We start from the raw sequence: 72089 nt of genomic DNA, 5'->3' as shown, positions 1-72089 counted from the left end.
TGTATGTATGTATGTATGTATGTATGTGTGTGTGTGTATATGTATGTATGTATGTATGTATGTATGTATGTATGTATGTATTTATGTATGTATGTATGTATGTATGTGTGTGTGTGCGTGCGTGCGTGCGTGCGTGTGTGTGTGCGTGTGTGTCTGTGTGTCTGTCTGTCTGTCTGTCTGTCTGTCTGTCTGTCTGTCTGTCTGTCTGTCTGTCAGCGCGCATGCGTGCATGTTAGCCTACGCGCAACATAGTGTACAAGTTGAAACCCTGGTTATTTCCAACACCAGTCATATTGTGGTAATTCATCTCTACTGCTAAATCTACAAACTCCTTATGATCAAGGTACATTTATAGACCCCGATGTGTGTCAGTGATTTTACTACACCCCTTGGACTAAATCCCCATACATATGTGAATGACTAGTGTATATCGCATAACAATACATATGCAATAGTTGTTAAGTGTACAATTAATTGATTAGACATTGCTCGGATACAGTCACCTTTGATAAACTTTTGAACCTTCTACCATATACCATAGATTACTATATCTTCACCGGTCATTGATCCTATAGCGTAATAATACTCACTCACAGTTACATGTGGGCTGTGGTTATACTAATGCAATAGTCACTTGTAACCTGTCGATATCTGGGGATGTCTTAGTAAATAATTAATTGCACTGTTATTTTGTACTGGGACTTGACGGATAGATTCTTAGCTTACAAGTGACTGTGGTTAACACACGATTTTGGTATTTTGTGTTGGGACTTGACGGATGGATTCTTAGCTTACAAGTGACTGTGGTTAACACACGATTTTGGTACACATCTACTTCTTATTGTAAAATCTTTGTTTCTCTTCTCCTAACGCTATAGTCACTTCTAACGCTATAGTGACGTCATAGGTATCATGATTGAATCGTTATAGAAAGATGTTTTTGAGAATATGCATGGCATGATTAGATTATTGATTCTTATCAGTGTTGGTCAAAAAAACTGTTTCAACGTAATTATGATGATCTTATCTAATAGGCAATAGTTGGTTGTGTGTTGGTCGAAACGAGTAGTCTCGCAAGCTGTAGCCTATATGATTCCAGGCTGGACCTTTCAGACTATCCACACAAGATTCGATCTTGTAGTGTTTTCCTGTAAGATAAGATATGTTTCTGAAAGATAGTAAATTTCTAGTTTTTAATTCATATATCAATGACAAGTGGAAACAAATACATGTTTCATGAACAGAGCAGCAGTACTAGTTTGAGAGTGCATAATTTTTGTATTCGACTTTACTTGGTAATGCCAGTATATTGAAGAAGGTTGGCTCCTTTAACATTGGCAGTGCTTGTCATAAGTTACAGGTGAAAGTACACACCTACATAGTATATACTAAACATTTGCCATATTTAACCACAAAGACGAATAGCTTGATGGGTTAGCCTTGGATTTGCAGGACTTTCCCAGTGTCATAAAATGTTTTTCGTCTTCCTATAGTCCCATGACCAAAACAAACACGTTGTGAAAATACTTCAGTGGTATTTGAAAAGAACATATTTGAAAAGAATGTACGTGAAATGGTCCACGTTTTGGGTCCATGTCTATAGGTGTTATTCGCATGTGTGAACTTCCTGTTTGGTGTCAACGCTCGATTAAAAAAGTAAAAGAGAATCAAATGTTCCCAGTGAACATAATCGTGTTGAAAGAATCTGTAGTGAATTATAGCAGAATTCGAAAAAATCAAACCAGATCGCTGTTACTAGGCCAAATAAGGCAAAATGATATGTTTCCGACCTAAACATTTTTTTTACATTCAAAAGAGATTTAATGGTGAGAATTTACTTCTATTTCCGTGTAATTATTCTTACCAAAGTATTTTTGTTGAAGTGTTGTAACCACATTCCAGGAAACCAGGTCTTTTCTGACTGCAAATTTGAATTTATAGAGTAGGCCTACGGTCTACATATTGAGTTCCTTTATTTTACATATAGTTGTCTTTATTTATTTCTTTTACACGTTATGAATCTATCACAGAAATGTTGTGATCAACGAGTATATTGTTAATGTTGTTAGAATCGTTGCAACTCCTCAATAAATCAATCAATCAATCAATCAATCAATCAATCAATCAATCAATCAATCAATCAATCAATCAATCAATCAATCAATCAATCAATCAATCAATCAATCAATCAATAAAGCAAAACAAAGTTCCGACCTACTTGCCCTATTTTTATGAATACATGTATTCCATTTCTTTGCTTTATCAATCGATTGCCAAACACTATTGTAGCGAAAGCATAGCTATACATAATATCAATCAAAAGTATCTTCATATCACTGTGTGTTGATACTTATAATGTTACAATATCTATGCCCTAATCGTTTTAGATTTCGACCTTTATTGATGATAATGACAATGGACCGTTTGAATTGCCATGGTGACATATATTATACCTGATATGATTTACGTCATTCTCATGGGCTTGAATACTTGAATACCAACAACCCCCTCCTCGGGCCAGCCCCGATAAAACAAACACAAAACAGTATAATAGACCCTACCTTATGTCCTACCGTTGTCTCCAAATACAACTCTAGTAATCGAGACTTCGTTTTACTAAGATAGACACAAAGTATTTTTGTTGTTTGATGTGGTAGATTACACAAGTGGGTGATAGCTGTTCCTCGCTCTATTATGCGAATATTGGAAGTCCCAATACAGTACACTGCAAATTTATAGAAGTAGATTTCAGAGAGCCACCCTACTGAGACTTTGATTAAACCAAGATCCTCCTATAGCTTATCACTGTTGACGTTGTATCAACATGTTGCGACAAAATAGTTTTAGTTTTTGTGTCTAACTTAGTAAATCCACAGACATTTCTCTCCAACGTCTATGGTAACCCGAAGCTTCGATTACCAAAGTAATATCTAGTTGTATTATGACGATGGCTTTACCGGTGTTGGGGTATTTTAAATTGTTCGAATTGCAGTTAGTGAATTATCGTGTACAATCCTGGATCTAATCACACATGTTTCCTAGTTAAGTATGGTGGAATCATTAGTTTGGACGTACATGTACGTGAAGGATTATCTCAGTTTTAATAACTTTTGCCACGAAGAATGTAAATTATGCTTACTTAGAATCGAGGGTTTTGAATACACAGACTTAAATGTGTACGGAAATATTTACAATATCTACAAATGAATTTGTGTCTTTCAATATACATGTCCATTTATACTCTCAAATGACTGTCTTTTAGTTTATGAGCTTTGATTTGCCGTATCACTATCAGTGCAACACCTGACTTGATTCTACAAGTTCATTTACAACATTTATTGAAACACATGCTTGTGCACTGTGTGTAGTATAATGTATATATGTACTTAGGTAAATCATGCATGGTTGCATCAATCTGTTTGGAATGATGAATCTCGATATAGTTTGTCTTTCTCAAGACAGTTTCAATACTTTCAGTGATGATGCGGCCCACAAGTGACAGACGAAAATTAAATTTGTTCTATAAATAATTGATTTTTGAGGGCAAAATATTTAATAAAAGGATAACACTTTTATTTCATATGACAAAACATTAATTTCTTGGGTCAATATAGAAATATCAAAGCAAAAAACTACAATTTATGTGACAAATAAATTCTTTTTACAGAGCAGAAAATTAATTTGCGAAACGAAAATTTTTATTCGTGTGGCTCAAACTTTATTTTCGAGTGACAATATTTAAGTTGCGGGATAAAATGTTTAATTGTTGGTGCAATGTTTGAAACATTAGAACAGTTTTTTCTAAAGTTTTCTAACAAGACTTAAAATACCTCATTGCAAACTATTAATCCTTAGAGCAGTTAACCAAGTTTTCGTGAAAAAACTTTAAATTTGTGTAAAAAGTATTTAAATGTCAAGCCGGAATATGAATTTAAGTCCATTACAATCTTATATTCTGACTGCAGAAACAACATTTGTATTCCGTAAGTATGGGGAGAGAGATTTTTGAAAAATGAACACCTTTTGGAGGCCATTTAGAGCACCATTCAGAAGTAAAACACAACTTAGTTATATCATAAACGTATCACTAATTTTAGGGTTTCAAAAGTTTAAATCATTTCAAGTCCTATTGACACAAATAATAAAAAAGATAAAGTAGAAAGTGAGAAAATTTGGGGAAAACGTGCACAGTGGAGGTCATTTACCATTTAGAGAATCAAATTCATTAAATTATTTGAAAGTGTGTCTCTATTGGCTATGTTTGTGTGAATTGAACATGTTCAGGTCAATGGAGGCACATATTAGAGTCAGTCCATCCAGTAAATTTCAAGGTATTTCATTTCTTATGTGTTCCGCGTGTATAGCTACACATGACAAAGGAGAAGATACAGCACCAGAAACAAGCCAGTAAGAGTGTAGCTGATGCTCCGATTATAAATGTATGGTGACATTGATTGGAACACTGTACAGAAATGGTCAATTGAAGAAGATGAATGTCTCTGATCTTAATGTACTTAGATAAACATCAACTGACAAGTGCAAAGAAGCCTTTGAAGAAAGACAAAGTGGAACTTGTAGAGGCTCACATTAGATAAAGTCTTGGCCAGCAGATATCTAATAGAGCGATATGAAATGGACAAGGAAACAAATGAAAGCCAAGGGGAAGAAGAAACAGACAGCAGTGTTTCCATTTCCACTGAAGAGGATGATTGTGATGGTTGTGATGATGATGATGGTGGTGGTGGTGGTGGTGGTGGTGGTGATGATGATGATAGTGGTGGTGGTGGTGGTGGTGGTGATGATGATGATGATGATGATGACGATGCTGTTGTTATCCTCAATATATTTGAATGACAGTGATAATGACACTAAGAAAAGGGAGTGAAAGTAGTGAAATAAGCAATGTACAAAGTGATAATGACATTCCAGAGTTATTACAGGATACTTGACCAGGGAGAGTGTGTACCACATGGAAATAACGATATCAATTATAAACAAAAAATAATGTACCAATACGTTTAGTGATATTTGTGCATGGCAGAAATATGTGTCGTATAATCAAATTCATTAAAGGGACAGTATCTGTAACTTGATCAGATCTTTTGTCAATATTTTTGTTGTGTGTGTCAATTGCAGTTTCTTGTTGTACTCCTTAAAACATGTTGAAAAACCCTGTATTTGGCTTGTCAACACAACCTGTATATGTGTAAAGTGCAGTTACTGTTGATAATTTTAGTCCAGACTAAAATTCATTTGTCAAAAATAACAATGCAATTTGTACATATACAGGCTGCGTTTACAAGCGTTTGCCAACACGGGAGTGTTTCCATGTGCGTTATGGAGTAGAACAAGAAACTAAAAACTGTAGTCGATAAACAGAACAAAACATACTGTCATCAAAAGATACAACTACTGTCCCTTTAAATCTGTCCACATAATTTTTGTTCATTAACCATTACGGAGTCGACGGAACGTCAACTTGTCAGTTAAATTCTGCTATATTTTTAGAAATACAATCCTGCTACATCATCTTTGTAAATATATCATGCAAGTTTGGACTACCCTAAAAGTTACCAGGAATCCTTGCCGGCGTGAAACCTCAGCCCTGGCCACATCCTCGAGACGCATTCAAAGTTTAGTAATAAAACATAAAACAGTTTCATCATTTAACAAAATTTATTGAGGTTTATTGAAATAAATCACACTAAAACACACTTTATACAAAATTCGAAAACATCAAAGTAACGACACGAAACTTTAAGTGTAAGTATGCCACACCAATAAAGCACTCTGAATGTCAAGGTCGAGATTGTCAAGAAAAAGATTAGAATCCAACGTTATTGTTCAAGTTCATTTACTGCTAGTGTATTTGGTAACTGCTTTTGTGCCTTCGCTAACGGCATGCTTTGCAAGTTCACCGGGCAGCAACAGACGTACTGCAGTCTGGATTTCTCGACTCGTGATGGTAGACCTTTTGTTTATCTGTGCAAGCCTTGCAGCTTCCGAGGCAATACGCTCAAATATGTCATTGACAAAGCTGTTCATGATGTTCATTGCCTTACTTGAGATTCCGACATCTGGGTGGACCTTGCAAATGGATAGAAAAATGAAACAATAAAATCCAAAACAAGTACAAATAGCAATGAAACATGTACAATTATAAAATACACTTATTCTGCACTAAGTTGGACTGGGAACCCCCTTTTATAAATAGAATGTTTTGTTTTTGAAGCTAGGTCAAAATGACTGTCTATACAAAGTACTTGTGTAAGCACTAACTGTTTGTAGCCTGTGGGGAATTTAATTTGTTAAAAGTTTACTATGCCAACCAATTAGACATGTCCAACACTGGTTGAACAGTAGCTGCAGTAATTGTAGCGTTTGACTGTGGTGATTGTATGTGTTTCAATTTTACTGTTCCACTGTTGATTGTTGTGCCTTGTCATTTTGTTAGGTTTCTTATTTGTTATAGTTTCTATGGCAATCTTGAACATCAAATATACACCTACAAGTGCGAGTGTGCTTGTTAATCACTAAGGGGATACAAGCTTGACTAGCTTTGCTATTTCTTGATCCCTTTTGCCATTTATTCCGTATGTGTATCTTTTTAAAGATTAATTTGTATTATTATGATATTGGTGAATAAACTTATTATGTTTGCTGTCATTTTTCTGCTGTTTGTGCTTTTTGTCGTTCCGATGTTTACATGTAACTGGAAGCAAACGGTAGAAGTGATTGAGATCTGAATCGCAAAGTTCGGTGGATTTTTCTGGAAAATTACGCCGTACCTGCCAAAAAATCGGACATTTCCTAACTACAACATTAATTACGGAGCCTTCAAGACTCAAGAATGTTCAGAGGTACCCAATACCGTCAAAATCGGCAAAAGTAGCAACGCATGCATTTTGAAACGGGCAGTACGCCGACATGTCGCCCACGTTTTCAGCGTAATCTCGTCTATTTGCGTTTTCGTTACATAAAGGAATTGTATCGTTTGCTTCCAGTTGAACATCGGAACGACAAAAACCACAAAACAGCAGAAAAATCCCTCAAAATCACAGCAAACGCTACAATTATTGCAGCTAGCTGAACAGGTGTTCACTGAAAACTATTAGTCGACGCGTCTTTGAAGCTACTAAAACAGTCATGATTCATAGTACAAGTTGTAAATGTCACCCGGGCCAAAAGTTGCCGAGTATTTCTTTCTTTGGATGACATGAAAGTAACACGGTATACCAATGATAGTAAAATGACATCCACAAGTTCAGAGTCAAACACCGCTTCGAATATATTATGAACGATATACGAATTCAAAAAGAGTTGTTGACAAAACTCCCCGTCCTCACAACGATTATGAATCTGATTTACTTTCTCTAAATTATTAATGAAGAAAAGTTTGAGATTCAAAAACGGAGGTAACATAATAAGCAATGTGGACACGTGGTGTGCTTGCATACACAATTGTCTGGTACAGTACTGAGTGCTGGGCAAGGCCGCGCCGGGTCTTGTCGAGTGAATGCTCACCTGTTTCATGACTTTGTAAATATAGGTTGTGTAACTTTCAGCACGTTTTTTCTTCCTTTTCTTTTCGTGAGTACCACCGAGAGTTGCAGGCCTGGCTTTGCCGGATTTCTTTTCACCTTTACCTTTGGACTGTCCTTTGGGTGGCATGGTTTCTAAAATTAATATTTCCAAACTGTAAAAGTAAAAAACACAAGACAAAAAATAAATACAATTGTTATATTGGAGGACACTATCAAATTAGGCGTGGTAAGAAAACTGAATGGAATTCAACAACATTTGCAGAGATTCAAGTGCATGCAGGTATGCAAAATTTAAATCGTTGCCGCCAAATAGTGAACGTCTTCATGTTGTATACTGTGGTCACTTGGTGGCAAATTCAACGAAAAAAAGAACTATTTAGCGACAATGGGTTGGGAATAAAGCAGATAATGGTAATGGGCGTTACACAAGTTTTACAGCAACTTGAGCTGGGCATCAGACCCTTACGGAATCGACTCTCCACCGTCTGACACGTTTACGACATAAAGGACTGGGGAAATGAAGACGGGTACAAACTGATTTTATGACAACGTTCTATGAAGTTGACTATGGCCTACCATAATTTCACAAACCAGGTAAAGAAAGTTATCTGAACCCACCTTGGATCTGTCTTTCTCTCTTGGATTGACGTTCATATAGGTGTGGCACGGTGATCACGCGTTGTCCGGTATTTATATGGTTCACGAGCTTACACCTGTTACAATACCAATATGTAAATATATGCCTATTCAATTCATTAAAGATCCGCATACGACGGTCCAAGTACCAGATTTAAACTGAATGCCATCCATAAGGGCAAAGCCTTTAGATTTGCGTTCTTACACACAATAATTGTTGGAATACAACAGAATATATGCGATTAGTTATGTTTGAAGTATCATTTGGACCAAGTTGAAACTTTATTGAATTTCAAGAGTGCATTAGACGCATGTGCACCCTGGTATCATGAATGTACGTTCCAATCAATCAATCCTTTATTCAGTACTATGCATATGGCCACTGTATATTTGATAAATAGCTCTCCATGCCAAGGGATGTCTTAAATGAATAATAATTTATAAGTTTTGGACTCTGTCTTGTATTGGTTGCCCATTTCTGTACGTCAATATCCTTACAACGTTGTGAAAATACATTAAGAAATACACGTTCGTCTCCCACCCAAACAAATTTTTGACTGAGGTTACCCAACACGGTAGGTTGCATTGTTTTCAGATTTACCGAATTGGTATTGATAGCGCTAGCATTGATAACTATATCTACTGTGGTCTAATGTTAATGTGCAGCCCGTTAACAACACGTCTAAAAATGTTTACTTTCAATTTATAGCACCCTGTTTCCTCACGTACAGCCAAACTTAGAGGCTTTGTTGCCTACTTGTATGGAGAATCTACACAATCCATTGGATATGGTCAATATCCGTTGTTCCATGAAATCCCCATATCTCACTGCCATACAGTAAGATAGGTAAAATTTAACAGCAAATAACATTATCAAGCGTTAAATTCTTGTAACGACTTAGACATTTGTTCAATCCAAAAAGGCATTTAGATGCTTGACTACTAGCAATGTTATGTTGTGGCAGAAACCAGGCACCAAAAGATGAAAAGATAACACCAAATAATTGTAAAGGACACAACTTCAACCTTTGCTGTTGTAAAGATTCAGTTTACTTCATCGTGTAGTATACATTCTTTTAGTGGTCTGACTACACATGTATCATGAAAAGTTGAGAACAACATGTCTACGTATGTAATACATGTACAGCAGGTCGACGTCAACATGTGCGCTCGTACTAGAAGTAGTACCTGACTGGCCCATTGGAAATACGCGTTCACTTTTCCTCACGTTTTTGTTCCTAAAGCTATTTTGCTCGCGCTCACAGTATAGTGTACCATCTTATTTCAATTCTGGCCAGTTTCACAATAATGAATGTAATTGTTATTTATGCAACAAACTTTAGTTGTTTTAGATTAACTACCTTTACCCGTTGCACATGGATCGTGTCCTACGTACTACATCATGTATAATACATCATACATGCGGTCATAATTAACGTGACGGTGTACACACGTATATGTACGCGGCTGAAGTCGCGGTTGACGCAGACAAACTGATAAAAAGAGTCGCGTGCACGTGAACCACAGACAAGTACATGTATGTGCATGAACCTGTTGTTTTTGTATCAATGTTTGTCAGTTTGATAGTGATAAGAACTAGACTTTTTTTCGTTCTGATCACAGCCGATTTTATATAACTCCTGCGCGCAATGGTAGTATATGCACAAATATTGCTTTCTAATACAGAGTCAAAATCATTTAATTTGTATGTATACATATAATGGGAATATTGATTAACGTCCAGTATATGCAAATGTCATGGGGAGGGTCATGTTTTACAAAATGGGACAAAGGGGAGGGTCACTTTTTACGAATGGAGAATGGAGGGAGGGTCATGTTTTTCTTAACAGACCATGTGTGATTTCCTCTGGCCCTCCCCTTGTAAATACTGAAGGCTTCCTAATTACCGAAAATCATTAATCATGCAAATTAGTTATTAACACTTTAAGGTACATCAACAAACTTTATAGGGCGTATAAACTTTGTTATGTTTAATGTATGAAGTAAATTGTATTGAAATTGAAATATGCAGTCTTACGATATAGCCTAATTACCGAAACTCATTAATTATGCAAATTATTCATTAACACTGTAAGGTACATCAACTAACTTTATAGGACGTACACTTTGTTATGGTTAATGTATGTACTGAATTGTATTGAGATTGAAGTATGCAGTCGTAAGATATAGCCTAATTACCAAGAATCATTAATTATGCAAATTATTCATTAACACTGAAAGGTACATCAACAAGCTTTACAGGACTTATGCGATTGTTATGGTCAACGTATGTACTGAATTATATTGAAATTGAAGTATGCATTCTTAGGGACCGGTCAGTTTCTCCAGCCTGGGGGGCGGGGCGGTGGATTCTTAAATCGGGCCGATAAAAAGTCACTAACCCCCCCCCCCCTACCTTCCAATGCCAAAGGTGCTATTAAACTCCTTTTGGAATATATTTACCCTGTGTAGTCAATAATTATAATTATGATAGTGCTAACCCAGGATCTTCTAAAGTAGATGCAAGACAATCGAGCAGTCCACACTGTGTCACGATCAAAAAATACCTGTCATGTGAATATTATATTGGGGGGGGGGGGGGGGGGGGAGTCATCATGTTTTAGAATTAAGTGATAGGTCAGCCTGTTTTTTGGTTTTACAGATAGGGGAAAGCTTGAGAAGGGAATATGTACATCTCTTATGGGGGGTCCTAGGGGATCTCCCCCTAGAAGCCCAGGAGGTTTTTAACTCTGAAAGTCAATATTGAGACTATTCAGACATTTTCAGAAAATAATTTCCAAGCTTTACAAGACAGCACCAACATGTAAAAAGCAACTACATAGGGTTGAAATATTTTTGAAATATAATTTGATAGCATCTTGACAGTAAGAGGTAGGGGGATGAGCTTGAGACTGGGATGTGTACACCTCATGTGGAGGGGGGGGGGGGTCCTAGCAGCCCTGGAGGTTTATACTCTAAATAAAGAGGTCAATACTGAGGTCATCCCTAGACAGACGGCAATTACAATAAATGACACATTTACACCCAATGTCAATTTTGAGACTATTCAGACCCTTTCAGACAATAATTTCTAAACTTTACAAGACAGCACCAAACACCTAACACATCAACAAAAGGTTAGCCCTATGTGATCGATGAGGGCGCACAGTACAGGGATACTGGGATACTAGTATACGAGTACAATTATGCAGTAGATACATACAAAACAACCCAACTTCTCAAGTCTTAGCTATTTATGCGAAGCTTCGAGGACTGTGAGAAATCCGGGATGAATTCGTCATAAATCGTATAGTGACTGCAAGTGATAAAAACAAATAAAAAAAGCGCACGTTGATAGTACTAGCCTGTCATTAGCTGCAATAATTGTAGCGTCTTGTTGCGGTTTTGTGGGTTTTTTCGTCTGTTCACCAAAACAGACGAAAAAACCCACAAAACCGCAACAAGACGCTACAATTATTGCAGCTAGCCTGTCATTTTCAGGAAAGGGAAGAGTGTAGGAAAGGGAGAGTGTGTGATTGATTGAGAAGACGGCCATAGCAGATGCTCAATGTAGGGATTGCGGAACATACGATAGACATTGTAGTTGAAATCGGGTTGAAAGGTCAACTGTCACATGACTTGTACTAGAACTTGGTCACGGTCGTGAACTGTTACGTTCGTGTGATGGGCGGTATCAAGACAACAACACATTTCTGACGATAAGCATGGTTCTTGAAAACTTCTGTGTCGGACCTTTGTGGGTAAGAATGTTTATATTATAATACTCAACTTTTTCAAAAAAATATTACATGGGAAAAGAACGCACACAGTACAGAGCAGTGAGCTCTATTTTCTAGTAACAAAACTGCGCATTTCAACTACATCAGTTGTGCGATGACTGATTACGTAATGCTTAATGATTTATGTAAGCTATGGCCGGCCGCGGCCGTTCTTTTCCTGTGTAAATACACACGGCAAGATACATGTAATTTGTAAAGGGGATTGGCATGGTTCCAGGCTAGTTCTACCATAGACCCTCCACCAGGAGGAGGGTCTATGGTTCTACCTACTATCGCATTCTAGTGAACCAAAACAATGCAGACTTTTGAACAACTGATCGTATTTGAATTTGACAATTTGGACGAAAATATTGCTTTGCCAGTTTGACTGATTACAAATTACAATCGATCGACCATGCTCGTCCGCGCCACGCTCTAGTATTAGTATTAGTACTTTTACGAGTCATGGCGTCTCGGTAATAACTAATATACTTCCATGATGCAGTCTAGTGAATGGTACTTTTCAAAGCAATCGATCAGTCATCATCTTTCAATGCAATCGTCACACAAAACTCCAATTGAAAATAGACTATGTACAAATTGTACTAAAATAGAAGATGTAGAAGAGAAAGAACGTCACTTGAGACATTGCAAACTTTATACACAGCAAAGAGATCAATTATTTAGTGAAATTTATAATATCAAGTCAGAATTCAATAGTATGGAAAAGAAAGATCAATTTAAACAAAAAGAGATTGAAATTGCTCTCTGTATCTATCAGAAGCATATTACATTACAACATGCTATGTGGAAAGCATGGTATAGTAAATACATGGACAAAATGTCACAATGCTACGGAAAGCATGGTATAGTAAGTACATAGACAAAATGTCACATTACAGCATGCTATGGACAGCATGGTATAGTAAATACATAGACAAAATACTAGTATCACATTACAATACAACAATACTCAGAGGTACTGTGCAGCTACTCCATTCATGCCATTATGGGCTACTACAGTAGAGTACCTGCAGAGTACCTCTGAGGCTACTTCAGGGCTGCTCTAGCTTGGAGTACCTCCAAAGGTACTCTGCTACAGAGGTACCCAATAACTGGCCATAGAGAATTTTGCTGTGTAATATAGCATCATTTCTTTAAATGTGATTTTATTGTGTTTGTTTCCAATTATAAATGTTTGTATCATGCCATCCAGGGGCCCCTAATTTGGAAATAAAAATATCTTGTATCTTGTATCATTCAGTTTTCAAGAAAATTAAACTTTCCCATGAGGGACTATAGACTGCCTTGTATAATGCAGCCAGGACAGTATGTGTTATTAGACAACCTATATATGTGTTATTAGACAACCTATATATGTGTTATTAGACAACCTATATATGTGTTATTAGACAACCTATATATGTGTTATTAGACAACCTATATATGTGTTATTAGACAACCTATATATGTGTTATTAGACAACCTATATATGTGTTATTAGACAACCTATATATGTGTTATTAGACAACCTATATATGTGTTATTAGACAACCTATATATGTGTTATTAAACAACCTATTGTTGCTAGTCAGTAGTTAATTTCCTTACAATGATACTGAATAAAGGTGTTCTGGTGTCATAAACCACAAGTGTCCTATAACAAAGAGCATCTATTCATATGCTGACGATTCATTGAATGGATCTGAATATAAATCCTTTGTTGTAGGACATCTGATCATGGGGACAGTCAGATTTATTACACCTCAAACTTTCACTTTCCCGTTTAATTGGTTCATCCACCTTCCCGAGTAGTATAGCCAGAGGGGTAGTAGTGGGGGTGGGGGGGGGGGGGGCACAGCCCCCAGTATTGAGGTCTGTCGGTTCAAAATGGGTAAGTTTGTTTGTTTTTAGGCTGTTTTCATGACTCTTCATTCCTTTTGTCAGTTTTTTCATAGGATTTTGTCGGTTCTTGCCCCTCCAATATAAAAATCCTGGCTATATATATGCCACTGAGTTCCCCAAAAGTATTGGTTCCCATTTCCTAGGATTTGAGATTTCTTGAAAAAGGGTATCGAAGCATAATTGTGGATGGATGGATGGAGAATAAAATGGTATAAAATTTGCCTTTTTGGGCTTAACTAATTATCATGAAGTTCACTATCACAATTAAAGTGGCTAGTTCTGTAAGGGGGTTGAGTCAAAGGGGAGTCAATAGGCTGCTATGTGTCAGTTTATATACATGTATGGCTGTTTCAGTCAACCATAATAGACTGGTGGGTCAGAATAGTGGGGATATTGACCAGTGGGTTAGGATAGACTAGTGGGGTAGTATTGACCAGTGGGTTAGGATAGACCAGTGGGATAGTATTGACCAGTAGTTAGGATAGACTAGTGGGATAGTATTGACCAGTGGGTTAGGATAGACCAGTGGGATAGTATTGACCAGTAGACTAGGATAGACCAGTGGGATAGTATTGACCAATGGGTTAGGATAGACTAATGGGATAGTATTGACCAGTGGGTTAGGATAGACTAGTGGGATAGTATTGACCAGTGGGTTAGGATAGACCAGTGGGATAGTATTGACCAGTAGACTAGGATAGACCAGTGGGATAGTATTGACCAGTGGGTTAGGATAGACTAATGGGATAGTATTGACCAGTGGGTTAGTATTGACCAGTGGGATAGTATTGACCAGTAGACTAGGATAGACCAGTGGGATAGTATTGACCAGTGGGTTAGGATAGACTAGTGGGGTAGTATTGGCCAATGGGTTAGGATAGACTAGTGGGGTAGTATTGACCAGTAGATTAGTGGGTTAGGATAGACTAGTGGGTTAGTATTGACCATTCAAATAAATAATGAGATGGCAAAGGCTATTCACCCAACCACTGACTAGGATAGACCAGTGGGATAGTATTGACCAGTGGGTTAGGATATACCAGTGGGATAATATTGACCAGTAGTTGGGATAGACCAGTGGGTTTGGATAGACTAGTGGGATAGTATTGACCAGTAGGTTAGGATAGACTAGTGGGATAGTATTGACCAGTAGTTGGGATAGACCAGTGGGTTAGGATAGACCAGTGGGATAGTATTGACCAGTAGGTTAGGATAGACTAGTGGGATAGTATTGACCAGTAGTTGGGAAAGACCAGTGGGGTAGTATTGACCAGTAGACTAGGATAGACCAGTGGGGTAGTATTGACCAGTAGACTAGGATAGACTAGTGGGATAGTATTGACCAGTAGACTAGGATAGACCAGTGGGTTAGGATAGACCAGTGGGGTAGTATTGACCAATAGACTAGGATAGACTAGTGGGATAGTATTGACCAGTAGACTAGGATAGACCAGTGGGTTAGGATAGACCAGTGGGGTAGTATTGACTAGTAGACTAGGATAGACCAGTGGGTTAGGATAGACCAGTGGGGTAGTATTGACTAGTAGACTAGGATAGACCAGTGGGATAGTATTGACCAGTGGGGTAGTATTGACCAGTAGACTAGGATAGACCAAAGGGATAGTATTGACCAGTGGGTTAGGATAGACCAGTGGGATAGTATTGACCAGTAGTTGGGATAGACCAGTAGGTTAGGATAGACTAGTGGGATAGTATTGACCAATGGGTTAGGATATACCAGTGGGATAGTATTGACCAGTAGTTGGGATAGACCAGTGGGGTAGTATTGACCAGTAGACTAGGATAGACCAGTGGGATAGTATTGACCAATAGACTAGGATATACCAGTGGGATAGTATTGACCAGTAGACTAGGATAGACCCGTGGGGTAGTATTGACCAGTAGTTGGGATAGACCAGTGGGGTAGTATTGACCAATAGACTAGGATAGACCAGTGGGATAGTATTGACCAATAGACTAGGATATACCAGTGGGATAGTATTGACCAGTAGACTAGGATAGACCCGTGGGGTAGTATTGACCAGTAGTTGGGATAGACCAGTGGGGTAGTATTGACCAATAGACTAGGATAGATTAGTGGGATAGTATTGACCAGTAGACTAGGATAGACCAGTGGGTTAGGATAGACCAGTGGGATAGTATTGACCAGTGGGTTAGGATAGACCAGTGGGATAGTATTGACCAGTAGACTAGGATAGACTAGTGGGCTAGTATTGACCAGTGGATTAGGATAGACCAGTGGATTAGGATAGACCAGTGGGATAGTATTGACCAGTGGGTTAGGATAGACCAGTGGGATAGTATTGACCAGTGGGTTAGGATAGACCAGTGGGTTAGGATAGACCAGTGGGGTAATATTGACCAGTAGACTAGGATAGACCAGTAGGATAGTATTGACCAGTAGGTTAGGATAGACTAGTGGGGTAGTATTGACCGGTAGACTAGGATAGACCAGTGGGATAGTATTGACCAGTAGACTAGGATAGACCAGTGGGTTAGGATAGACCAGTGGGTTAGGATAGACCAGTGAGTTAGGATAGACCAGTAGACTAGGATAGACCAGTGGGATAGTATTGACCAGAGGGTTAGGATAGACCAGTGGGATAGTATTGACCAGTAGACTAGGATAGACTAGTGGGGTAGTATTGACCAGTGGGTTAGGATAGACTAGTGGGATAGTATTGACCAGTAGACTAGGATAGACTAGTGGGCTAGTATTGACCAGTGGGTTAGGATAGACCCGTGGGGTAGTATTGACCAGTGGGTTAGGATAGACCAGTGGGATAGTATTGACCAGTGGGGTAGTATTGACCAGTGGGTTAGGATAGACCCGTGGGGTAGTATTGACCAGTAGACTAGGCTAGACCAGTGGGATAGTATTGACCAGTAGACTAGGATAGACTAGTGGGCTAGTATTGACCAGTGGGTTAGGATAGACCAGTGGGATAGTATTGACCAGTAGACTAGGATAGACCAGTGGGATAGTATTGACCAGTAGACTAGGATAGACCAGTGGGTTAGGATAGACCAGTGGGGTAGTATTGACCAATAGACTAGGATAGACCAGTGGGATAGTATTGACCAATAGTTGGGATAGACCAGTGGGATAGTATTGACCAGTGGGTTAGGATATACCAGTGGGATAGTATTGACCAGTAGTTGGGATAGACCAGTGGGGTAATATTGACCAGTGGGATAGGATAGACCAGTGGGATAGTATTGACCAGTAGACTAGGATAGACCAGTGGGATAGTATTGACCAGTAGACTAGGATAGACCAGTGGGATAGTATTGACCAATAGTTGGGATAGACCAGTGGGGTAGTATTGACCAGTAGACTAGGATAGACCAGTGGGATAGTATTGACCAGTGGGGTAGTATTGACCAGTAGACTAGGATAGACCAGTGGGATAGTATTGACCAGTAGACTAGGATAGACTAGTGGGCTAGTATTGACCAGTGGATAAGGATAGACCAGTGGATTAGGATAGACCAGTGGGATAGTATTGATCAGTGGGTTAGGATAGACCAGTGGGATAGTATTGACCAGTGGGTTAGGATAGACCAGTGGGATAGTATTGACCAGTGGACTAGGATAGACCAGTGGGATAGTATTGACTAGTAGACTAGGATAGACTAGTGGGATAGTATTGACCAGTGGGTTAGGATAGACCAGTGGGATAGTATTGACCAGTGGGTTAGGATAGACCAGTGGGGTAGTATTGACCAGTGGGTTAGGATAGACCAGTGGGATAGTATTGACCAGTGGGTTAGGATAGACTAGTGGGATAGTATTGACCAGTGGGTTAGGATAGACGAGTGGGTTAGGATAGACCCGTGGGGTAGTATTGACCAGTGGGTTAGGATAGACCAGTGGGATAGTATTGACTAGTAGACTAGGATAGACTAGTGGGATAGTATTGACCAGTGGGTTAGGATAGACGAGTTGGTTAGGATAGACCAGTGGGATAGTATTGACCAGTGGGTTAGGATAGACCAGTGGGATAGTATTGACCAGTGGGTTAGGATAGACTAGTGGGATAGTATTGACCAGTGGGTTAGGATAGACGAGTGGGTTAGGATAGACCAGTGGGGTAGTATTGACCAGTGGGTTAGGATAGACCAGTGGGATAGTATTGACCAGTGGGTTAGGATAGACTAGTGGGATAGTATTGACCAGTGGGTTAGGATAGACGAGTGGGTTAGGATAGACCAGTGGGATAGTATTGACCAGTGGGTTAGGATAGACCAGTGGGATAGTATTGACCAGTGGGGTAGTATTGACCAGTGGGTTAGGATAGACCCGTGGGGTAGTATTGACCAGTAGACTAGGCTAGACCAGTGGGATAGTATTGACCAGTAGACTAGGATAGACTAGTGGGCTAGTATTGACCAGTGGGATAGGATAGACCAGTGGGATAGTATTGACCAGTAGACTAGGATAGACCAGTGGGATAGTATTGACCAGTAGACTAGGATAGACCAGTGGGGTAGTATTGACCAGTAGACTAGGATAGACCAGTGGGATAGTATTGACCAGTGGGGTAGTATTGACCAGTAGACTAGGATAGACCAGTGGGATAGTATTGACCAGTGGGTTAGGATAGACCAGTGGGATAGTATTGACCAGTAGACTAGGATAGACTAGTGGGCTAGTATTGACCAGTGGATTAGGATAGACCAGTGGATTAGGATAGACCAGTGGGATATTATTGACCAGTGGGTTAGGATAGACCAGTGGGATAGTATTGACCAGTGGGTTAGGATAGACCAGTGGGATAGTATTGACCAGTGGACTAGGATAGACCAGTGGGATAGTATTGACTAGTAGACTAGGATAGACTAGTGGGATAGTATTGACCAGTGGGTTAGGATAGACCAGTGGGATAGTATTGACCAGTAGACTAGGATAGACCAGTGGGATAGTATTGACCAGTGGGTTAGGATAGACTAGTGGGGTAGTATTGACCAGTAGACTAGGATAGACTAGTGGGCTAGTATTGACCAGTAGGTTAGGATAGACTAGTGGGATAGTATTGACCAGTAGACTAGGATAGACTAGTGGGCTAGTATTGACCAGTAGGTTAGGATAGACTAGTGGGGTAGTATTGACCAGTAGGTTAGGATAGACTAGTGGGATAGTATTGACCAGTAGACTAGGATAGACCAGTGGGTTAGGATAGACCAGTGGGTTCGGATAGACCAGTGGGGTAGTATTGACCAGTAGACTAGGATAGACCAGTGGGATAGTATTGACCAGTGGGTTAGGATAGACCAGTGGGATAGTATTGACCAGTGGGTTAGGATAGACCAGTGGGATAGTATTGACCAGTAGACTAGGATAGACTAGTGGGCTAGTATTGACCAGTGGATAAGGATAGACCAGTGGAATAGGATAGACCAGTGGGATAGTATTGATCAGTGGGTTAGGATAGACCAGTGGGATAGTATTGACCAGTGGGTTAGGATAGACCAGTGGGATAGTATTGACCAGTGGACTAGGATAGACCAGTGGGATAGTATTGACTAGTAGACTAGGATAGACTAGTGGGATAGTATTGACCAGTGGGTTAGGATAGACCAGTGGGATAGTATTGACCAGTGGGTTAGGATAGACCAGTGGGATAGTATTGACCAGTGGGTTAGGATAGACCAGTGGGGTAGTATTGACCAGTGGGTTAGGATAGACCAGTGGGATAGTATTGACCAGTGGGTTAGGATAGACTAGTGGGATAGTATTGACCAGTGGGTTAGGATAGACGAGTGGGTTAGGATAGACCCGTGGGGTAGTATTGACCAGTAGTTGGGATAGACTAGTGGGATAGTATTGACCAGTAGGTTAGGATAGACTAGTGGGATAGTATTGACTAGTAGACTAGGATAGACTAGTGGGCTAGTATTGACCAGTGGGTTAGGATAGACGAGTGGGTTAGGATAGACCAGTGGGATAGTATTGACCAGTGGGTTAGGATAGACCAGTGGGATAGTATTGACCAGTGGGGTAGTATTGACCAGTAGACTAGGCTAGACCAGTGGGATAGTATTGACCAGTAGACTAGGATAGACTAGTGGGCTAGTATTGACCAGTAGACTAGGATAGACCAGTGGGATAGTATTGACCAATAGTTGGGATAGACCAGTGGGGTAGTATTGACCAGTAGACTAGGATAGACCAGTGGGATAGTATTGACCAGTGGGGTAGTATTGACCAGTAGACTAGGATAGACCAGTGGGATAGTATTGACCAGTGGGTTAGGATAGACCAGTGGGATAGTATTGACCAGTAGACTAGGATAGACTAGTGGGCTAGTATTGACCAGTGGATTAGGATAGACCAGTGGATTAGGATAGACCAGTGGGATAGTATTGACCAGTGGGTTAGGATAGACCAGTGGGATAGTATTGACCAGTGGGTTAGGATAGACCAGTGGGATAGTATTGACCAGTGGACTAGGATAGACCAGTGGGATAGTATTGACTAGTAGACTAGGATAGACTAGTGGGATAGTATTGACCAGTGGGTTAGGATAGACCAGTGGGATAGTATTGACCAGTAGACTAGGCTAGACCAGTGGGATAGTATTAACCAGTAGACTAGGATAGACTAGTGGGCTAGTATTGACCAGTAGACTAGGATAGACCAGTGGGCTAGTATTGACCAGTAGGTTAGGATAGACCAGTGGGGTAGTATTGACCAGTAGACTAGGATAGACTAGTGGGATAGTATAGACCAGTGGGTTAGGATAGACCAGTGGGGTAGTATTGACTAGTAGACTAGGATAGACCAGTGGGATAGTATTGACCAGTGGGGTAGTATTGACCAGTAGACTAGGATAGACTAGTGGGCTAGTATTGACCAGTGGGTTAGGATAGACCCGTGGGATAGTATTGACCAGTGGGTTAGGATAGACCAGTGGGATAGTATTGACCAGTAGACTAGGATAGACCAGTGGGGTAGTATTGACCAATGGGTTAGGATAGACCAGTGGGGTAGTATTGACCAGTAGACTAGGATAGACCAGTGGGATAGTATTGACCAGTGGGGTAGTATTGACCAGTAGACTAGGATAGACCAGTGGGATAGTATTGACCAGTGGGTTAGGATAGACCAGTGGGATAGTATTGACCAGTGGGTTAGGATAGACTAGTGGGGTAGTATTGACTAGTAGACTAGGATAGACTAGTGGGCTAGTATTGACCAGTGGGTTAGGATATACCAGTGGGATAGTATTGACCAGTGGGTTAGGATAGACCAGTGGGATAGTATTGACCAGTGGGTTAGGATAGACCAGTGGGGCAGTATTGACCAGTGGGTTAGGATAGACCAGTGGGATAGTATTGACTAGTAGACTAGGATAGACTAGTGGGATAGTATTGACCAGTGGGTTAGGATAGACCAGTGGGATAGTATTGACCAGTGGGGTAGTATTGACCAGTAGACTAGGATAGACCAGTGGGGTAGTATTGACCAGTAGAGTAGGATAGACTAGTGGGATAGTATTGACCAGTGGGTTAGGATAGACCAGTGGGGTAGTATTGACCAGTAGACTAGGATAGACCAGTGGGGTAGTATTGACCAGTAGAGTAGGATAGACCAGTGGACTAAGATAGACTAGTGGGATAGTATTGACCAGTAGACTAGGATAGACTAGTGGGATAGTATTGACCAGTGGGTTAGGATAGACCAGTGGGGTAGTATTGACCAGTAGACTAGGATAGACCAGTGGGATAGTATTGACCAGTAGACTAGGATAGACCAGTGGGATAGTATTGACCAATAGTTGGGATAGACCAGTGGGGTAGTATTGACCAGTAGACTAGGATAGACCAGTGGGATAGTATTGACCAGTGGGGTAGTATTGACCAGTAGACTAGGATAGACCAGTGGGATAGTATTGACCAGTGGGTTAGGATAGACCAGTGGGATAGTATTGACCAGTAGACTAGGATAGACCAGTGGGATAGTATTGACCAGTAGACTAGGATAGACCAGTGGGATAGTATTGACCAGTGGGTTAGGATAGACCAGTGGGATAGTATTGACCAGTGGACTAGGATAGACTAGTGGGCTAGTATTGACCAGTGGATTAGGATAGACCAGTGGGATAGTATTGACCAGTAGACTAGGATAGACTAGTGGGCTAGTATTGACCAATAGTTGGGATAGACCAGTGGGGTAATATTGACCAGTGGGTTAGGATAGACCAGTGGGATAGTATTGACTAGTAGACTAGGATAGACTAGTGGGCTAGTATTGACCAGTAGGTTAGGATAGACCAGTGGGATAGTATTGACCAGTGGGTTAGGATAGACCAGTGGGATAGTATTGACCAGTGGGTTAGGATAGACCAGTGGGATAGTATTGACCAGTGGGTTAGGATAGACCAGTGGGGTAGTATTGACCAGTGGGTTAGGATAGACCAGTGGGATAGTATTGACCAGTGGGTTAGGATAGACTAGTGGGGTAGTATTGACCAGTGGGTTAGGATAGACGAGTGGGATAGTATTGACCAGTAGACTAGGATAGACCAGTGGGGTAGTATTGACCAGTAGAGTAGGATAGACTAGTGGGATAGTATTGACCAGTGGGTTAGGATAGACCAGTGGGGTAGTATTGACCAGTAGACTAGGATAGACCAGTGGGGTAGTATTGACCAGTAGACTAGGATAGACTAGTGGGATAGTATTGACCAGTGGGTTAGGATAGACCATTGGGGTAGTATTGACCAGTAGACTAGGATAGACTAGTGGGATAGTATTGACCAGTGGGTTAGGATAGACCAGTGGGGTAGTATTGACCAGTGGGTTAGGATATACCAGTGGGATAGTATTGACCAGTAGACTAGGATAGACCAGTGGGGTAGTATTGACCAGTAGAGTAGGATAGACTAGTGGGATAGTATTGACCAGTAGTTAGGATAGACCAGTGGGATAGTATTGACCAGTGGGGTAGTATTGACTGGTGGGTTGGGATTGACCAGTGGGTTAGGATAGACTACTGGGATAGATACTAGTGGGATAGTATTGACCAGTGCGTTGGGATAGACCAGTGGGATAGTATTGACTAGTGGGTTGGGATAGACTAATTGGGTAGTATTGACCAGTGGGTTAGGATAGACCAGTGGGGTAGTATTGACCAGGAGAGTAGGATAGACCAGTGGGATAGTATTGACCAGTGTGTTGGGATAGACCAGTGGGGTAGTATTGACCAGTGGAATAGGATAGACTAATGGGGTAGTATTGACCAGTGGGTTAGGATAGACCAGTGGGATAGTATTGACCAGTGGGTTAGGATAGACTAGTGGGATAGTATTGACCAGTAGTTGGGATAGACCAGTGGGATAGTATTGACCAGTGGGTTAGGATAGACTAATGGGATAGTATTGACCAGTAGTTGGGATAGACCAGTGGGGTAGTATTGACCAGTGGGTTAGGATAGACCAGTGGGATAGTATTGACCAGTGGGTTAGGATAGACTAGTGGGATAGTATTGACCAGTAGTTGGGATAGACCAGTGGGGTAATATTGACCAGTAGACTAGGATAGACCAGTGGGATAGTATTGACCAGTGGGTTAGGATAGACTAGTGGGATAGTATTGACTAGTGGGATAGTATTGACTAGTGGGTTAGGATTGACCAGTAGTTGGGATAGACCAGTGGGTTAGGATAGACTAGTAGGGTAGTATTGACCATTCAAATAAATAATGAGATGGCAAAGGCTATTCACCCAACCACTGAGCGAAAAGTAGCTTTTCTGCTACTTTTCGCACAATCGCTGGATAAATAGTAGCTTTTCTGTGCCCGCCGGTGGGTGAATATTAGCTTTTCTCTGCCCAGCTGCTGGGTGAATAGTAGCTTTTCTCTGCCCAGCTGCTGGGTGAATAGTAGCTTTTCTCTGCCCAGCCATTGGGCAAATAGTAGCTTTTCTCTGCCCAGCCGTTGGGCAAAATAGTAGTTTTTTGTGCCCAGCCGCCGGGCGAATAGTGGCAGAAAAGCTGTTATTTGCCCAGCCAGAAGTCTCATACATCAGGAACTGTCACTCACACATACATACATACACTTCTATCATTTTATTGTTAACATTGAGTCTATTGCCTTCTCGAAATCGTGAGTGGTATGGGAATGTCAGACACTACATGTACTCTACACTTTACACTCCACTCCACAGAGCAAGGTCATGATTCATGTTATCGATTGTACAATTTAAACACTCATAATCATATTAGTGATCACCATGATGGCCTGGTGATATTGGTGTAATCCCGTAACAGTATAGCACCGTATCTGTTTTCCAGTTCGCCTACCTTTACGCTTCAAGAAATATAGCAACTTACACTATTTCGCTATCCTAACTGACATTTTTATTTTGTGAATTTATGCTCCATTCTCCAAGAACAGAGAAAATGAGAATGTCAGTAAGGATAGCCCAGTATACTGTGGTGTAAGTAGCGATAGTGTACAGGTAGGTTTTTTTCCAGTGGTCATAATTATTGAATGTCGACAAATATCAGCAGAGAACACTGAGAGAAAGTGAGTATTCCCCCCCAAAAAATGGATGATTTGACAACTCGTCAATTGAAAAAGGATGGTAACATACAGTGCTAGTATAAATGTTACAACTATCTTGTCTTCTTGTGTATTAAATTCACCATACAGTACTACATTTGTTCAACATGTTGAGATATCATATAGGCCTAAAAAAAAGTGAAGTTACTTTTTTGACATGATAAAAATTCTGTTCCCTGGAATTTCCAACACAAAAAATTTAAAAAGAAAAAAAAATGTTTGACAGATACATGTAGTATATCTATAAGTTTAGGCAACCTTAAAAAAACCACTGCAAGTTTCATTTAGAGAATAAAGGTATAGTCTAAGAGTAGTTTGCATTATACTATTTATAGAAGTGTTCAATTACAAATACAAATGGAAATGGTATACTTGGTTTGTGAAATATTAAAAATACCCAGCTGGCCTTCTAAAAAAACCCCCCAAAACCAAACAAAAACAGCAACAACAACAACAACAACAACAACAACAACAACATGTATTTGTTGTATAAACATTGAAGTTGCTAACTTTTTAAAAGTTATTTAAGATTTCCAAAATAGGTCCAAAAAATATCCTCAGTGTAATTGAATTTGGAGAATATATTATTCATGGTTCCAAGAATCAATAGGACAGTACAATATAGTTACTTTGGAATGATAAATTGGAAACCAATGACCCAGAGACAATGTTGCAGCCAGGTTTTTTTTGGGTCATTTGGCACACATTTTTTGGACCTGACCCACAATTTAGAAAGTGATGGGTCATAGATGACCCACACTAAAATTGTATGCGATATGTTTAGCAACATAACCACACCTATAGCAACAGCCAAATGATCATGTATATTGCATAGATAACAACAGGGTTGGATAGGCAACTGCATAATCATTCAGCAAATATCTGGCATGGATCAGCATGTGGGTAAATATATTTTTAAAAACTGTACAGTTCTGCTACAATGCCATTGGTGCTTTTTTTTAATGTCCCAAAATAATTTATGATGACCCACAAAAATGAAGGCTGGCTACAACACTGCAGAGACTTATTACAATAAGTAATCCATCTACTAGACTTTGATCATGTGACCTTGATTATGTAATGGTTTAAATATCCAGTGTTGTCAGTGTCAACATTGCCAATTGAAGCCTTGTTTGACCTTATCTAGATGTGTACACCATGGCGTAAGATAAATAACATTCAACTACTTACACATTTACAATAAATGGATAACCTAGAGATAGTATCAAAATTTCAGTATGTGCTACTGCACACCTACATTAAAACATGAGCACACTCTTGCTGAGAAGACACATACATGTACATGTACATGCCATACCACAAGCATTGTGTTTGCTCTAAAGATATATGGTACATGTATCTATGGCAACTCATGTCTTCATTGACAAAGAAAGTACATGTTATGATATGCAGATTGTAGAAATGCATGCACCCATTGTGTTTACACTGTCTTTGATGTAAATTGTACAGCACTACCTGCAACTGGAACATTTTTGGAACTGTTTTGTTAGATGTACCATAGTGGGTGGAGGGTCTATGATTATACTGTGTGGTATGTCCTGCATAGTATTGAATTACTTGTGAGTAAACTTGTGTAGCAGCACACATAGTAATAGTAATTAGTAATAGTATGGTGCAATATATCCAATCAAATTGATTTTGGGGTATCCAAAAATCAGCGCCCCCCCCAACATGATCATGATTTCAACTTATTACTATACTACTGATAGATAAAACAGACTTCTAATTGACATGTACAATGTCTAATTATTGGTATTTTAAAAATTTTCAGTGAGTATATTGTTGGTTGCCTGATTGAAAAAATTATCCCCATTTTAATACAGCTAGTGAAATTTTAAATCAGGCAATAATTCTCACTTCTTAATAATTGCTGAGAGATGAGAAACTTGACAGTGACATGCAAGGATCACACTCAGCTACTTACATGTAGGAAGGAAACTCTGGAATGATGAAAGCCAAAAGGGTACCAACAATAACAATAATTGTCTCCATAGGTGAAAGTTATTGTCTGATTTAAGTAATATGTTGTCATGACACCATACATTTAGGGTGCACTGTGCTCACTTCAATCAACAATTATCATTGAAACAACTGTGTGGTTTTTTTTTTAGAACAACTGAACTGATAAGGTTCAGTAGTGCTATAGGCATGGCAAAGTGTGTGTGTGTGTGTGTGTGTGTGTGTGTGTGTGTGTGTGTGTGTGTGTCTGTGTCTGTGTCTGTGTCTGTGTCTGTGTCTGTCTGTGTGTCTCTCTGTGTGTAAACAATTTAAAGTAAAAAAATGCCGGACCGATTGCAATGATATTTGGTGGGTATAATTACCTTTGATGTCTAGTTGTGAAATTGTTCAAATCAAAATGATCTTGCCACCGGTGTGTGATTTGGGTAAAAAAATGTGATTTTTTTTGTCCATTCAGTTCTTGTAGTGTACATGTTAATTATATTTAAATTATGATCCATTTATGAAATGCTGGACACATACATGAATGATCAATGTGCTCTCAATTGTCAGATAATGAACAATGTATGTGCATGTGACTGTATTACATGTACAATTTGGCATGGTGTACCCACACATCAACAAGGTAATTTTATATGCTGACCCCAATATACATAGAACAGACAAGTATGTTGCAACACACATGATCAAGGTCTGCACATGCTGACAACAGTCTTGATTTGTACATGTATACATGACATGTGCTGTAACATGTTTGTCTTGTATCAGCATAAACCCTACACGTACAAAAATGTAGGTTGTATGGTATGTATTATCGGTGTTAGCTTTCACTATAAACCCTACACTTGTAGGTTGTATGGAAGAAATAAATGAACCTAGAAATATCCTGTTTAGATAAAAATGATGAATGCAAATAAAGTGACATGATGTCAACAAAAATACTGCTTTGCAATACACAGAAGAAAACATATGTACATGTATATGTGAAGAGTAATTCAGTCACTGTTATTTTTTTTCTTCTATCTTACCTAGGACCCCACATTACTGAATTCAACTGTCCCAGATTTAACTGTATGCTTCCAGAAAACTGTAATGATATGGCTGCCATGTGCATACCTTTGGTTGGTGGCTCCCTTCTACATGTACCACATGAAGCAACACAGCAGAGGATACATTGCAGTGTCAAATCTACATAGAGTGAAAACAGTAAGTACAGATACATTGTAGAAACAGTCAAGTATTAACATTTGCTTTGGAAATATTTACCTTGAGTACTACATGTACATGGGATTGTATGTGCCTGTACACATGTACATGTACTGAGTTATAGTCTTGTGCTGGAGTGTCCTCAATTATTGGCCAACCCCTTTCACCATTGAAGGCTGAGGGGCACAACATATCGTACACTCACAATCTAGTGTGTGCAATGTACGTACATTTGCAGTTCTGTACCACTATAATAATACATGTACCATGGAACTATAGTGATTTACTCATTGTCAACAATTTACTCTATCATACGGTATACATGTACTATGTTTGATATTCCAAGTGTAATGAAGCATCCTCATTGGTCGATATCACAATATATGTAAATAAGATCCTACATGTACTTGAATTGAATCTAATAGCACAAACGCAACTGGTAAATGCTAGTTCTATCACTATAGAAACTCATTCTTATAGCTGCAAGAGTACTTTGTCTTGTGACAGCATATACATTTATGTACTGATAGAGGTAAATGTAGACTCATTACATAATACAGCTGGCATTATTTTTTTTAGCAGAGCTAGAAATATCACAAACTTTGTGTATGCTGTGGTTACTGCACAATGTACACTGCAGTAATTCTAAAGGTTATCATAAATGGCCTTTGTAATATCAATACATTACATGTGTCTATTCACAATCTAATTTAAAATGCAATGTAGTGTACACGTTGCAATTTCTTTTTGGTTATAACGTGTACTGTCATTTGTTCTTTGTGAGTGCTTATTACATATGCCTGACACAATACCATAGGTTATCCCAAGCCACATGAGAGTGCTGAGTGAATTCACTCAACCAATGAAAATGCATAATATGCTAAACCATACGGGGTACAGTACTTCAGAGCGCTCTTTTATTATTGTTTAGTCATTCTCTTTCTTTCAATTTGGGTGTTATATTGTAAGACGGATTGTGGTTGGTTACTTGCAAGTACGAGATTGGGTTCGGGAACACCTATGGTTTTGAGTCAGATATGTGCAACGAGCGCTCATAAAGAACAAATGAAAGTAAATGTAACAGCCAAAAAGAAATTGTGTACACTACATCCGATTTTAATCAGATTGGTCTATTGTATACCCAGTACCCTCTGTATTAAGTCCACAAAAAATGATCTAATACACAGTAAATCTTGCAGAAATTTACACTTAAAATGTTGTATATCATTGTTATTATTACTATTATTTATTTATAAACAGCAGTGCATCCATTATATGGGTTTTTATGTAATTGCAAAATATAACAAATCCATAATCTTTTTTTTCTCATCAGGCATTCAACATCCTTCTTATTCTTATACCCCTGGCAAACTTATTCAAAGCCATATATGATAGTGTGAATGGAACAGATATACCATCTGTTGAGTTTGTAACACCAGCAGTTCTCAGTATAACAACAGTAAGTTATATGATACTTTGTTTTTGGAACACAACTGAATAGTCATCTGTGTAATTGTGATTACAGTTTGAGTCTGTCTTGTCTTATCGTCTGTCTGTCTGTCTGTCTGTCTGTCTGTCTGTCTGTCTCTGTCTGTCTGTCTGTCTATCTGTCTGTCTGTCTGTCTGTCTGTCTCTGTCTGTCTGTCTGTGTGTTTGTCATCTGTCGTTCGTCTGTCTGTCTGTCTGTCTGTCTGTCTGTGTCTGTCTGTCTGTCTGTCTGTCTGTCTATCTGTCTGTCTCTGTGGTAAGGAATGTGTGGTTATATCTACATTGAATATGTGTCAAAGGCATCTTGGCAGAATTACAGTGCCAGTTAATCATGTACTTTGTACTTCATGAAGTCTGTTTCCATTTTGAAAAAATATAAGATTGGTATACATTCCATGACTATTGATGCAAAAGCCTGTCAGTGGAATTATAAATAATACTTGTACTCAGTGCACATAGTAGTTAAAAGTATTTAAAAAGTGTGATATGTATAATATTACAGTACCATAGAACGGCAATTGTTGTTATTTTGACCTAAATTAAAATTGCAGCCATGTTCCTAGAGGAATGTTACCAACAGGAACCATCCTGCCCAGCCTGTGTACACAGTCTATGTGAAAACAAATCACCATATTTGTCTAAATATTGTCAATATTTTTGTCTTACAGATGCTAATATTTATCATAATACAGATGGAACGCTTGAAAGGTGTTCAGTCTTCCGCTATTTTATTTATATTCTGGTTTTTAGCAAGTATACTAGGTCTTGTTCGGTTTCGTTCCTTGATCCTTGTAGCCCTTGATGCAGTAAGTTTACCAATTAACTAACTTTTGTATTTGGTGTATATTGTGAATGTTATGTCATATGATGAGAGATACATTACAAAACATCAGGTTTATTTTTTATGTTTTCATATATATGTAGTATATGACTTCTCATTATCCAGGAGGTAACCTATGGACTATTTTGTTTAACAAATCAGTTGAAAATTTGAATGTTTCTTGGAGTGTCTGTATACAAATTAGTGAAACACAAGATGATTCTATTGCTGATTTGCAAGTTAGGGATGAACTTGTGATTTTTAAAAAAATTGACAAAATATGTCTAGAAACTAAGACCATACCTCCAGCAACAGCAAAATGGCACACTTTTACAAACAAACAAGTGATGGGTACACAAGTGAATACACATCAAAAATGAATAATTTTATAATTATGTGGTGCAACAAAGATTGATGCCCATAGCATCAGCAGCCAAATGACAGTGTATTTGGCAAAAGTGACAGTAGTGAATAGTGAAGTGAATGAGCATTCAAAAATGATACAACTATGGCCACAACCATAGCAACAACCTATTTCAAAGATAACAGTAGTGATACGTACAAATCAACTTATAAAGGGTGAACCTTGTCCAACCATAATCGCCCGACCAAGACTAATTGTAAATGGAACTGCAACAATCTCACCCTTCAAAAAAAATGGAAATCTTGTCCAAAGTATGCAGCTGTGTTACAATACCATTGGTGCTATTTTTCATGCACTATCAAGTTACAGTCCAAACTTATCATGTGTTGTCTTGTTGTCTTACAGCCAGTAACAGATTTTATTGCATATATAGCATTTTATTTATATTATGCATTGATAGTGGCAATGATGATATTGACGTCTATGTCAGATAATCCGCCATATTATTCACCCAAAGTTACAGATTTGGTAAGTTTTATTGCCTTTTTCTGTAATCAACTTGACCATGAAAACTTTTGTGGCACTTCTGGCAAAACCAATATTGTTTCTTTTTCTCTGTGCTTCTGTAAAAGTGACATCATTTGATACTAGATAACAGTGCTGTTATAGTGTATTATGATCTGTTATTTTGTACTTTAGTCACAAAAAGTGAAATAGATTTAAACAGCAAATTTTACCACACACCACAGATCAAAGTGTATGTGTGAGTAAACTTCAGTTTTAAGGTAAATACTGCAGCTACCCCATCTTTTGTGTATTAAATAGGAATGTTAATTTTGTATCTACATGTACTTGAAAGTATGATCTTTCGGTCAGAATAGAATCTTGAGAAACTGCTAAAGGTATAAGATGTATGATCAGGATATCAGTGTGTGTTTTAGATGTTAAAGCAAAGATGGTGGAAGCATAGACAGTGGAGAAGAAAAAGAATGTCTGGTTAAAAATGGCTAGACAGTAATATACTATATTTCTCTTAACCAGATGACTGAACTGTACATGACTTATTTATTTATAACAGGAACAAAATGTATGATATGTAGTCTGTAGATTTTCTCTTCAGAATCAAATATGAAATCTTATTTCTTTGTTTAATTCAATATTTCAGAATCCCTGCCCAGAAGGGTCAGCTTCCTTCTTATCTACAATTACATTTTGGTGGTTCACTGGGTGAGTGTTAAAAACGTAATACAGCTTGTTACAGATAACTGTTCACTTGCTTTGTGTGTTTACAATCACACTGAAACCAATAAGAAACTGCGTAGTCATGCTACACTTTAAGATTGGATGAATACAGTTCCTTGCTACATTTTGTTGAGATGAAATGCTGTTATCACCCAAGCCCAATTTACAACTTAAATTTGTTGGTAAGTGTTTATGGAGGGTAATACTTGTTCATTGCAATGATCATTTGATGCATGTTTGGTGGCACTTTAGTTTGTTTTACTTAAACAAAATGTAACAAGAAGCTGTATTTACTCAATCTTGCTAATCTTCAAATGTGCAATTTCTTATTGGTTTCTTTATGATTGTAGCAAACAGAGAGAGTGAACAGTAATCTGTAATGCATTGTAGCTGATATACCAGTACTGTAGCCTGCAGGGGGCAGCTGGGAAAAAAGAAAAAAAGAAACTTTTTGAATAAATAGCAATGTTATCAAAATCGTTATTTATGTGACGATTCCTAGCATGTGTGATTTAAATTGATGGTTCACTAAAGTACAAAAGAAGTACGCACATGTACTGTGCATTTTCCGTGAGTAACAGTAGTCTTGAAAGTCTCCTTCATTTGAAGACAGCAAGTAGCAATAATGTTAGAGAGTGAAACTCAAAGAAAAAAAGACGGAAAAAGTCATTCAACGTGAGGTCGCCTACTGCATACAGTGACTCTGAAGATGCGCTCGATCTCATTTACATTTTGTTTCTTATATTAAAACATTTACTGATAAAACGGTAGATCTCTTTTTGGAAGATATGGTGGCCATGAAAAACTATAAAATTAGGTACACAATTTAAGATCCACTCTTTGAAGATCCATTTTCAATTTGTGTTCGACGTTGTCTTTGGTTAAAATGTTGTTTGATATAATTATCTCATTGCACTGACACTAGAGTTATTCCACAATTCATTTTGAAGCGACAATTTGCTATGGAAAGAATGCCCCTGAATTTATAAACAGAGCTGTACCTTCGACATCAAAATCCAAACTCTGCATGCTGAACTTATTTTAGTGGCTGTATAAGTTTGTTTGAGATTAAAAGTAAGAGATGACACTTGAACACTTGTCTTCCATGGAGATTACATTAATATATCCTATTTAATATATGGGTATTATTATAAAGTGCCAAAGCTGTTTCATACAGGTGAAAACACTAACCATAAAAATCACTTACTAAAAAAGTCATGTGAAAATACCTGTAGCTGCTTTGCACAATCAATCTAAAAAAGATGAGTTTTTAAACCAAACTTAAAAACATTCAAATTATTAATACAGCATAGGTCTTGTGGCAGCCTATTCCGCAAGCTTTTGTCTCTTTAAATATTGTCAACCATAGGAAGGACTTGTAATTATTACCAGGTAAATTTGACCTTTTCTGTTTTCATTTTCAACAGCCTTGTCATACGTGGTTACAAGAAACCCTTACAAAGGGAAGATCTGTGGTCACTAAATAGCAAGGATGAAGCTGCCAATATCTATCCTGTATTCAAGAAAGCATGGCGGAAAGAGATTTGCAAGTAAGAGATATAGAAAATATACTTACACAAATAATGTCATCTATGGTTTATAGATGTGTGTATCTTTCTTCTTTGTATGTGGAGTCATGATGGTCAAATGGTTAGAGTGGTCAGCTTTGAATCTGCATGTTTTACATGTAGGTTTAAGCCCCATCGCTGTCGTTTGTTTCTGACTGGTTAAAATCCTTGAACAAGATTTGAGCCATTATTGAACTTGAGTCGACCGAGCTGTATAATTGGGAACCTTGTAGGACAGAGATGTGAATGCTTTAATCGTATATGCTAATACAGAGACTGCAATAGATTGTATGCTTCTGATGGGGAGTTTAAGAAGTTATATCAGGCCATTGTGTCACATATAGGTCTGTGTCAGGGGGAATAATTGTTCAGTGTTGTGGAAGATGCTTTATAAATGTGTACTGTTCTTATCTTGTCATGTAGTTTGCTCTTTTGTTGTAGTAAGTCGGCAAGATTCTAACAACACAAATTATTATACAAAAAATGCTCATGAATATTGATATATTATAATGTCATGCCTTCTTACCAAAAGCTAGATGGCAAATATTTACACAAGGAATCAAAACATGGCTGAGCAATTAATACCCAATGTGTACACTTTGTGTACTAGCTAATAACAGCTAATGCTAAACATTGGGAATAAATTAGACTTGACATATATTGTAATATTATCACCTGTATTGAACATAAAACTAGTCACAAGCATGTGTACATCTTCACATGTATGATTCCACTTCCCTGTGCAATAACTTGGCCATAAAACACCAGTTTGGGGACCATATCTGTAATGGAGGCTTGTATCCAATCATTTATCAACAGGACAAACCGGGCAAGTAAATCCAAGGAGAACAAAAAGAATGGTAAAGTACCATCATTGAAATACAAGAAGACATATGAAAAAGTGAAAATTGAAGAAAACCAGGAGGAAATAGAAATAGAAATCAAAGATGGAAGGAAAGAATGTGACGACACTGTAACTGAGGAAGCATCATTGTTTAAAGCCCTTACTAAGGCTTTTGCTGCTACCTTCCTCACAGGATCATTACTTAAACTGATACAAGATGCGTTGGTGTTTGTCAATCCATATCTCCTCAGGTAAGCATTGGTCACAGGTGAATTTAGTCATACAAATAGCATTTTACACATAATTACTAGTATAACAGTAAAGAACAGTGATAAATACAGGACTATGTTAGTGTAGGAATGTTGTCTGGGAGTATATTATGAAGGCATATATGAATGCGATTTTGGGGAATACTCAAAATTGAAAATTAGGATAGAAGTGCACCTTTTGCTGGTCAACTTGTCATTGTTAACCTTGTATTACTAATTATTTTCAAATTCGTAATCAAACAGTGTGGTTGCGTCACTCACAGATAAATTTATATATTTAAGTGTAGTGTATATTATGAAAGCATATATAATGGACAGCCATTTTGTTTTGCTACATATATCCCTACCCCTATAGAGCGCTATCTGGTTAAAACTGCCCTCTAGTGTTGTTATATTGCATTCACTGTGCTTGAAACCAATGATATTCAAGAGACTTTTGTCTGTGTTGAGACTATATGAAATAAAAACCATTTTGCGATGTAGTCAAGTATAAGAAATCATCACTGGAAACATTTCTTCATTGTATACTTGTTGACATTGAAATCTCGCCATGCAAGTACTGTTTCTCAAAATTCATGACAAAGGAATTATTAAATGGACAACCCCCTCCAGGTTACAGTTTTATCACTTGGGGGCGCTGTTCCCAAACGTGGATAAACTTACCTGTGATGTAAACAATATCAATAAGCTTGTAAATAACTCTACTTTTACATGTTATATTTCCAGATTAATGATTAACTTTGTGGCTGACAGTAGTCAGTATCAGTGGCAGGGTTTCTTATATGCTGGTTTAATGTTTGGTAATGCCCTTATCCAGTCACTTGTTCTTCAACAATATTTCCACATTTGTATGGTTGTCGGTATGAGACTACGGACAGTCATTATTTCAGCTGTGTATCGCAAGGTAGGTATTTCTATCAATATACAATTATTTGATTTTCTTAAATGCAAAAGCGCTCTTACACACGTTGCAGTACTTTACAGGGCTAGATATGAGGATAAAATTTTTTATGAAAATATTGATGCATATCTGCAGTGCTACTACTTATTAATAATGTAGTCTTGATAGTATTTAAAAGTGGTATCATTTCTACAAAGATCAAGTTTCAAAATCCCCAGTTTGATGCTGGAGTAGTACTGTCATGTATATTTACATCAAAATGTAAACATGACATCCCAATGTTATCCAAATTGCCACATTCAAAAAACAAAAAATGTATGGTTTTATTGGCATCATCTTCTAAGGCAAGCTAAGGTTTGTTTGGATTGAAGAATTGCTTTTTGTGCAATATTGCCTCTCGGCACACAGAGGTCACACAGAGGTCATAAATGTAGTGAATGGTTTAAATGTTTGTGAAAAGACACTTCATGACAAGTGATGTCATATGATCATGTAATCTTAACTATTGTATTTTATTAATCACTTTATCAAGACAATATACGGTAACATGAGAAAGGGTGAAATTTTGGTGCATGGAGCTTAATAACATAGCATTTGCATCGGAAATGAACTCTTTAAATGTTTGCTGTACTTTGTTCAAGAAAAGTCACACCTGTTGTCACCATAAGTCACCATACAAAGTTTTAAAATAGGGCAACAATGATGTCAAATTTAGCCATTTTAGTATCCAATATGGCCACTCTACCAGAATACTAATAAGAGATTGACAATTTCCTTGAAAATGAGTTGATGAACTCACACATTTCTTTCATTATTTTAAAAGGACCAGGAACAAGCTTTCAAATGGCAAACTTTGAAGAACGTTGAAGAACTTAGCTTGATTTCCAAGGAATTTCTCACCCAAATTACTGACCTCCTCATTATTATGCATACTAATGACATCTAAACAGGGTGTATGGGGAAAGGCTTGGCTCTCAATGCAGTGGGAGGGAACAACCACTCTGAGGAAATTCAGTCCACCTCATTATTCTCACATATAGTATTTCAAGAGCTGTGAAGGGAAAGTGTTGTATTTGGTACATGGGGGAAGGGATATTGCGTGGAAATTAAAACCACCTTAATATTATGTTTATACAGGCATCTGAACAACTGTAAGGTATATATGACTATAGTTCTCAGACTTCTCTGGTCATGCCTGAAATCTACTTTGAGGAGATTTTGTCGCCATTTTATACACACCTGATACATGATCATCTGTGGTTACATGCTTACATTGCTGTGACATTTGTTAATATCTGCATGTATTAACTTATCCACCATATTGTATCACAGTCACTGGTTTTGACTAACAATGCAAGGAAGACATCTACAGTTGGTGAGATTGTCAATCTGATGTCTGTGGATGCCCAAAGATTCATGGACTTAACAACATACCTCAACATGCTGTGGTCAGCGCCACTACAAATTGTTGTAGCGATGTACTTCCTTTGGAGAACATTGGGACCATCTGTTCTGGCTGGTCTTGGAGTTATGATCTTGTTGATTCCAATCAATGCTGCCATAGCAACCAAGAGTAGAGCGTTACAAGTAAGTGTATGTTTTGGAGCATTTACAGGTGGTCAATAAAAGCATGAAGTATCATAGTTAAATCTCTTATGCAGCATTACCTTCCTTCATTGGCTTCCGCTTCATATCCAAACATTTCAAGTAAAACTGTAATTAGTAGAAGCCATATTGGGTGTGACAGCAAATAAAAACAAGTCATGCATTTTACACACACACACACACACACACACACACAGACACACACACACACACACACACACACGCACGCACACACACACACACAAAACACCTTGAATAATATGATGTAATGTGTATTTGAAGGTAAAACAGATGCATGAGAAGGATGCCAGGATCAAACTAATGAATGAAATCCTGAATGGTATCAAGATATTGAAGTTATATGCCTGGGAAGAGTCTTTCATGGGAAAGGTGTTAGGAATTAGAAAGAAAGAGCTACGAGTGCTGAGAAATGCAGCCTACTTAAATGCTGCTTCTAGTTTTTGTTGGAATTGTGCACCATTTTTGGTGAGTGATGAATTCAGAGATATGAATTGCTATTCAGTAAGATTTCAGGATGTTTACCATATTTATGTCTAAGTTGTGATTTGTACACCATTTGTAGATAGTTTTCTGCTCTGCTTGTTTTTCTTTTGAGAAGTTGGAGGCATGACCCATTACTGTTTAGTGCACTCATTTTTGAGTATATCAGTTTTAGTTATTCATAGCAGTAGAGATTTTCACTTTTAAGCAGTAAAAATCTGTAAATCATGCTATGAGACAGAGAGGTCAAAAAGTTGTCAGATTAAATTAATGTTATCGTAATGACTTGCAAAAGAATAAGTTAATGTCAAATTTGGAAGCTAATTAATTATACGAAATGCTTTCATATTTCCATGTGATGAAACTGGTCTAAAACCACCATAATATATATTACTTTTAATTCACATGAATAAAAAACCATATTTCATATTTCCATAAGAGATCATAAGTGTATGTATGTTTGTTGTTCCTTGGCCTTTCTCTCTGGTTTGGAAGTTACATCAAGTATAATGACCATACATATTTTTAAACTATGAAGATTTCTTACAAGATCCTAGTAATATCTTGACTATGTTAGTGTTCTTACATTTTCATGCTTACTATATATATTTTTACTACCAACAGGTTTCTTTAACCACCTTTGCTGTGTATGTGAATATTAGTCCAGATAACGTACTTGATGCAGAGAAGGCGTTTGTGTCACTCTCATTATTCAATATTTTGAGGTTTCCCCTCACTATGCTGCCAGTAATGATTTCCAGTGTAGTACAGGTAGGTCAATGGTTAATATTTTGTTTTGAAATGGTTTTAGCTGAAAGGCCAACTATTCAAAAAGAAAGATCACACCTTACTAAGGTGTACAAAATTGGGGGAAACGTATATTTAAGGACACTCAAAAACTGAGGGATGGACTTTTTCATTCATTGATGGAGCGGTTCCTAGATGTTGGATCATTTCAAGGCATCCAGTGTGGGTGTACACATACAAATGAGAGTTTTGTGATCTTTTTCTAATGAAATAATTGATCAGACAATGTGCAGAGAAGTTAAATCCTTTTTACTGTATGAAGTACATTTACCTGATGCTGTAATAACTACAGGCTGTTAAAAGAGACAGTTCCCTTGAGGCTTCAGTGTGCCCTCTCATTTCTGCCAAGAATTAAAATGATATGAAATAAGTTTTCTGGAGAGTCAGCTCAAAGTAAAGTATAGGAGAACACCACATGTTAAGTTGATCACAAGAAAGTGCTGTACATCAGTAATGCATAAAATTAGCATAGAAGACATACTGATTCCCACTGTATGTGTACATATGTAGTCAGAGAAGTTCTGCACTTTAGTGATTACATGGTTACGTGTAACAGTTCTAATATATATTCAGTTGTGCTGGGCAGGTCATTAATGCCATTTCTTCATCAACACAACATACCATTGAAAATTGTTAACTTGGATATATTTTTTTTTTACTTGTCAGGCCCATGTATCTCTAAAACGTTTGCAGAAGTTTTTGAGTAATGAAGAATTGAGTCCTGACAACGTTATTAAGTATAATGAACCAGGTGAGTGTTGTATGAGGTAATCATATAATGAACCAGATGTATAAAACCATGCTTAATGGGATGAACTTACAAATGACATTGACTTAGAGTTTCAAGGTCAAATGTCATTTCTGAACCTGTCTTTGCATATTTTTGAAATGATAGTATAGAAATGTGTCTTTATTCAGACATGTTATCTGAGATTATAAATGGAAATAAATTACAGCCACTTCAGCTCATAATTCTTGTTATAAGGATAAATGATGATAATTTATTTATATAGTGTTATTATCCGTAATCAAACATGATCAAGACAATTATCCAACAAATAGAATAACTCTAAAAACATAAGAAAAATATTGAAAAGTTAAGTTGAGATTTATAAATTGACAGACATGGCATAAGATGGACATGATGTACACATAGACTGAGTGTTCATAGTTCACAATTCTCTTTGTTTTCAGGAAAAGCAATCACCGTAAAAAGGGGTGTGTTCAGCTGGGGCAAAGATGAAGAGCCAGTGCTAAGCCAGTGAGTTATCTATCTTTAAATGCGCCAAAATAGTAACAGCGACTTTTTTTTCTTACATTTGAAAATGAAAAATCCATTTGTGATTTGTTTTCAGTTGTCCCTGTAGTGACTGAATGTGTCAAAAAATGCCCACTAACTCACCTGATGCAAGTTAAGTCAATTATGGTCAAAGATTACATAAGATAATAATGGCAATATGTACTATTTCCATTGTATATTTTTGAAATGATTCCTCCACTACGTTTTCAGATGTGACCTTGCTTCTATTATTATTAGCTTTGAGTCAAAAGTCAACATCAAGCCATTCCTTGTACATCTGAGACTCTTAGTTGTATGGTATATCTGATTTCTTTCAAATCTTGGGCAGAAGTGATACAAAATATATATGATATTATCCTGAATTATTCTAGTGAACGTATCAAATTTGACAGAATGGCTGCCATATTTGTGTTATGAAAATTCCTCAGAATAGCATTGTATTTTGGATACATTGTTTGCATTGTTCAAATGAAAGGTACCTGTACAATTGTTACACTCAAGGTCAAGCTATTTTGTATTATGGGGTAAGAGTAGGCTATGTAATAAAACAAGTATAATGTGAGAGAAAGCAAAGATTTGAGAGTGGAAGTGTGGTGTACTTGGTGGGTATTTGCTCAGTGCTTGCAGTATTCTCTGCTGCTGTACTTTCACAAGCGTAGCAAGTGAGAGTGCAGCAGCAGAGAGCACTGCAAGCACCTAATACAGCATGGGGATCTGTTTATTATTATTATGTTTTTTGGAAACTGCAAATTCTGTAAAAAGATCATGTGCTTTCATGTACAATGAACGATCATGCTCATTATAATAATAATAATAATAATAATGATAATGTTTATTTATCATATATATATACGCTACTGCACATACAATGAAATATGTCTTGGTTTATTTGCATATCATTTGCATACAAGTATGCAATAATGTTTTCAGTATTGCACTGCAGTGGAAATACCATGTGTATGCATGCATATCAGTGCAAATAATCTCTGGTACTACATATGTAATAATATCAGTTACTGAATTTTAAAAGACCAAACCATAACTTTAAGAAATCACTTAAAAGTGCCTATGAAAAGTACTTGTGATGTTAAGGTTACGTCACCTAAACAGACTTGCTAGAATTTGTAACATATCTTAAAGTTTCTTTTACGTTTTACAGAATTGATATAGATGTCAACGAAGGTGCATTGATTGCTGTTGTTGGTCATGTCGGGTCTGGTAAATCATCTCTCATATCAGCATTTTTAGGTGACATGGAAAAGAGGCAAGGCAATGTTAATGTTAAGGTACGTCACATACACTTTGTATATTACCATGAGGCTATGCAATAAATGTATTTCTGATATCATGTATTAATCATGCTTGGCGACCATTAGTTCTTTTCTAGGCAAGAGTTTCAACAGTGCACTGCCACAGGTATATAATTAACATGGTATTCCATCATCAATGAATCAAACATGCATTTTGAGGTTTATTTAATGAGTATTAAATACTATGAAAATACAGTGCAACAACTAATTTACCCAGTGGTGTTCATGAAGACAAAAACATAAAAGAAAAATGATGACCTGTACATCGACAATAGAAATAGTGATTCCAAACTCAAGAAAGAACTAAATTAGTGCTCCAGAAAACAACCAAGAGTTAGTAGTTACTGTTTCATAACTACCCCATTTTCTTCTCTATATTAGATCCAAATTGTACATAGCAAATACATCAACCAAGGTGTTGTTTTCAACAGAGCGAAATACAGCTTTTCAGCAATTGCTGTTTGCCATTGTCTTGAATTTGTATACCAACATTTGTTACATGTAAACATTAGAACTATTCATACTTAAAGAGTTATTTTGTACTTGAAGATACTTTGAAGTGATGAATAAAAAAGTAGTCTGCCACAAATAGTAACAACTATATGATGAAGAATGACTTAATTTGTTGTATGCAGGGATCAGTTGCATACGTACCACAGCAGGCATGGATCCAGAACAACACATTACGTGACAACGTTTTGCTTGGTAAAACATACAATACAGCTAAGTACAACAAAGTAGTGGACGCTTGTGCCCTAGGACCTGACATAGAAATGTTACCTGGTGGAAATGATACAGAAATTGGTGAGAAGGTAAGGGATCACTTCATGGTATATTGTAGTCACTTAAAAATCGCTTTCCTACCCAGATTTTGTTTTAATTTCATTAGTCCAGTGGTGACTTGTTTTGACTTTTTCCATCATTTTGACTTGAATCTTAGTTCCTTCATGTTGGCTTGCTTAGATGTGACTTTTAAATAATTCAAGAAATTTTTCACTAGATTTCATTTTATTGAAGGTTGACTTTGCTGTGCTTGACAGCTGCTAATTAGCCTGAAAATTGAAGTTGTTTAAATCCTGATTTCAAAACTTACGTAATATGGAGGAAACTTGTTCCTGGTCTTATGGAAATAAAAATTTGCGTGTTCAACATACATCTTGTTTTTGACAATCTTTATATTTTCTTGTTGAGTAATCAGTATTTTGTGGCCATATTGGATTGTAAATTGGGTTGATTTAGATTTAGTTTGACCTCTATTGAAAAAACTCATTTTTTCAAGGGTTTTCTTAGTGTTATCTTATCAGTGGAGCTATGGGGATTAAATTGAATTATTCTTTTGTGCAATGTTTTCTTTAAACTCTGCCAGATAACTGTTTTTTTCACTTAAATTGTAATTCTAAGTCGAATTGGACCATTAACTGCGGTTTTGTGAGACTTTCCTTGAGCTATTAGTGACATCATAAATAAAGGCTTTATTTTTTTTTTTTTGGGGGGGGGGGGGGGCCATACTACATACAATATTACAATGAGGTTTATATACCAATTTTCTGTTTCCTGCAGGGTATAAATTTGAGTGGTGGTCAGAAACAGCGAGTAAGTCTAGCCAGAGCAGTATATTCCAATTCTGATTTATACTTTTTGGATGACCCTCTGAGTGCTGTTGATGCCCATGTAGGCAAGCATATATTTGACAATGTGATTGGTCCACAGGGATTACTCAAGAAAAAGGTAAGTTCAACATATATCAAGCTTGTTCAATGGTTGGGTTTCAGCCCAACAGGTATTAAACTTAATGGTTTTGTATGATAAAATGGATTTTCCCTCCAAGTATATTGTCAGAATAGTATGGAGTCTCTTGCAATGATTTTATAGAAACAATACATGTAATTGTAATGTTTATAATATATTTTGCTATGTGAATTTCCTTGACATACAATACAGAACATTTTCTTTTCTTTAAATATTACTCTGCCAAGGGGTAAACATTACAGAACATATAAATCTTGATACATTAAAAGACAGTATGAAAATGATGTCCTTTGTTGACATGATTATCATAAAAGTGTTACATTTTATACAAATACAAAAGTTAGTTTCATTGGAAATGTTTTACAACAGCTGCTGGGTAAAAGTTGCTCCTCCTGGTACAAAAAAAAATGAAAACAGACAACAATATATGAAGGAAAAATATAGGTAAATAAACAGTCAAGCCACATTCGCTATATCAAATTAATCAGATTGGTTAATCATTTGTTGGACAAACAGAGATAATGGTAAATATAACACCATACAAATTCAAAATAATGATGAAATGGTTTATCACATACAAATATCAACAAAAACATCCTGAACCACACAAATATTTTGGTAAATATTGGTTTTTACTATTTTCAATGCTACAAATAAAATGTTGTAAGTTAATCCTCGTATTAAAGTTGATTCCTTTCTTCTTGAATTCTAAAAGTAGTAAATTTGACTCTGTAGACGTAGGCATGTACAAGTCTACCACTAGCTAAAAAGAGAAGGTAGTTAATGGTTGTCTGTGTTAATATTCTCCTTAACCCTTTAAAGACTGATACCCATACAAAATGATTATGAGGTGTAATTACATAGAGTTACAGAAACCAAATCCTTAATTAAAGGGTTAAGACACAATGTAGTGGTTTAACATAAAGAATTGGTAAAATTTGAAAGTATTTTGGTAATATTACTGTACTGGTGTATTTAGAATGTCTTACTGGTACATTTACCTGTATGTTTTCACGGTTTCTTTCAGACACGGATACTTGTCACACATGGTATTAATTTTCTTCCCCAAGTTGACAAAATTATAGTTTTAGTGGATGGCCAAATCACAGAAACAGGATCTTTTCAGGAGCTCTTGGACCAAAATGGTGCTTTTGCTGAGTTTCTAAGAAATTATAGTGCAGATGCTGATGATGAAGACAGGAAAGATGATGACCCAACAGGTAGAGACATGGCTATTTATTTTTTTGACATTATCATTTAATTTGACAGAATGTCCTATTTGTTGTAGAAATCTTTTAGTATTTGTTGTGTTCATGGCGCTTTCATAAATGAAAAGAAGAAAGAGACAATGTGATTTCTGAGTCAAAGGCAATTGCCATTATGTAGCTGAAGTGTTTGAGGTGTACTTTTCATTTTCACAGTTATGTCTATTGGTGGAGATTTCATACACCAGAAGACAGACACAGAAAGTACCTCACTTGGTACATTGTCTGTAGGAGATGAAGCTGGCCAAGCATTGAAATCAAGGTATGTTGTAACCATTCTGCTTTTAAGAATGGGTTCTGTTCATGTATATGTTGGAGCATGCATAAGCTGATTTCTTTTACATGTAAACATGGCACAAAGGTGACATACTGTAGTCATGTCAATACTACTGAGCTTAAAAAGAATTTTTCCAAAACCAAACCTTGTTGAAAAGCACTGGGCCACTGCGTGAGTGAAGATACTAATGTGACTCAATATGGCAATTACTTAAATTTGCAAACTTGTGAAATTTGACCACTTGACAACTATTTGTAATAAAAATGCTCTATTTATATGTTAACTCAGGAACAATCATACATACATACAGAAAGACACAATTGAAGTGTCTACCTCACAGTGTTAGATGTGGCCTTTCTGTTGCTATCATTTGATTTGTCCTTGACCTTCGGGGCAAAGTTTGAAGAAAAAAGCCAATTCATGCCATCCAGTGCACAGACAATAGGCAATAATGTGACTGATCAAACGGAAGGTGTGTCTTCACCAAGACTTGTTTGGTTCTAAAACATTGATATTTTCAACTTCTCAGAAACCCATTGGAATGTGAAATATACAATGTCTGTAAATCTGGTTGAGACTATTCAGATTTTGTTTATGAAAAGATGGTGTCTGTTGATTTGTTGTACTTAATAAATTTTGATCAAAAGTGATATTTTTTTTTGTTATTTAGAAAGTGTAAGTTGGTTTGCTCAGCAATGCAATATACCTTTTGTTGTGCTGAATTTGTATTCATATGTCAAATGTATGTATGTCTGATATGATAACTGACTCTCGGGTATATGTTCAATGTTTTTGCAAAGGATCATATGTAGGACTAATGTAAAATCTATCTGAGTTCCATAGTCAATTTACCAGGGATTTCAAACAAAATTATGATACACTGTGTGTTTGGGAAAATTAAACTATGCAAGTTTTACCTGATTTGTCCTTTGTTATACCAAGCTTCCCAAAGTGCACCAAAACACCAACCTAGGTATGTTGTATTTGTAATGAAATTTGAGACACTTGGTGTTCTCTTCATATAATCCTCTGTATAGGAAATATGGTGATACCATTTCTCAGCTAGAAGTGAAAACACTAGCGAGACAAATATCGCTTGATAAATATATCAAAGATGGAAAAAAGAAACAAGATCCAAATACAGAGAAGAAATTGCGTGGTCAAGAAAATCTGATTGAAAAAGAGAAGTCTGAAACAGGAAGCGTAAGTCAAAGCATTTCATTTTTTCTTCACATTTTATTGAATAAGTAAGAGTATCAATCTCCAAAATTTGCTTCATTCAGCTGAACAAAACACAAGTGACCTAAGGGGCCTTGTCCCTACAACTGATAACCCCTTATGTCACTACCATTTTCTGGCTGAATGAAGAAATAAGTTTGGGCATAACATTGACATGATTACACTTATGCAAGCATAATTTAATAAAAATGGGGAAAAATAGTGGTGACTATAAACAGTACAACTCATTTTGAGCACTGCAGGACCAATCACAGACATGCATTGACATGATAATGAACAAACAAGGTATTTATTCCATATTGTTTTAACGTGTTCAACTTCAGTGGTTTGCATATGAGTATTTCAGTATGTAAAGATCGAAAAAGACTTACAGATAATGACCTGTGCTATATATCTTACACTATGATTGGCACAGACATTGGCACATCTATTGTATTCAGCCAGATGTCAGAACCTTTGATATTTTGATACTTTGCAGGTTAAACTTGCTGTGTTTGGAACATATGTGAAGTCTATGGGAATTCTCCTGTCCATTCTGATTTTACTACTGTACATTGGTCAAAATGCTGCCTCAATTGCATCAAATTTTTGGTTGAGTAAATGGAGTGGAGAGCCAACTATTAATGGAACACAGAATGAAAGTGTGCGTGATCTCTATCTTGGTGTGTATGGTGCACTGGGGTTCCTACAAGGTAATGTAAAATGAACTAATACTATTTATGTTATTTTTTTGTAAGATAAACAAATATATAAATTTGCAGTTGTGCCAAAATGGAACTTGTTTACAGGTAACGCATATGATTGAAATATTTAGAAATATGCACAAGTACATGACTGTATATGAGTTCTCACTCCAAGACAAATTTTCTTGCGAGTCTTACATTTATACCTTGACAAATCAGTGAAATGTAATTCCAAGAACATTCAAATTGCAGTGATCCCAAATATTGTTGCTCAAAGGATAGCATTTGCTTTGCATTGCATCGCATATCCATTTAGAATGCATAAGAGGCTGCAGTTTTTATTCTAGCATTTAGCTATTGCTACTACGCATGCAGTGCAAAAATGCTTCTTGCAAACTGTATTCATATGTGAACAGATGTTTCAATTCCAAATATGCTGAAATAATAAACATGTATTTGCTCCTGTGAACCCCATATTGTTTTCATGTACATATACTATTTTGTTGTTGAAGGTATGCTTAGTATAAATACCACAAATTCAATGCAAAGATTGCTGCCCTGAAATTCTGTCCCAGCAGGCAGCATTCTTGTAATTTTAGCAGGTTTGATGTTGAAAACTATGATTATGACAGGTTGGTTACTTAGTTAATATATCTACACAAAACTGTAATCTCCAAAATACCATAGTACTATGTCATGGCTACTACCAAAAGATGGATGTCTTTGGTAAAAAGATATATGGATTGCCATTATGATTTTACTAAATCCTTGCTGCTTGCTTTCAGCGTAACTTCTCCTATGCCATGGTTTTTTTTTTGCATCTGTAGGTTTTTGTGTATTTTTTGGTTCATTTGTGCTTGCAATGGCTGCTTTAAGAGCCTCCACAAGCCTCCATTTCAATTTGCTGTCAAATATTTTCAACTGTCCAATGGCTTTCTTTGATGTAACACCACTTGGACGAGTTCTCAACCGCTTTACCAAAGACATTGATGTGATTGACGTTATACTACCTGTGAACTTCAGAGTGCAACTTGCAACCATTCTTGGTGCAATAACAAGTTTGCTTGCCATCTGTATAAGTACACCCATATTTGCTGTCATTATAGTGCCCATGGCCATTGCCTATGTCCTTGTTCAGGTACATGACTTCAAGTCAGAATTATTTTGAGTATGCTAAGTATGTCATATTGACAAATCTGTTTATCAGTATCGCATACTTTTAAGTAAATCTCCCTCTCCCCTGGATTGTCACCTTTTTTCTGATTATCTGACTTCTGTGATTTCAAATCTTTCACAAGATCATAAATTACAAAATCAGTAATTTATGGAAATGTGTATAACAACATTGTTAGTGTTATGACAAGAAAATCAGACTCCAGCAAAATAAATTATATGATAATTAGGCAATAGATCATTAATATAGTGCCCCCATGGTATTAGGTGTAGCTGTCATTAAATCTGCACTAGCTGCAACTTGGATATTTTTCCATGGCCAAAGATATATTTACTAAAATTGACAATTATCTGTATATCAAAAAAAGACATTGTATATGCTAATTGGGTCAATATTATCTGTAGGTAGTGTAGTGACAAGTATAAATCTTGGGTGAAAGCTTGGTTTTGAATCTGTCACCATGTAGTCTTGGTAACATACCCAGACTCTCAGTGCTGGGGACTCTTCTACGAGATCACCCATACGAGAATCTGGGGAAACGACATAATAATATGCACATATGTACTGTGGTTTGACCCCTCTTTTTCATCTCATTAGGTTGACTTGACTTTTTAAGCATATGTAGACGTCTAACCCACCTCTTAATACATTTCTGACATTTGATCCCATATTTTGGGCATTGTAGTCTCCAAGTTGCCAGTTTGTAATATTTTACTAACAACATTTTTTGGACAACATAGTTTTTGAGCTGCCAATTTTCAAACTTGTCTCTAGAATTTTTTGCCAATATAGTTCCCTTACTGATTTAGAAATTTTTGAGACTTTTGACTACTGTTTTGACTACAACCCTTACTTTTTGGCAGAATGTTGACTTGTGATCCCTAATTGCCTAATTGTTTAATTTTTCTAGCACTTGTGCTTTTGATTTGAATTAACCCAAAATGGTAAACCTGTACCTGGTTTCCCAGCCAAGTACATTTTCAGGCTTAAAACTTACTAAGAAAGCTTATTTGTATTCCTGATTATTTTGAAATTATTACAGAATTTTGGCTATTCAATGCAAATTTTGACAAAGGACCGCATGGATAGTGTTTGTAGATTTTATTAACTGCACCCATGGACCTCTTATCAACTGGCATCATGGCCATGGTTTGGACATCTTATCAACTGGCATCATGGCCATGGTTCGGACATCTTATCAACTGGCATCATGGCCATGGTTCGGACATCTTATCAACTGGCATCATGGCCATGGTTCGGACATCTTATCAACTGGCATCATGGCCATGGTTCGGACATCTTATCAACTGGCATCATGGCCATGGTTCGGACATCTTATCAACTGGCATCATGGCCATGGTTCGGACATCTTATCAACTGGCATCATGGCCATGGTTCGGACATCTTATCAACTGGCATCATGGCCATGGTTCGGACATCTTATCAACTGGCATCATGGCCATGGTTCGGACATCTTATCAACTGGCATCATGGCCATGGTTCGGACATCTTATCAACTGGCATCATGGCCATGGTTCGGACATCTTATCAACTGGCATCATGGCCATGGTTTTGACATCTTATCAACTGGCATCATGGCCATGGTTTGGACATCTTATCAACTGGCATCATGGCCATGGTTTGGACATCTTATTAACTGGCATCATGGCCATGGTTTGGACATCTTATCAACTGGCATCATGGCCATGGTTTGAAATGTTAGCAACTGACAAAATGGCCATGGTTTTGAAATCTTGTCAGATGGCACCATGGCCATGGTTTCAAATGTCAGCAACTGACATCATGGCCATGGTTTGGAAATCTTGCTAAATGGCACATGGTCATGGTTTGAAATGTTAGCAACTGGCATCATGGCCATGGTTTGGAAATTTTATCAAATGGCTCTATGGCCATGGTTTGCAAATTTTACAATGGCACATACCATATCCATTGTAGCTAAATCTTTCATTTCTTTGACATTTCTGACATCAATTAATCCTAATCACCAAAACCATTCTGTCGAATGCTGTCATTTGAGTGGACTTCAGAGTGTTGAGGAGCAGAGGATACTTTTGGCTTGCTTCTTGGTATTTCTGGTACAACTCTAGTACTCATCAGCTTTGGTCAATTATTGTCACACAACTCTTGTTATTCAAGCCAAAGACATGCTTCCTAATAAAGTAACATAATTGATGAAAGTTTTATCTTAAGGTAGCTGAACTGACATATGCCGTGATAATATTTTGCATCAACAGGTATCATCGCATATATAAATGCATTTGTCTTCGTCTTTTGTGGCTTAAATGCTTCCAGAACCTTCCATCTCAATTTGCTGACAACAATTTTCAACTGTCCAATGGCTTTCTTTGATGTAACACCACTTGGACGAATTCTCAACCGCTTTAACAAAGATGTAGATGTCATTGATGTCATATTACCACCGAATATCAGAGCACAGGTGTCAACAATTTTACAAACTTTAACATGTCTAGTGGCCATATTGATAAGCACTCCAATATTTGCTGTGGTTATTCTGCCATTGGCCATCGCATATTGTGTCATGCAGGTACTAGCTACACACTAGAAAAGTGTCATTAAGATGAAACTACTTTTGTCTGTGACTGATATATTAATTCACACACTACACCTTTTATCTTTTTTCTAGCTTTAGTGATTCTAAATCACTAACAGGATCAGAAATGTCACCTAAATATGTGCATGCTGATACATTGTAGTGTTATGACATTATAAAATATAAAACTTCATCAAAGTCAAAAACTTCAACTCGTGAATGAAAACAATAAATATTGAGGCTGAGGTTTAGGCAAAGGAATTTCAGTTTTTAAATGGCATCAGAAAACCACATACAGGCCACCTTGCGATGGTGGTATAGCGTGCAGCATACACTGCACTGCTTGTGAGAATGCCTTACAACTGACTTGATATCAAATTTTGCATCAACAGGATTTTGTGTATGCATTACTCAAATCTTCTGTGCCAAAGCTGCTGTAAAGTCATCCACAAACCTCCATGATGACATACTGTCAAATGTTCTCCACTGCCCTATAGTTTTCTTTGAAACCAGACCACTTGGACGAGTTCTTAACAGATTTAGCAAAGATATTGATGCTATAGATGTCATGCTACCAAGAATTATAAGATTGTTGCTATCAAGTATCGTCAATGCATTAGCCTGTTTACTGACCATCTCAGTAAGCACACCCCTATTTGCAGTGATGATAATACCTTTGGCCTTATTTCACTATTCAGTACAGGTACAGAATTCAAACCTTGAATATTGTAATTTTATGGTAGTTATACTTTCAATATTTTGGACACTATTCTATAGGTCGTAATACATTGTTGTGTATGTAAATTTTAATAAAGACGCATAATGTATGTAATTGTCATGTGTAATCCACTTGCTTAGTTAGTAAACACCTGCCACGTGAAGGTGCATAAAGTAAACAAACATAGTAAACTATCACAAAGACACATACACAAAAGTAAAACAAACAGTTAATTTAAGCAATGTGAGGAACATTATATAGTCTCATCCTCTTATAATCATATGATCCAAAAATATAGATAAATCCATATGTATAAATCTATTATCATGAGAAATATGAAACTACACCATTTCCCGTAAATACAGTTGTCTGCTTTTAGTATGTGGAAGGTACAGTCTAAGCTTTACCAGAAATCTGAATAATTAGCTTAATTTAATAATCTATCATTCAGCTAAAACACTCAGCCTTCTTCATCTGTTGTTAGTCCACAATGAGGCACAGCCTAAGGGAGGACTTTGACCCTGACCTTCATCCCCAAGGTCAAATGGCCATAATTAAAATATACAATGTATATCTCTGACATACATGGGCTGATGTCAACCAAATCTGGAACAAATGTCAGGCATAGTAGTCCACATGTGTACCAGTCCTCAATTTGTTTTATAACCATCATGATGATGGCAGACTGGTGGCCAATTGATTGTAACAATTCACATTTTGCCCACTATAACAGTTGGAGCTTAATAGAGACTTCATTTGAGTATCTGCACAAATGTTCACACTAATCACAACCCTACCTATGAGCTCCCACAACCTGTCTCGTATAAATCATTTCCCATCTCTATTTCCCGAACGGTCGTCATCTGTATTTCTTACTGTTATTAATGATGTGCAATCCAATTCACGAAGTGACGGTTATTACTGCTTCACGAACCTCGGCTTCACACTACGCTAATTATAGCATTATGAAGTAACTTCCTCTGGACCGAACCAAACTATAACCGATGGCTATTATTATTATTTCCCACATTGGATATAATTTCTGAGCAAACAGGAATTGCATAGGGGACGATATTGAAGTTGGTGATAGTCTAGGAATGCAAAATATCAGTAAACAGTAATGTAGGGATGGTTTACTTGAGATCTGGCGAAGTTATGGATTATTTCTTGTCGTTGTTTTCAGTCAAGAAGTTGGCAGTACCAAGTATATGGAATTTACAAAACAGTAGTAACGGGTTATTTATAGATTTCAATCAAAATATTAACAGCAATGAAGGGCAGAAATTAAAATTGTTCACACGAATATGTTTTCGCACTTATGTTTTCGATAGCAATATTTTTTGTCATCTATTAACGATCTCATAATACTGAAAGAAGTTTCGATTGTATATGGGAGTGCGTTATTTGACTTGACAGCTGTCAAAATGGAGGTCTACAGTTGTTGGTAGTGGTGTCAAGCCGTTGTCAAGTACGGAGTACGAAACGTGGTACCGAAATGACTACGTGCTATAGTTGAAGTCTGCGATGCACGCCGAACAAAATGTTTCTTCTTCCTGAAATCTTCGAAGTTTCGACTGTATATGGGAGTGCGTTATTTGACGCCAGTGACAGCTGTCAAAATGGAGGTTGACGGTTGTTGGTAGTGGTGTCAAGCCGTTGTCAAGTACGGAGTACGAAATGTGGTACCGAAATGACCACGTGCTGTAGTTTTCGCCGCATAGAACATCGAAAAAATACAAAACTGGACATTACTAAAAATTACGAAGTAGAAACTTGGTTGTGCATTGGCAAAGCAGACGGAAAATCAAACTCTAAGGTTGTTAAACATGGGAAGTAACATTTTACACTGAGAGCAATAACATGTCCATTTAGGTATAACATGACATATTTACCGATGACCTAGCACTTTGCCACTCTTTTTGAACAGCTAGATCTAGCATTTTGCCACTTTTTGACAAAGTGCTAGATCTAGCACTTTGCTAAGTGCTAGATCTAAGTGCTAGATCTAGCACTTTGTCAAAAAGTGGCCAAGTGCTAGATCTAGCACTTTGCCCCGCAACTGTTCCGATTTTGATTTCTTTGTTACATGGATACTGATATTAGAGATAAAGTTAGAAGTGAAATGGTGTGGAAGTGAACACTTTTGCCATGATAGGGTGCAAGGTATGTAATGATAGTAAATGTAGTATTGATCTTCTGAGGATGCATGCCCTGAACTGTATTAAAATACATCACCTGGCATTGTTTCCACATGACAAAGTTAAAGATGGCCTTGGGGCTAAACAAATGATATAAAACAATATGTTATATGATATTAAAACAGTTTTGTTCAGCAGTGAACTGGATTTTGAAAGCTTATAATTTCTCAGTTTGTTAAAAAAAAATATCTTCGGTCAAGGATGTGTTCAAAGAAAGCATCACTGTTAGTTGAGGACATTAATGAAAGCATCACTATTAGTTAAGAACATGAATGGAAGCATCACTGTTAGTTAAGGACATTAATAAAAGCATCACTGTTAGTTGAGGACATTAATAAAAGCATCACTGATAGTTGAGGACATTAATGAAAGCATCACTGTTAGTTGAGGACATTAATGAAAGCATCACTGTTAGTTGAGGACATTAATGAAAGCATCACTGTTAGTTGGGGACATTAATGAAAGCATCACTGTTAGTTGAGGACATTAATGAAAAGCATCACTGTTACTTGAGGACATTAATAAAAGCATCGCTGTTAGTTGTCAGGACATTAATGAAAGCATAACTGTTAGTTGAGGACATTAATGAAAATATCACTGTTAGTTGAGGGAATTAATGGAAGCATCACTCTTAGTTGAGGACATAAATAAAAGCATCACTGTTAGTTAAGGACATTAATGAAAGCATCACTGTTAGTTGAGGACATTAATGAAAGCATCACTGTTAGTTGAGGACATTAATGGAAGCATCACTGTTAGTTGAGGACATTAGTAAAAGCATCACTGTTTAATAGTTGAGGACATTAATGGAAGCATCACTGTTAGTTGAGGACATTAATGAAAGCATCACTCTTTATAGTTGAGGGCATATATGAAAGCATCACTCTTAGTTGAGGACATTATAGTTATTAGAAGGCATTGGAAAGCATTGTTAGAGAAACTGTAGCAATAATTTAATATTTCAATAATGTTTTCCCCCAAAAGAAATGTGCATATGTTTGGTGGTTACCCAATCCAACTGGTAGCTAGGTCCTAGATATTGGACTGAAATTTTTATCCCCATCTTGTGTTGACCACTTATAACTGCTAATAACTACTGTGATACTTACTATTCCCAGCTAGCTTTGTTTGGATTAATTTGTGGACACCTTAGGTTGCTAACTTGCATTAGTGCTGCTTTGATGTTTATATTTTTTCTTGCTATTAAACTGGATATTGTTTGATGAATTATTTCTTGGTTAGGATAGATTCCCCCAGTTTTGCAAATAAGTTTCCCCACAATATTGAATTGCCATACATATGTGGATTTGTTTATGTGTAATTACATGATGCCATAATGTATTTCTAATGATTTCATTTTGAGATTCATTACCAGTAATGTACATAAGGTATAAAGAAGTAAGCTTATTAGAAATATCAATCTTACAGAAATTATGATCTTGGAAAATGTTCACAATTAAAGGATTTCTTTCCTTATGTAGAATTACTAGGCAGTGATATTTGTTAGAAGCATATACAATGTAGATGGAAGGTCCATTGTATTTCTTTTAATGCCTAATATTCATTTGTAGGTTTACTGGTTGTATTAAGTGAAGTAATTCTTCTTCAAAGTACAGTCAAAGCTGCTAGGAGTCTTCATTACAAGTTGCTGTGTAATATTCCACGATGTCCCATGCAGTTCTTTGAAGCAACACCATGTGGTAGAATTTTGAATCGGTTTGCAGCAGATGTTGATACCTTGGATCAAAGCTTGCCACAATGTCTTGAACAAATCCTCAGTTGCTCAGATGCTGCGAACAGTTTGATAACCATTTGCATTGCAAATACTCTATTTGTGTCAGTGCTGCCAGCATTACTGATGCTGTATGCAGTAATCCAGGTATAATCAGTAATGATTAGCCCCAATGGGCACTGCCAGGAGGGGGCTTGTATGTTGGGTTCTATCCGTCCTTTCGTGCATTCACCCTCATATCTCTGGTATGCACCAACTGATTTCAACCAAACCTGGTACAAATGTAACATGCTATTGTAGACATATGCAGGTCACTTTGTTTTGCGACTGAATCAAATATGCTGAATTTCACAAAATGCATCATAACTTTGTAGGTGTATGAAATATGTACATGTACATGTAGTGACTCCATTCAAGTAACCCACACCCATACTATCAAATATGAGCTTTTGTTTTGTTATATAACCGTGAAAGTCTTCTTCAAGTTCAAGTAACCAAATTTGGGTTTTCTTCATAGCTCACAAGTGATACATGTAATATTTTTAATCATGACTTGAGTTTGACCTGCATGTGAAGCATAATTATGTAAGTCGCTTAATTTTATGACCTTGACCCTTGTCTCCAGAAGTCTATGGACACCATTCAAGTGCCTACCCTCACATTATCAATGATGAGCTTTCTAAGTAGACAATGATGTTTGGCTTTGACAAACATTTTCAAGGTCAACAGAGAGAAAGGGTTAAATTCCCTAAGACGCCCAAATATTATTGGTAATAATACTGAAAACCCAACACTACAAACATTTGCATCCCTGGAAATTCTAACAAAGCCTTTCCATGTGAAAATTGCCAAAATGGTAATCATCTTACGCAATGCAACACACAAGTTGGTGGTGTTGGGGGGGGGGGGGGGTGGGGGGTGGGGTCACACTCTTATGTCTTTTTTTTGTCATCGCAGTGTTTGTCTTAACATATACAATGTAACCAAAATGAATTCGTTTTATAGCATACCCAAGCTAAGTTGTACATGTTTGAACAGGATATGCACAATATATTATCTTGTAATTCTATGTGATGAAGGCTGGCAGTGATATAGGAATAATTAGTAACGTTTTACTTTTAACTAAAAGTTGATGCAGTGACATATTTTTGGTGTGTTTGCCCTGTGAGTGTCTTAGTATACATATACTATATAGCAAGTAAATGGTTGTATACCATACATAAGCCAATTTATACATGTTCATACAGAAAATACAGGAAGTATTATCTTGACTTTCTATATCTTCACAACATACAGTTACATAATTAAATCTGCAGTGCTTGAGATATGATTGAAATATAAACAAAAATAATCCAAAGGGGAACGCCACTCCAGGAAATTAACTGTGGGTTGTGGAGTCATTTCATGATTTCACACCACAAAACTTCACTCAGTTGCCAAGAAAAACCAAATTCAAATTCACCTCTATTGTTCTTTATAGCAGACATGATTATTTGTTAGATGCACACTGAATATTCATGACCATATAGTCAGGTGGCTTAGCAACTTTATTGTTACATGCTGGATAAAAGCACCAAATTTGGCATAAGTGTTCCTAAGGACCTACTTATTGATTTTAGGTTAGGAGCCCTCTTGAATATTTGCATAAATACGCATATTAAATAAAAAAATTTAAAAAGGCCACCATTAACCATGAAAAATTATATGTTTCAGCAAAACGACTTACTAAAAGGCACTAATTTTCGCATGAATCATGCTTAAGAACTATGTATTGATTTTATCCTGGAAGCTTTTTTTTAGAATATTTGGATATATTCATGTATATCAATAAAATTCACAATGCCCATTATTACCATTGAAAACCCTATAATTCAGGAAAATAATGTACATAAAGGTGCCAAATTTGGCATGATTGCTCCTCAGCACCTGCTAATTGATTTAAGCCAAGAAGCCCTCCAGAAAAATTGAATAAATATGCATATATCAGTCAAATTAAAAATGACTGCCATCACTTTAAAAATATCATGTTTCTGCAAAATTTAAAATTTGAAGAAAAAAACAATCTGGCCTGAGTGTTCATTAAGATCTATTTAATGATAATAACATAGCATAGTCCTTAAATTTGCATAAATCGGTAAAAGTCAACTATATGCTATCCACAGGAAAAATGTCATATTCCTAGTAAATAAGGTACTTTGACAAATTCCTCAGTAGCGAAGTAAAGAGAAGTTTTCACAACATAAGTATAATTCGTGTGTTGAAAGTTGTTGTCTGAGCTTAGCAAGAGAAAAGTGATTTTGGAAGTTCTCCATATTTAACACAGACATTACAAGCAGAGATTGCTGTCATAGTTTCTGAAAGAAGAGCACATGCATAACTTAGTGAAGTCAGAGGGCATCTTGACATCGACACTTAGCTTGTTTATACATTCTTGTGAGAATTTACCATAAAATTCTGAAGTTATACAGTGTTTTTTCTTACAATCACTAGCTTTCGAAGATAGTAACAGTCTTCAAACACTTTTCAAAAGAGCTGTGAATTCTGAATTCTTCTTCCATCACATCATTCTTGTAATATTAGGGGAAAATACAATTTTCAGTGATGGGCATTGTAGTTATATTATGACAAAAGCCATATATTTCGTGATTGAGATGCCAAAAGCATGTTATTTACCAGAACTAAGGCTTTTTTTAAGTGTAGCAAAACGTTTTAAATTTTCGGATTTTTGCACATTTATATAAATAGTTGGGGTTCTTTTCTTGGTCATTATCAAGAAATATATCTAAAGAAACATGGTGTGCTCTTAATTCAGTATGAATTTTTGCAAATTAAGCTGAAATATGTGTTTGATAGTGACCATCTTATTTTTTCAGATTTATGCAAATTTATGCATGTTTTCAAACCGTTAAGTTATTTCCCTTCAACATAGCATTGTTCCAGGTTGATTCTGGCCATTTTGAAAATCAGCGATTCAAGGGTGTTGGTGGCCGTTTCTAATTTTACCGATATATGCAAATGTATGTAAATATTCAAGAGGGCTCCCATTCTAAAATCAATTAGTAGGTCCTAAGGAACATTCATGCCGAATTTTGTGCTTTTATCCGGCATGTAACAACAATCCTTAAAACTGATGTTAAGCCACCTGACTAATATATCAGAAGGAAATAAGCTCTTAGCTATCTAGTATTCTATTTTATTTTAGCCATTTGCATTGTTCAGATCCTGTCCAGCTGGTGATTAGCCCTCTCAAAGAACTTCATTGTAATGTATGAAAAAATACTCTAACAAACAAACTGATCATGAGATATAACTAAAGATATTTTCTTGCCACTGATTTCTTTTAATTTAATTACTTTGCTCTTTAGGCTGCTATAACTTGTCAAGCCAAGCTGCTTTGCATTAGCCTGCTTGCATTTTCATTGCCATGCACACTTCCTTGATGCAACATCCCCTCTTAAGCTCCAAAGTTTGAACATATGATAGGGTTCATATGAATTTACTATTTGGTTACTGTCATTACACATTTTGGTGTGTAGCTGATGGTTAGATAAACATGCCATGTGTTACATCTTGCATTTTAGGTATAATGGCTTTTTCATCCCGAATAATTCTTTGGTTGTGTATGGTCAAAGCAGCTCGCTGTATTCATTGTAGTCTGCTATGTAATATTCCCAGATGTCCTATGCAGTTTTTTGAAACAACTCCATTTGGAAGATTAATGAACAGATTTTCATCAGATGTTGACATCTTGGATAACCATCTCCAATCAAGTATTAGTCAGCTCTTTGGTGAATCTTCAAAAGTTGTGAACAGTGTGGTTATTGTTTGTTTTTCAAATGCACTATTTGTTTCGGTGATGCCAGTATTAGTGCTTCTCTATGCAGCCATACAGGTATAATCAGTAAGAGTTTACTCTGTGTAAAGGGATGGCATGGAACTAGTAGGTGTGTAAGAAGTGATAAGTGTTTGTGTCTGTCCGTAACTAGATATACTAGACAACTATTCTATCAACAATATAACAGCATGAATGCTCTATTTTTTGACTGCACTATATATGTTATTTCACTACTAGGTAGTCTAGTTAGCACAACTGAACTGATGAATATACGTACAGTGGCATTTTGTCTAAACAAAACGAACTAATGTGCCAAATGCAGACACTAAATGCAAAGATCAAAACATCAGTGCTCTCATGTCTGCATCTAGTTGCAGTGTTTAAATAGTTTGTTTCAATTTATAGTCAGAATGTAGCAAGAAATTGCAATTTTGCTATCTTGAAGTGTAGAATGTACATCTGTGTGACAATGTATCAAACAAAGCCAGTGAACACTATCACGAAACAGGTGGTACTATCTCACCTGAATGTAGTCAGTGAATACTCACGAAACAGGTGGTAGTATCTCACCAGAATGTAGTCAGTGAACACTATCATGAAACAGGTGGTAGTATCTCACCAGAATGTAGTCAGTGAACACTATCATGAAACAGGTGGTAGTATCTCACCTGAATGTAGTCAGTGAACGCTATCATGAAACAGGTGGTAGTATCTCACCTGAATGTAGTCAGTGAACACTATCATGAAACAGGTGGTAGTATCTCACCTGAATGTAGTCAGTGAACACTATCATGAAACAGGTGGTAGTATCTCACCTGAATGTAGTCAGTGAACACTATCATGAAACAGGTGGTAGTATCTCACCTGAATGTAGTCAGTGAACACTATCATGAAACAGGTGGTAGTATCTCACCAGAATGTAGTCAGTGAACACTATCATGAAACAGGTGGTAGTATCTCACCTGAATGTAGTCAGTGAACACTATCATGAAACAGGTGGTAGTATCTCACCTGAATGTAGTCAGTGAACACTATCATGAAACAGGTGGTAGTATCTCACCTGAATGTAGTGCAGCTTTTTCCAAGATCATTCTTATTGTTTACTCATCAAAAAACTTTGTAAAATGGTCATATATTTTGTTATGGCACTATTTGCTGCAAAGAGAAAACAATCTCTGTATAGGGGTGTTGCATTTTGTGAACCCATTACTTAATAAATATTTATTTCTTGTGCTGCTGCCTTTCTTTCATTGTCAACGATGATGCTTTCTTTCATTTACAGTTTCTTTCATTGCTGTTTATGTAAGAAACATTTAATGATTTTTTGACAAAACTGATTCATCAAAATTAACATTTACTTTGAATAACCTCAGGGAGGACCCAACTGTGGCAGTAGTGTCTAGTGAATCCATAGGAAAGAGTGCCACCATGCACAACATGTGATGTGTGCTATGAAACATCACTGGTGAGGTGTCATGCATTCTGCTGTATGACTCGCAGTACTTTTTTGGAAATTCGATGCCACAATGTCGGGTAACCTTACAAAGCTATGCATCTGAGAAAGAAAGAAAGTAAGAAAGGAAACGAGCAAAATCATGAGTCCTAGAGCTTGCTGTGAAATAAGACCAGATAATGACATATCACTATGGACCTGGTTATGATGAGAAATTTTGCACTTTTTCTTACCATACATTAGATATGTGTAACTTCTTTGACTGCTTTATCCATATTACTATGCGGGTAGTTACAATGAAAACTTCAACCATCTGGCATTCTTCCCTATACATACATATCGGCAGGTTTATTTGGGGATGCTTGTGCTTCTATAGATGTCATCAGTATAGCTATGGGTCATCACCATCTCTTTTTAGCATTTGTTTTCCTTACCATACATTTGATGATTGTGTGTTTCGTTGCATAGTTTATCCTCACCACAGCTATATCCATATGGTTTTAAGGAAAAATTAGACCACATTTTCATTTCCTCGCGTAGATATATCTTTCTTTACATTTGCAGGTTTATTTATGCTACCTCTTTGTACACTTCATCCCTATTACTACCTCTTTGTACACTTCATCCCTATTACTACCTCTTTGTACACTTCATCCCTATTACTACCTCTTTGTACACTTCATCCTTATTACTACCTCTTTGTACACTTCATCCCTATTACTACCTCTTTGTACACTTCATCCCTATTACTACCTCTTTGTACACTTCATCCCTATTACTACCTCTTTGTACACTTCATCCCTATTACTACCTCTTTGTACACTTCATCCCTATTACTACCTCTTTGTACACTTCATCCCTATTACTACCTCTTTGTACACTTCATCCCTATTACTACCTCTTTGTACACTTCATCCCTATTACTACCTCTTTGTACACTTCATCTCTATTACTACCTCTTTGTACACTTCATCCCTATTACTACCTCTTTGTACACTTCATCCCTATTACTACCTCTTTGTACACTTCATCTCTATTACTACCTCTTTGTACATTTCATCCCTATTACTACCTCTTTGTACACTTCATTCCTATTACTACCTCTTTGTACACTTCATCCCTATTACTACCTCTTTGTACACTTCATCCCTATTACTACCTCTTTGTACACTTTATCCCTATTACTACCTCTTTGTACACTTCATCCCTATTACTACCTCTTTGTACACTTTATCCCTATTACTACCTCTTTGTACACTTCATCCCTATTACTACCTCTTTGTACACTTCATCCCTATTACTACCTCTTTGTACACTTCATCCCTATTACTATGCATATTCTTCATATTGCCTTTCAAAAGCAAGCGCAATCACCTTTCTCTTACAGCCACCTCTTTTTTATCACATTTACAGGTTTCTTCGTCGTTGCTTGCCAAATGCTGGATGCTTATGCTTCATTGCGTGCTTCATCCATATTGCATACAGTCATGCTTTCCAAAATCCTCCTTTGCCCTATGTCCTTTTATGACACGACTCCAATAGGGCGTATCGTTAACCGCTTTAGCAAAGACATTGACACACTAGATGTTATTTTGCCTCAAATTGTAAGAAGTTGGCTGTATTGTACCTTCATCGTTTTTGGTGTCATCGTAGTCATTGCAGTAACCACACCGCTGATTCTAGCTGTTGCACCCATAATGGTTCTGCTATACATTGTTATCCAGGTAACACAAGGGCTGCTGCATAATTCTCACATGGGCTTACTTTTGCTGAAAACAATTTAATTGGTTCTTAAATTGTTACAGTAAAGGGGAACGTCACTCCATAAAATAAGGGCATTTTTGTAAACTTTGGATTATGGGACCCAATAAAGTACTTATTATATTCAAATAAAACAATCATGAATATTTATATTCACTTGTTGCATATACATATATGTAGTCTTGCTGCTGAGCCTTCGAGCTTTCTTCCAATGTGATAAACGATTGGAGATTGCTTTTTGAGGGCGGAATGCCTGAACGTCTAGCTAAAGTCATTTTTACGCTTAGCATTCCATTGAGATGATGTATGGCCATGGGTTGGGCATTGCATGCATATATATGTTAATATTCAATAACCCATGACCTCTATAATAAACCCTGCATGTAAGAACACATTCATGTCACTACTACATCTTATTGCTTTATGGTAATTGTGAGTTTGATGAATGTGTAGACATTGTCCTTCACACATTCCAGTTATGGCATTGGTGGTTATTTTTACAAGCCCCTCCTTAAGCTGAATATGCATAAAAAGATTAGCTATTGTCCTCTGTTTGTGCAAGTCGTCAACAAGGTTCTCTGATTGGCTGTTATTTATATCCCAGGAATGCAGAGATGACTTTAGCTAGCTAGACCTCTGGTGTTTCACCCTCAATAAAGCAACCTTAGAGCTTGTGTCGTAATGGAAGGAAATCCAAAGGTCTAGCAGCTAGACTAACATATCTGCTGCAAAAGGGCACCCATGGTAGGGAGATAGCCTGGACAATGAATGATGAACAAGTTTCAGTTTATTGTTTTTTCTCAGCAATTGCACCTGAAATAAGTGATGTAAAATCTGACTGTGGAACCCAAAGTTTACAAAAATGTCTTTATTACCTGGAGTAGCATGGACCCCTTTAAGATGTAGTATTTCATCATCATCATTCAAATAATTAGAAAACAAAGTATGAAAATGAAATACAATTTATGACTACAATAGTTTGTTACATAAAAGTGAATAAAACTCAGAAGCAAAATTAAGTGTATGAAGTGAAAATCTGACATATGCTGTGCATGTTCCTCTTGTTAGTTACTCTTGCTTGTTAACGCTTCCTATTATTTCAATGTGTTTTGTTTGTTTGTTTGTTTGTTTGTTTGTTTGTTGTTTGCAGTGCACTAGATGTATCATCTAATATGCATACAGTGGAGTGCCTTTATGTGTTTCTTGTAGTTATGTTGCCATTCTGTAAATAGTGATGTATTCAGACATTGTAATGGATTGTGTGCTCCCCAGAGAAGTGAGGGGAGGGGGAGGGGAGGGGAAGGGGGTGAGTATAAAGGGTGATGTGTCGTTATACAAGTAGTTCCATTGTAAAATTTGTTTTGAGCACAATGTGGAAAGCGTTATGTAAAAAGTAGCATTTTGTCATTGTTATACTTATCATAAGTAAATAGTAGTATAGTAGTTGTAGTAGAGGCATGATAACTGACTATAGTTGCCATTTTCATTGAAAAAAAGCAACCTTAACATGCATTTTTGATGATCTCTCTTGATGTCTTGCTCATGGAAGTCATAATCCTCTTTATATAGGACAGTTCTGTGTTTAAAGCTTACATGTAAATTCAGTGTCAATATAATAATAGAAATGCAGTAATGGTCAAGTTTTCCATAACTGACATTTTGGTTTGCAAAAAAGTCTTAATTTTTCGAAATGTCAGGTTATACAACACATATTGTCTGCACATATACATAACTGTATATTGCCATTTTTCAATCATTATTAATTGATTGATTACTATATTAATTAATTAATTTAGATAATTATTTATTTGGTTACTTGGCTAGCAATGTATACTGTAACTTCTATCTGTATACATATGAATTTGAAAAGAACAATTTAACTCTGGCAGGTTGTGTTTGAATGATATCATCAAGTGTCTTGACATCAGGGTGATATGGTACTTGCATATTCATGATGGTGTTTGCATAATTAGTTGTGAACATCAAAAGAGTTCTGATTGAGTTATTTTGAATAAGAAAGCAAATGTGAAGGTAAAGTAATTCAATGTTTGCCGTACTGGTGCATTATACTGTCTGTATTTGATAAAATGTACCTCAGATTTCTTTGATGAAAAGCTATACATTGGCCTATAGTAGGCACATATTAACATATCTGGAGACATTTGACAAAATCTAGGGAACGTGAAAAAAGCTGAATGGTATGTAATATTTGGGTATGCCAACAATATTCTAAAAAATTATGCATGATATGCATAGCCAGCTGTAACAAAACTGAGAGTCTGAAAATAACATACACATTGTGATTTAAATGGTGGAATTAAATGTTGGTGAAAAATCTATGATAATTAAATATACACAGTCAGTCCAATGGGTCTTTATCAGGTATGCATAATGAAAAGAAAGTGAGTTATTAACAATAGAAAATGCTGTATAAAGTTAACTAGTGGGAACTGCAGAAATAAGTATATGTTAAATGTGGAAAATGCTGTATAAAGTCAACTAGCGGGAACTGCAGAAGCAACTATATCTTTGATAAATGGTTGAATGATGTAATGAAAATTACCAACTCATGCAGTTATTGTCTTAAAGCCACAGAATTATCTATCAACATCAGTATACTGAAAGTGCTTTGATAAATATGTACTATATGTTGGTGTCAAATGTTGCAGTCAAATATGGTTTAGTGATGGATGTAACTTGCTTTGCTATCCTATTAATGTACACAATGTATTGTATTGTATCAAGCTTCTTGCAGGAGGTCAATGCATTCAGTCGTACAGGTACTAAATATCTGTCACAATGAATGATGTGCCTGGCTAGATCATCATATTCCCTTAACAGCCTGACAGCATATTTGTATCTAATGTTTTCAAACATGTAATTGTAGAGTAACTGTACATCATACAGTATACTTGATGGCCATGGAAATTGTTTTGTATGACTTGGGTCAAGATGAGGTCAGAGGTCATTAGAATTAGGAGATTCAGGAATCAAGATAAGATTTTTGAGAAAAACATCTGAAAAGGATCCTGAAAGCACAAACCATACAAGTTGTATTTGGTTTATAGGTGCAATGTTGGAACACAGTATATATCTATCTACACATGATATTACTGTATCAAAATACAAAGTGAAAATACATGATTGTACACCTACACACTATCGCCTATTCAGTCATTAGAAAATATTCCAACAACTAATAGTATTAGCTAATTTTATGTAAATTGCTGGTATACTAAAGTAGTTTCACAATCATTGCCCATGTATTATATATTGAGATGGTCATAACACTACAGTGTCATAGAATAGAAGTCTATATCTCTCAACATTACACCAATCTCTAAATCTCCTTGTTTATTTTCCAAACTTTCACTAATTGTTACTTTGCACACTTTTATGAAAAATTCACATTTTTGTTACCACTGCACATATTTATACTTGATACCTTTCTCTTCACTAGAAATGAATTCTGAACTAATCACCTCTTGAATATGATGTGCTCTCTGTGATCAAAGTACAAGCGTCTATCACTGTGAATTTATTTTGAATTTAACAAAAGTACAGTTCTGTATTAAAAAATTTCCTTTTTAATGAAAAGATATCTGTTATGTTCAAAGTTAAAAAAACAGACTTCTTGTTTAGTTTTTCAACGTTTGTCAAATTCTTGATACAGTTGATACCTGTACTTTGATGACAGAAAGAAACTAATTATGTGCATGTACAATTTAATAGTGTCTTCCTGAATTAATTTCTTGTTTTTATGTATTAGGCTACATCAATTATATACTTTGTTTGCCGTCCTTGAATTTTCTCAAAACCTACCGGGCAGACAGGGGAATAAACAAACACAATAGAAACAAAATCACAATGCTAGCATGTCATGTAAAATTCACTTTTTTGTTGATTCATTTTCTGTTTGTACCTAATATACTAATCTGGTGAAATAGAAATGTCAATATCCAAAATTTGATTGTCTTAAACAACTTTTTAGAAATATGCATAGTTATGTGTATAAAATACAGCCTTTCGCAGAAATTTTGAGCAAAATGAAATGTGATTGTTTTTTCTAAATCTACCAACAAATCTACCCACATGTGGATGGCAAACAAAGAATTTAATTGATATTGCCTATTAAATCTAAAATCATTTGATTTCAGCACTAACTTGTACATGCAGTTTTAATTTGTATCAATTTTTTTTCTCCATGCCACTTCAGCGGTTTTATGTAGCCACATCTAGACAGCTAAAGAGATTGGAGTCTGTAACACGTTCTCCAATATATAGCCATTTCTCTGAGACTATCACTGGGGTTAGCACTATCAGAGCGTACGAACAAGGAGAGAGATTCATTGAGCAAAATGAAACCAAAATTGATGAAAATCAGATAACATATTACCCCAACATCTGCTCAAACAGGTAAAGATATTTCCATTTCTGACCATGTAAGCATTTTGCATGGCTTTCATTGCTATGTTGTAATAAATTATGATGCACTGTTGCAGTAGTTATTATGTGATTAAGAAAGTGATCTTGAAAGTGACATTGATGTTGTGCATAATGTTATCATAGTAATGTTATTATAGGCCATTATGTATTTATTGCCAGTTGGTTATGAGGGCACTAGTAAATGTCGTCCATAACCACAAGGGCTATTATGTAGCAACTATCTGCCTAGGGAAATATTTGCTACATAACAGCATAAGGGGTAATATGACATCTACTGGTTCCTGAATAAGGCCAGGCAATAAGTGGTTTACAACACATCACATTCTCAGACACATATTCTTTCTATAGTCAAAGCATATCCCCAATAACACTTCCATTGCTATGTGAATATTGCCCTAGGGAAAATGAATAGTGATCCATTATGCAAATTTATGGGCACCATGAGTCAATAGTCCAGAACACATGGTATGATCAAAGCAATTACTAAAGGCTGTATGATCACTGTGTGCTTTTTTTTAATAAGTATTGTTTATTGGCACTATTGTTGGCAAGGACAGTATAATATGTTCCTTTTCAGAGTCACAAGGGACATATGCAGTTGCTCTGTACATGTTGCAAAATTACATCTTGAGCTCTTGTGGTAGAGACACTGATTTGATAACAGTTATTGGATCAGTAACAAATCCTGGATGTAGTGTCATCATCAGTACTCTTTGGGATTCTTAAGAATGCATAAGATGAGATCCATTATTCTCTTTCCTCCAGGCTATGGTACTACAACGACCTTATGTACACATTGTGTCGACATATAGCCTCAACATCTATCATACTTTAAGACATAAACTCAAACTATTCATAACTATGTTCCTTGTATTACAGGTGGTTAGCACTCCGACTAGAATTTGTTGGAAACTGTGTTGTGTTTTTTGCTGCATTATTTGCTGTCATTGGTAGAAATTCCCTAAATGCTGGTATTGTTGGTCTGTCAATAACATATGCTTTACAGGTGAGAGTAGTCCATGGTGACTTTCTTTCTAAGAAACTACCGATATACTCTCAAGTGGAAAAAGACTTTCCTGTAGTGATGTACTATTAAAACATTGTGAATGATTTTCTCATAACATATACTATATGCAAGCTAACTTGTAAGCATTAACACAAAATACAAAAAAAGTTGTACGTATTCAAACATGTCATTGCATGGTTCTGTAGTGTTTGAAGTCTGAGTCAAAATATGTTGAATACCCCCTCACTTGTTAGTATTAAGTAAGCTTGAGCTTGCACAATTGTAGTATTCATCGATATATTTCTTCACTCAGGTGGGAATTACGAGTTACATAAGGTTTTGTCATTACAAGTCTTGATCACATTGTGGCAAGCATCCCCCCCCCCCCCCCCCCATCACTCATATTTTTCTTGGCTGAGCAATGAAACATTGTGAATGATATCTGAACGTTTCATCACCCTCTGTAACTTCATAGATCACACAAACACTGAATTGGATGGTTCGTATGACCAGTGAGTTAGAGACAAATATAGTTGCAGTTGAGAGAGTGAAAGAATACGCAGAAGAGAAAACAGAGGTGAGATGCAATAAAAAACAGTCAGATAATACTGTCTTCATCTTGGGATGACATGTTTAATACACAAGTAGTGTTTTGGTAGGCAACAGGAGAGATTACTTCGTTTGAATTTGAAATTCATGGGTTGGAAATAGGTTTTTTAAAGCCTAATATATTTGCAATATGAATAATACACTGATCTTGTACAGGACACTTTTCTGATAGCAACTTGGTGATAATGATAAAGTGAGTAACACTTGGATGAATTTGAATGAAATCAGTACTGATGATACTGTCTATTTGGTACCCAAAGTTGACAAATACTGTAAACCCACATTATGTCGTGAAGTGACTCTGCAACTTGCACAATGACATAAATTAATGATGGTTACTGAGGATGTAGAATATTTTATAACTCAGCAACAAGGCATCCATTACTATGAATCCCATGATTGTAACTGGTGTCAGAGTAATGAAGGTGATTCAAAGTACCTCATTCCACAAACATGAAAGTTGTCCATTACTGTCTCTTATTTAGAAAATGCTCAGTTATTCAAAAGTGCAAGATATGTGATAAAAAAGTCAAAACTTGGGATAAGATTAAGAGGCTGTCCCGATCAAGAATGAATTTACATAAATGCTGCCTTTTGATTTCATTTGTGACATAGAATTAGTTTTAAAATCTGTTAAAATAAATGATTTGACTTGATATTTCAGGCTGCAGCCATTGTACCTGATAACAGACCAGATGATGACTGGCCACAACATGGACAAGTGGAGTTTGTCAATTATAGCACAAGATATCGTGAAGGGTTAGATCTTGTTGTCAAAGGAATCACATTGTCAATTGAGCCAGGTGAAAAGGTGAGATACTATTAAATGATAACAGTTGGCTGCTATAACACATACTTGGCCTTGGGTCCCATGCTACAAAACATAACCAGTATCTATAGGGGTGTGCAAACAAACCTTTGTTTCTGACCACAAATGTACATGATTATAAGAGTCTTGTCTTCCAAGCGAACTCGTGACTTCATGTAAATAAACCACATTCAACCAACTTAGGATGGATATGAATTTACATAATGATCGCAATGTAACACATAGTGTTATGTCAACAACAGAATAACTTCATTCAGACACATTGGATGATCACTGAACTTCAAGTGTTTGTTAAATGATTCATAAGAATACTTTACCATGTGGTACACTTTATTCTCACAATGACATCATAATTCTAACATATCAAATGTTCTAAGGTAATGAATCAACTCAAAGACATTGCAATGGTCACCCCTCCACAAGCTTGTGACAATTCTGAATGTTATATTATTCTCAGCCCCAATCAAAATCGCCAGCTTTTACCTTCAGTATAGGAACATATAATCATCATGTTATAAAACTTGTTGTCATGGAATTTGTGACATTGATTTATCTGTGTCAAATTACATTTAAATAGATTGTTTCTTTGGAACTTGAAATTAGAAGTTTGGATTGTGTACTGTACAAAATTACACCTAAAATGGCTCGTAGATAGAAAAAAATTTAATCACAAATTGAACTTTGGGATGATGTAATTATACTGGTAGTTGATTTAGTATATTTGTAGGATATTTTGATATTTTTAATCTAGCTCATTGAGTCAAAAATCTAAATCAAAGCCAACAAATACATTTTATTTTTAAAAAGTGATCATGTAAATCATGGTGACTCTGTTTAACTTGTGACATATCATGTACTAATGACTCCTGTGACCAGAAACCTTCCATTATTAATTGCATTTGAATATACATTTACTTTACAGATTGGCATTGTGGGACGTACCGGTGCTGGTAAATCATCTCTGACACTTGCACTATTTCGCATAATTGAAGCTGCTGGTGGATCTATATTAATAGATGGTGTTAATATTAGCAAGATTGGCCTTTATGATTTGAGATCTCGCCTCACAATCATACCACAGGTTGGTTACAGTTACCTGTCATCCATCTAATCTGTAAGGAAGGATGTTCTATGCTATGCTATCAGCTACCACTCCACTTCTTGAAAGTGGGGGCTGATTAGGACTGAACAACACCACATATTATCTGCCTAGCTTGTTATGCCAGGATATGTTAACAATTTCACTTCGTAGTTGGAATTGTGTTATCTATTTGCCACACCAAGAATATTCTTAGAAAAAGTCATTTATCTCTTCAATAAATTGGTCTTTGTATTCGTAGTGCCCAATGGGTACCACCCAGAGGGCACTTATACATTGGAGTGAGTGAGTGCATGTGTGCATTATGTGTGTGCACTAACCCTCCTATCTCAGATCTAGCATTCGTATTACCAACTGATTTCAATCAAACCTGGCACAAAGGTAACATGTTATTTGAGACATAATATGCACATCACTTTCTATTGCAACTTGATAAAATATGGCCGATTATGGTCTTGTTATCTTGAGGTATTCCTATTTTTAGTACAGCCTTTTATAACCAGGGTATTGCCACCATTTACACAACTGTTCAATAGGATCGTTCGTATTGAGGCTATGGATACTACAAAAGTGATTGCAAAAAACTGACATACTATGCAGTCTCCAGACCACGACTATGAAAACCCAGATGATATGGTCATACTCTTTGTGTTACAGAGAGAGTAAGAATGATTTCTTGTTTCATCCTCCAGGATCCAGTGTTGTTTGCAGGTTCCCTGAGGATGAATTTGGATCCATTTGACAACTATTCGGATGATGAAGTCTGGAAATCACTTGAATTGTCTCACTTGTCTGAATTTGTGTCTGGTCTTGTTGATGGTTTGCAGTTTGAGTGTTCAGAGGGAGGCGAGAACCTCAGGTCAGTTGAGTTTGTGAGTAAGAAAAGAGAACCAGTTGAAGTAATCATGGGGGGGGGGGGGGGGAGAAAATCAGACTACTTGTAACAAAGTACCTGTAAGCAATAGAAGAATAGATTATTGTAAAACACATTAGATCATAGAACTTGTTGCTTGTATGATTTTATTATAAAATATAAAGTTGTGGTTTACTTGTATGATTACCTTGTTTCTGTGAGAGATGTTGTCAGCTGGTGCATAGACTACCAGGTATGTGTAGAACTCGTACAAACATCAACTTTTATCTCAATGTACAACAGGGCATCTTCATTTTTGGACAAATTTGAAGGTACATCTGTCAATCCAGTATACCTTTGTCTGTTTCAGTGTTGGACAGCGTCAGTTGATCTGTCTTGCTAGAGCACTTCTTCGGAAGAGTCGAATCTTGGTGTTAGATGAAGCAACTGCTGCAGTTGATCTTGAAACAGATGATTTGATTCAAGCCACCATTCGTACTCAGTTTGCTGATTGTACGATATTAACAATTGCTCACAGACTGAACACTATCATGGACAGCACAAGGTAAGCGTTAATTATTACTGCATATTGAGAAATCCAAATAGACCTGTTGCCAGTTCCAAGATGCATTGCGTGTCTCTCCATACAATGCCATGTGTTGTGTACACACTGAGGGGTTTGCATGTGCTACTCTGGGATGGTTGTCATATGACTGTACCCTGGGTTCACCTGTAAACTGCCTCTCTGTCATTGATGGCATTTAGTCTTTGTTCTATAAGATCACTCCTAAAAAGAGGTCAACATGTCTTTCCATGATTTCCTGATGAAAATGTTATTTCAAATGTAATAAAGACAAAACAAGACTAAATCTAACAACGTAAGCGAAGTCTGCTCCTGCAATGCATCTCGGAACTGGAAAATCAACTATGGACTCATCTAATCACAAGACTTACGAGTGCACATGGTTAATTGGCAAACTGGTCATCAAATGAACAGGTTTGAAATGTTATTAGTTTGTACTGACAACCTGGCTGGTTTTATGTTTAATCGTGATTCAAACACCCTCAAATTATCTTTAAAAAAAAAGGAATTTATTTTTATAAATGGGTCCAATGTAACAACAGATTATGCCTTTGCATACTGGTCCATCTATGCCTTCACTTTACTGTGAACTATCTCTGAGTCTAGTGAAAACACTGGTATTTCAAAGTATCATTATTTTAACACTGTTTTTTTTTAATGTATTCAGAGTGTTGGTGCTGGATAAAGGAACAATCGCTGAATTTGATTCTCCAGTCGGTTTGCTAGTATCTCAAGGTATATTCTATGGTATGGCCAAAGATGCTGGGTTAGCAGCATAGATGAGGAAATCTCAGGGATTATTTATTGATTGATTCCAAAAATGATAATCTGCCAAAGTTTGAACCAGAGAGATACACCCTTTACATAATTCCTACCAAGATACCATCAATGGTAGGATTTGCATTTTACTGAACATGTGAATAGTGATCAGTTGTTTTTAATTCAGTTCTTGTTCTTTCTAAGATTTATTGGCACTAGTCTGAAAGGTCCAGTCATTGGTCCACATATGTAACCACTCACACTATCCATGTCTGGATGGCATCTGTAGTATAAATCCATTTTTCAACAAAATCCAATTGCAGCCAATCACATCATAGTATCCAGTTTAGAAAACTAAGTTTAATGTTTTTCTATATGACTAGGGTCACTTCAGTTACCATGCCCACATCACATGGATGCTTACAGATCGCTGACAGACTGGCTCTTTCCATGTGAGTTACGACATTGTCATGACAACTGTAATCATTTAATATGCATCATACATATTTAGAATAGATCACAAACTGTTTTTATAGATGTATTTGACATCACTGGGAAATACATTTTTTCCTTTGATGTCTCCGGTTATTAC

General features: G+C 36.8%; 2 protein-coding genes across 2 annotated transcripts; one reads left to right on the top strand and one right to left on the bottom strand.

Moving 5' to 3' along the window:
- Positions 1-5850: 5850 nt before the first annotated feature.
- Positions 5851-7671, bottom strand: LOC144435947 (histone H2B, gonadal-like). Its single transcript, XM_078124587.1, has 2 exons — positions 7525-7671; positions 5851-6087 (listed from the first exon to the last, which is right to left on the bottom strand). Exons 1-2 carry the CDS (start codon positions 7669-7671, stop codon positions 5851-5853), a joined length of 384 nt encoding a protein of 127 aa, XP_077980713.1.
- A 19362-nt stretch (positions 7672-27033) lies between these two features.
- LOC144435536 (multidrug resistance-associated protein 1-like) lies at positions 27034-71517 on the top strand. Its single transcript, XM_078124125.1, has 30 exons — positions 27034-27057; positions 27465-27638; positions 28972-29097; positions 29795-29936; positions 30720-30838; positions 31476-31537; positions 32980-33102; positions 33940-34215; positions 34960-35137; positions 36467-36721; positions 37022-37225; positions 37865-38011; positions 38714-38798; positions 39242-39308; positions 40507-40633; positions 41293-41469; positions 42218-42385; positions 43434-43626; positions 43828-43933; positions 44986-45151; positions 45666-45879; positions 46698-47008; positions 65530-65729; positions 66639-66765; positions 67241-67342; positions 68039-68185; positions 69126-69284; positions 69995-70161; positions 70526-70720; positions 71406-71517. Exons 1-30 carry the CDS (start codon positions 27034-27036, stop codon positions 71515-71517), a joined length of 4653 nt encoding a protein of 1550 aa, XP_077980251.1.
- The last annotated feature ends 572 nt before the right edge of the window (positions 71518-72089 follow it).

Source organism: Glandiceps talaboti, chromosome 5, assembly GCF_964340395.1.
Source record: "Glandiceps talaboti chromosome 5, keGlaTala1.1, whole genome shotgun sequence".
In the NCBI taxonomy this organism is placed as follows: domain Eukaryota; kingdom Metazoa; phylum Hemichordata; class Enteropneusta; family Spengelidae; genus Glandiceps; species Glandiceps talaboti.
Note: the sequence above shows the minus strand (reverse complement) of the source record. Positions and strands in the feature narration are given on the sequence as shown.

What these genes read in the sequence shown, in the direction of transcription:
- LOC144435947 (XM_078124587.1), bottom strand. Translation starts at nt 7,671, where the DNA reads ATGCCACCCAAAGGACAGTCCAAAGGTAAAGGTGAAAAGAAATCCGGC. An exon ending in TTTACAAAGTCATGAAACAG is followed by an intron (nt 6,088 to 7,524) that starts GTGAGCATTCAC and finishes TCCATTTGCAAG; the next exon opens with GTCCACCCAGATGTCGGAAT.
- LOC144435536 (XM_078124125.1), top strand. Translation starts at nt 27,034, where the DNA reads ATGGTGTACCCACACATCAACAAG. An exon ending in TGTAGCCCTTGATGCAGTAA is followed by an intron (nt 29,937 to 30,719) that starts GTTTACCAATTA and finishes TCTTACAGCCAG; the next exon opens with TAACAGATTTTATTGCATAT. An exon ending in CAATAACATATGCTTTACAG is followed by an intron (nt 66,766 to 67,240) that starts GTGAGAGTAGTC and finishes GTAACTTCATAG; the next exon opens with ATCACACAAACACTGAATTG.